General features: G+C 35.4%; 2 protein-coding genes across 4 annotated transcripts; both read right to left on the bottom strand.

The window, feature by feature from the left end:
- Positions 1 to 27,467: 27,467 nt before the first annotated feature.
- Positions 27,468 to 34,163, bottom strand: LOC131158356 (uncharacterized). Of its 3 annotated transcripts, none has more exons than XM_058113166.1 (12): positions 33,853 to 34,163; positions 33,705 to 33,761; positions 33,533 to 33,584; positions 33,335 to 33,408; positions 33,099 to 33,229; positions 32,438 to 32,474; positions 30,014 to 30,163; positions 29,587 to 29,903; positions 28,828 to 29,490; positions 28,619 to 28,738; positions 28,082 to 28,140; positions 27,468 to 27,739 (listed from the first exon to the last, which is right to left on the bottom strand). In XM_058113166.1, the coding sequence occupies exons 1-12, from the start codon at positions 33,875 to 33,877 to the stop codon at positions 27,736 to 27,738; spliced, it is 1,689 nt and encodes a 562-aa protein (XP_057969149.1). In that variant the 5' UTR covers positions 33,878 to 34,163; the 3' UTR covers positions 27,468 to 27,735. The 3 variants fall into 3 exon arrangements, with proteins under 3 accessions (XP_057969149.1, XP_057969150.1, XP_057969151.1); XM_058113167.1 differs by having other exon boundaries at positions 30,014 to 30,133; positions 33,853 to 34,116; XM_058113168.1 differs by lacking the exons at positions 33,533 to 33,584; positions 33,705 to 33,761 and having other exon boundaries at positions 33,853 to 34,049.
- Positions 34,164 to 51,874: 17,711 nt separating this feature from the next.
- On the bottom strand, positions 51,875 to 59,813 carry LOC131158271 (uncharacterized). The gene is made up of 2 exons (XM_058113014.1): positions 59,604 to 59,813; positions 51,875 to 52,377 (listed from the first exon to the last, which is right to left on the bottom strand). Exons 1-2 carry the CDS (start codon positions 59,704 to 59,706, stop codon positions 52,070 to 52,072), a joined length of 411 nt encoding a protein of 136 aa, XP_057968997.1. The 5' UTR covers positions 59,707 to 59,813; the 3' UTR covers positions 51,875 to 52,069.
- Positions 59,814 to 64,151: the final 4,338 nt, after the last annotated feature.

The raw sequence follows: 64,151 nt of genomic DNA, 5'->3' as shown, positions 1-64,151 counted from the left end.
GCAGTATTGAAGTTATGTATTAAATACTTATTTTTACGAAATTCTTTAAAAGCTCATTTTGACCACACACTAATAATAATCTTATTTACTTACTGAGCGTCGTCTCACCCCAATCATATTTTATTTCAGATAACTCTGAAGGACATGTCGGAAATCAGGCTTAGCAAGCATGCGGGTGGGGATTAGAAAAAAATAAAGATTAATTAGAAATATAGTATGATTTCAGATATTTACGTTTGTGTAATTTTTTTCCTTTTGAAATAAATGATTATAATATGAATAATTAGCGCTCTGGTTTAATAAGAATCGAGTTTATTTGCTTCCGCTGTAAATCGGTAGTAAAGAGTTAATATCCCAGGCCCCTCGGGGTCGGGGTGTTACATTTGGTATCAGAGCAATAGGTTATAGGTTCTGTAGACTTTAAAGAAATAATTTTATCAGAGCATAGGTATAAAATATGATTTGGGTAGGATTGGGTAGTTTAGAATATTTATTGTAGTTTGTTATATTATTATACGTTAATAATAGATTTATGATTTTAAAATAACATTTGATTATTATTTAAGAATTGATCCTAAAGATAGTAGCATTGGAGGAAATGAGATTTACGTGAAGGCTCCCAAGGATAAGTAATAATTATAAATTCTCTGAGAAAAATAGTAGTATTATTGAAGACACGTTAATTAATTTAAATATATTATTTATGTTTGTAGAAACACGTACCCATATTGATAATTCATAATTAATTGTCAAATGCAATTAATAATTTAAATTTTTTTTAATATATAAATATAATAATAATATCTGAGATTTAATTATTTTTACTGTTGTTATTTTCACTAAATTTATAAGAAATAACCTATTAGACCCTACTGAATTTAGAAGTGCTACACGTACAAATAGATATGAACAAACGGTTTATTATGAAATCTGAATTTACCCAAAATTTCTTTGCATGTATAAGTTGGATATGAATATGTATTTTTACATTACATATTCAGTTATCAACAAAACATTCAAGCTTAATTTAGGAATATATATTTTGACAAAATCTTTAATTTTTATTTGTATTAGTATATAAGGAATTAAAAATCATTTAAATATTACTTATTATATTTAAATTCAATATATATATAATCCCTTAGCATGTGCAAGTTAAATGTGTATATCTATTTTTTTTTTTTCCCATTACATATTCAATTTCCATCAAGTATCCAAGTTTAATTTAGGAGTACAAATTTTGATGAAATTTTTAATTTTGTATAACTTTATAAAAGTTAATACAACTTAAAATTTTCTATATAAAAAAAAATATATATATATATATTTTTAATGAAAGCAATATAAAAATTTACTAATTTCCTTCAAATAACTAACCAATGTCAAATCATCAATCGGCTAAACATGCCCAACATTTATTTGATCTAATAATAATAATAATAATAATACTAATGTTAATGGAATATATATATACATATATATATATATATATAAGGGGTACTCTTGTAGTTATAAAAAAAAAAAAAAGGGCCTCATGGGTGGAAATCATCGGCTATAGCTCACTTACCCCCGAAGCAAGGTCAGGGCATGAGACCACTTGGGCGTAGTGGGGACTCGAACCCGCGATCACATGGATGCACGGCCGGTTCCTTACCACTAGGCCACCCACCCAAGTGGTGATCTAAGGATGAAATTAATTATAGTTAAAGCATTAATAAGATGTAAAAACATAAAAGAACCTAGATGTTTGCAAATTTTGCAATACGTGTCACTCGCTCAATTTCTGCGACACATGTCCGCTATCTCTCGATTTGTGCAAAACGCGTTGCTCAATATCTGTGACACGCGTCGCTCTCTCTCGATTCTTGCGACACCTGTCGCTATCTCTCGATTTGTGCAAAACGCGTTATCGATATCTGTGACACGCGTCACCCCCTCTCGGTTCTCACGACACACATCGTTATCCCCTCGATTTGTGCAAAAATGCGTTGATTGATATCCATGACACTTGTCGCCCTCTCTTGATTCTCGTGACACATTATCGTTCTCTCTCGATTTGTGCAAAATGCGTTGCTCGATATCCGTGACACACGTCGCTCTCTCTCGATTTCCACAACACGCGGTCATCCCCTTATAAAAAGGGTACGCCCTCCTCGAACTCTAAGCATCACAGTTTTCTATCATCTTGAACAATCACATTTCGGTTTGTAGTGATTAGCTCTTCCCAACTTGTCTCTTAGTTGTCTCATTACTCGAAAATGTTGCCAAATCACCCAACTCCCGAAGTTGCTGAGAGCAGCACTAGATCGTTGATTCAAAGATGGAAACCCGGTAAGGCACAGCTGGAGATTCTAGAGGAGGTCTTCCACAACAGTCAAGGGGAACTCCCTTCAGTGGAGCAGACTATCTTGCTTGCAGCACAACTCCGACGGTATGGTCCAATCGAGCCGAAAAATATACGCTTTTGGTTTGAGAACCGTAGGCGTAGGCGGGGATCAGTTGGAGAAGCCACTATCTCAACTACTGCCCCAACAATTCTCCATATTACCTCCTCCGCCACTACCGACCCAAGTAGTGCCCCTGCCATTCTTCCAACCCTCTTCCCTATCGAGAATATTCCGGCTGTGAAACTTACAACTAATATCTCACCAATGAGCCATATCCCTTACAATGGCAATATCGCAGTCACCACACTAAGGGTTTCGGATAATGCTGGCCTACTTCACCATTTCAAGCAAACCCGATTCGCAATGAGACTCATATATGGGCCACCAATAACTCGGGAAGAGAGCAGCTCTTCCTCCTTCGCCGAACAAATGGGCGTCCTCTCCCTTTTTCCGACCCAAGCCGGCGACATTATAAGAGGTCAACTCTGCCAAGAAAGAACCCAAGCGGTTAGCAGTGACACCGCTAGTACTGCGATAGATGTTGACGTTGATCTAAGGCTCTAAAGGCCAGATCTCGTATATTTTTTATTTATTTATAGGACATGTATAATATATATACATATATATAATTATCCTTTTCCACATCTTCTGAATTTCTTTTCCATTTCAACCACTATTAGACCGATGATTCACACTTCAATTCCCAAAATAAAATACTTCGTCAAATTGACTCTTAATCTATTCTAAGACTTAATTAAATCATTAATCGATTTACTCTTTCTTATAGCGCAAACCAATTATACAGTACTCATTTTAAATTAGCAAATTTCGAGGACGAAATTTTTATAAGGAGGGGAGATTGTGATGACCCAAAAATATATATATATGATTAAAGTACAATAATAATAAAATAATAAAAATAGTCATTAAGTTAATATCAATACAGAAGTATTTTTCTGTAGGATCCTTGATTCCATGTTTGATGCCTAAGAAAGACCTTGTCTTAGCGAGTGCTCAGAGACCATTGCGGCTCAGTCGCTCCCTGGAGGTCAGCCTGGTCAAAATGGAATTTCATAGGATAAACAGGATAGACACTATTTGTACACGTAAATAAGTATATATACATAAAATAGTGTTTTGACAGACATAATTTGTAGAAATACATAATAAGATAATAATAATATAGGTATCATATGTGGGGCCCACAAGACTATGTGGGGTCCACATGAGTCCCGGAGCCACAAGACACTGTTTATATACGTAAATAAGTACATAAAATAATGTTTTAACTGATATAATTTGAAGAAATATATGATAAAATAATAATAATATAGGTATCCTATGCGGGGCCCACAAGACCATGTGGGGCCCACATGAGTCCCGAAGCCGTATGGAGGTTTACACGAGTCTCGAAGCTAATTAGGATGCATAAAATCGTATAAGAATTATTCGAGTTACGTAGGATCCATTCGGGTCTCGAAGTTGTATGGGGCCCACAAGACCGGGTGGGGCCCACATGAGTTTTCAAAATTCAAATTAAATTCTTGTTCAAAAATAAATAATAAAATAAATAAATACTAAAAATAGTTTAAAAGTAATAACAATGATAATAATGATTAAGAAAAATAATAAAATAATAAAATAATTAATTAACTAATTGATTAATTAATTAGGTAAGTAATTAATTAAGAATTTATTTAATGGGAATGGTGGCAAGCACTCCCACATGGCCTCCATCCCCATCCCTCAACCCATACCTTGCCCATCCCTTGCCCATTCTTTAATTTTTAAAAATTATAATTTCACCCATCTCCCCATACTTTTATAAATTCCATTTCTTCTCCAAAATTTTCCTATAAATAGGGAGCTCTCAACCTTCATTTTTCACAACAATTTTCTAAGGAAGAGAAGGATTAGTGAGTGAAAGAATTTGTGGTGGAGTGAGAATTTTGAGTAAGTTCTCACTCACCCACTCTTTCCGATCTCATGTCTTAAAGATAGTTATTGCGTTCGTAGCACACGGTAAAAGAAGAAGGTAAGTAATTTGATTATGTTAGTATTTTTATTCAAATTATACCCGAGTTTATTTGTAAGTAAATTTTGATTATGTTAGTTTCTTTTTATTTTAAATTCATACCCGAGTTTATTATGTACGTAAATTTTAATTATGTTACTTAGTTTCACAAAATTTCTATGAGTTTATTTTTACGCATATTTAATTATACCAGTTCTATCTTTAATATACTTGCATCTATATTTGGGTTAAGAAATGTTCTAATCCCCTCGGGTAAATTTTCAGCATTTATTTCTATTCAAAAATAAAATTATATATATTTTTAACACAAAAATTGTGTGGCATGAGTTTATTTTTACGTTGCATTTTTTTATGAAATATGAGTAAAGATGAGATTTTTACGATATTATTTTAAATTGCATAAATGATAATAAGATGATTTTCAAACCCCTTATGGCAACGAAGTTCAAAGTTACAGATGCTCGGTACCGCAGCTTAAAGTTTATACGGATCAGAGTGCACCCACACTGTTTACAGAGTGGTTATTTATGTTAGTGGATTTCTCCTGAGTGCACACCTGGTTTAAGTCCAGGACTTAATAAGGAAAATCTCACTTAAAGTTTACGTACGTTGATTTAGTTTGGTCGGCCAGCCAGCTAAGTCCAGTCTTCGGACCGCACAACCCAGTCATGGGGGTAAACATGACTTACGGCAAACAGGCCTAAGGGTGGTTTTTATAATATATGTTTATACATATTTAATTACGTGTACAAAGTTACTGATGATTTGAAGGAAAAGTGTAAGTTTACGTGAAAAGGATCATTTTGGTACTTAAATGACGATCTAAGGAAAACGTATAAGGAAAAGTATATGTATGTTTATCATTAAATATTTTTACAGTTTTAAAGTTAAAAGTTTAATTTAGCAGTTATAGTATATGATTGTAAAAATTTACTGTTGAAATTGATGACAAAAGTTTTATGCAGAAATTTTTAAATTTATGTTTATTCTAAAAGCAGTCTTGAAGTTATAGTATTAAATATTATTTTACGAAATTCTTTAAAAGCTCATTTTGGCCACACACTAATAATAATCTTATTTACTTACTGAGCGTCGTCTCACCCCAATCATATTTTATTTCAGATAACTCTGAAGGACATGTCGGAAATCAGGCTTAGCAAGCATGCGGGTGGGGATTAGAAAAATAAAGATTAATTAGAAATATAGTATGATTTCAGATATTTACGTTTGTGTAATTTTCTTCTTTTGAAATAAATGATTGTAATATGAATAATTAGCGCTCTGGTTTAATAAGATTGAGTTTATTTGCTTCCGCTGTAAATTAGTAGTAAAGAGTTAATATCCCAGGCCCCTCGGGGTCGGGGTGTTACATTTGGTATCAGAGCAATAGGTTATAGGTTCTGTAGACTTTAAAGAAATAATTTTACCTAGAGCATAGGATATAGGTTCTGCTATAATCTAATATATAAATTTTATCAGAGCATAGGTATAAAATATGATTTGGGTAGGATTGGGTAGTTTAGAATATTTATTGTAGTTTGTTATATTATTATACGTTAATAATAGATTTATGATTTTAAAATAACATTTGATTATTATTTAAGAATTGATCCTAAAGATAGTAGCATTGGAGGAAATGAGATTTACGTGAAGGCTCCTAAGGATAGGTAATAATTATAAATTCTCTGAGAAAAATAGTAGTATTATTGAAGACACGTTAATTAATTTAAATATGTTATTTATGTTTGTAGAAACACGTACCCATATTGATAATTCATAATTAATTGTCAAATGCAATTAATAATTTAAATTTTTTTTAATATATAAATATAATAATAATATCTGAGATTTAATTATTTTACTGTTGTTATTTTCACTAAATTTATAAGAAATAACCTATTAGACCCTACTGAATTTAGAAGTGCTACACATACAAATAGATATGAACAAACGGTTTATTATGAAATCTGAATTTACCCAAAATTTCTTTGCATGTATAAGTTGGATATGAATATGTATTTTTACATTACATATTCAGTTATCAACAAAACATTCAAGCTTAATTTAGGAATATATATTTTGACAAAATCTTTAATTTTTATTTTGTATTAGTATATAAGGAATTAAATATCATTTAAATATTACTTATTATATTTAAATTCAATATATATATAATCCCTTAGCATGTGCAAGTTAAATATGTATATCTATTTTTTTTTTTTCCCATTACATATTCAATTTCCATCAAGTATCCAAGTTTAATTTAGGAGTACAAATTTTGATGAAATTTTTAATTTTGTATAACTTTATAAAAGTTAATACAACTTAAAATTTTCTATATAAAAAAAAAATATATATATATATATATTTTAATGAAAGCAATATAAAAATTTACTAATTTCTTTCAAATAACTAACCAATGTCAAATCATCAATTGGCTAAACATGCCCAACATATATTTGATCTAATAATAATAATAATAATAATACTAATGTTAATGGAATATATATATATATATATAAGGGGTACTCTTGTAGTTAAAAAAAAAAAAAATGGGGCCTCATGGGTGGAAATCATCGGATATAGATAACTTACCCCCGAAGCAAAGGTCAGGGCATGAGACCACTTGGGCGTAGTGGGGACTCGAACCCGCGATCACATGGATGCACGGCCGGTTCCTTACCACTAGGCCACCCACCCAAGTGGTGATCTAAGGATGAAATTAATTATAGTTAAAGCATTAATAAAGATGTAAAAACATAAAAGAACCTTGAGTCGCAAATTTTGCAATACATGTCGCTTGCTCGATTTCGCGACACATATCGCTCTCCCTCGAATTTTTGAAAAATGCCATCACTCGAGGCATGCGTCGCACCCTCTCTCGGTTCTCGCGACACGGGTTGTTCTCCCTCAATTTGTGCAAAAAGCGTTAATTGCTATCTGTGACACGTGTCACCCTCTATCGGTTCTCACGACACACATCGTTTTCCCTCGATTTATGCAAAACACGTTGCTCGATATCCGTGAACACTCGTCGCTCTCCCTCAAAATCTCGTAGTCAACGTCGCTCTCTCTTGATTTCCACAACACGCGGCATCCCCTATAAAAGGGGTCTGCCCTTCTCGAACTCTAAGCATCACAGTTTTCTATCATCTTGAACAATCACATTTTCGGTTTGTAGTGATTAGCTCTTCCCCAACTTGTCTATTAGTTGTCTCATTACTCGAAAATGTTGCCAAATCACCCAACTCCCGAAGTTGCTGAGAGCAGCACTAGATCGTTGATTCAAAGATGGAAACCCGGTAAGGCACAGCTGGAGATTCTAGAGGAGGTCTTCCACAACAGTCAAGGGGAACTCCCTTCAGTGGAGCAGACTATCTTGCTTGCAGCACAACTCGACGGTATGGTCCAATCGAGCCGAAAAATATACGCTTTTGGTTTGAGAACCGTAGGCGTAGGCGGGGATCAGTTGGAGAAGCCACTATCTCAACTACTGCCCCAACAATTCTCCATATTACCTCCTCCGCCACTACCGACCCAAGTAGTGCCCCTGCCATTCTTCCAACCCTCTTCCCTATCGAGAATATTCCGACTGTGAAACTTACAACTAATATCTCACCAATGAGCCATATCCCTTACAATGGCAATATCGCAGTCACCACACTAAGGGTTTCGGATAATGCTGGCCTACTTCACCATTTCAAGCAAACCCGATTCGCAATGAGACTCATATATGGGCCACCAATAACTCGGGAAGAGAGCAGCTCTTCCTCCTTCGCCGAACAAATGGGCGTCCTCTCCCTTTTTCCGACCCAAGCCGGCGACATTATAAGAGGTCAACTCTGCCAAGAAAGAACCCAAGCGGTTAGCAGTGACACCGCTAGTACTGCGATAGATGTTGACGTTGATCTAAGGCTCTAAAGGCCAGATCTCGTATATTTTTTTTTATTTATAGGACATGTATAATATATATACATATATATAATTATCCTTTTCCACATCTTCTGAATTTCTTTTCCATTTCAACCACTATTAGACCGATGATTCACACTTCAATTCCCAAAATAAAATACTTCGTCAAATTGACTCTTAATCTATTCTAAGACTTAATTAAATCATTAATCGATTTACTCTTTCTTATAGCGCAAACCAATTATACAGTACTCATTTTAAATTAGCAAATTTCGAGGACGAAATTTTTATAAGGAGGGGAGATTGTGATGACCCAAAAATATATATATATGATTAAAGTACAATAATAATAAAATAATAAAAATAGTCATTAAGTTAATATCAATACAGAAGTGTTTTTCTGTAGGATCCTTGATTCCATGTTTGATGCCTAAGAAAGACCTTGTCTTAGCGAGTGCTCAGAGACCATTGCGGCTCAGTCGCTCCCTGGAGGTCGGCCTGGTCAAAATGGAATTTCATAGGATAAACAGGATAGATACTGTTTGTATACGTAAATAAGTATATATACATAAAATAGTGTTTTGACAGACATAATTTGTAGAAATACATAATAAGATGATAATAATATAGGTATCATATGTGGGGCCCACAAGACTATGTGGGGTCCATATGAGTCCCGGAGCCACAAGACACTGTTTATATACGTAAATGAGTACATAAAACAATGTTTTAACTGATATAACTTGAAGAAATATATGATAAAATAATAATAATATAGGTATCCTATGCGGGGCCCACAAGACTGTGTGGGGCCCACATGAGTCCCGAAACCGTATGAAGGTTTTCACAAGTCTCAAAACTATGCAGGATGCATAAAATCGTATAAGAGTTATTGGAATTACGTACGATCCATTTGGGTCTCGAAATTGTGTGGGGCCCACAAGACTACATGGGGCCCACAAGACCATGTGGGGCCCACATGAGTTTTTAAAATTTAAATTTAATTATTGTTCAAAAATAAAATAAAATAAAATAAATACTAAATATAGTTTAAAATTAATAACAATGATAATAATAATGATTAAGAAAAATAATAAAATAATAAAATAATAAAATAATTAGTTAGGTAATGGATTAATTAATAAGGTAAGTAATTAATTAAAAATTTATTTAGTGAGAATGGTGGCAAGCACTCCCAAATGGCCTCCACTCAAGTTTAAAATTAATAACAATGATAATAATAATGATAATAATGATTAAGAAAAATAATAAAATAATAAAATAATTAGTTAGGTAATGGATTAATTAATTAGGTAAGTAATTAATTAAAAATTTATTTAGTGGGAATGGTGGCAAGCACTCCCAAATAGCCTCCACTCAACCCATACCTTGCCCATCCCTTGCCCATTCTTTAATTTTTAAAATTATAATTTCACCCATCTCCCCATACTTTTATAAATTCCATTTCTTCTCCAAAATTTTCCTATAAATAGGGAGCTCTCAACCTTCATTTTTCACAACAATTTTCTAAGGAAGAGAAGGATTAGTGAGTGAAAGAATTTGTGGTGGAGTGAGAATTTTGAGTAAGTTCTCACTCACCCACTCTTTCCGATCTCATGTCTTAAAGATAGTTATTGCGTTCGTAGCACACGGTAAAAGAAGAAGGTAAGTAAATTTGATTATGTTAGTATTTTTATTCAAAATTTATACCCGAGTTTATTTGTAAGTAAATTTTGATTATGTTAGTTTCTTTTTATTTTAAATTCATACCCGAGTTTATTATGTACGTAAATTTTAATTATGTTACTTAGTTTCACAAAATTTCTATGAGTTTATTTTTACGCATATTTAATTATACCAGTTCTATCTTTAATATACTTGCATCTATATTTGGGTTAAGAAATGTTCTAATCCCCTCGGGTAAATTTTCAGCAATTATTTCTATTCAAAATAAAATTATATATATTTTTAACACAAAAATTGTGTGGCATGAGTTTATTTTTACGTTACATTTTTATGAAAATATGAGTAAAGATGAGATTTTCACGATATTATTTTAAATTGCATAAATGATAATAAGATGATTTTCAAACCCCTTATGGCAACGAAAGTTCAAAGTTACAGATGCTCGGTACCGCAGCTTAAAGTTTATACGGATCAGAGTGCACCCACACTGTTTACAGAGTGGTTATTTATGTTAGTGGATTTCTCCTGAGTGCACACCTGGTTTAAGTCCAGGACTTAATAAGGAAAATCTCACTTAAAGTTTACGTACGTTGATTTAGTTTGGTCGGCCAGCCAGCTAAGTCCAGTCTTCGGACCGCACAACCCAGTCATGGGGGTAAACATGACTTACGGCAAACAGGCCTAAGGGTGGTTTTTACTAATATATGTTTATACATATTTAATTACGTGTACAAAGTTACTGATAATTTGAAGGAAAAGTGTAAGTTTACGTGAAAAGGATCATTTTGGTGCTTATATGACGATCTAAGGAAAACGTATAAGGAAAAGTATATGTATGTTTATCATTAAATATTTTTACAGTTTTAAAGTTAAAAGTTTAATTTAGCAGTTATAGTATATGATTTAAAAATTTACTGTTGAAATTGATGACAAAAGTTTTATGCAGAAATTGTTAAATTTATGTTTATTCTAAAAGAAATCTTGAAGTTATAGTATTCATTATTGTTTTACGAAATTCTTTAAAAACTCATTTTGGCCACACACTAATAATAATCTTATTTACTTACTGAGCGTCGTCTCACCCCAATCATATTTTATTTCAGATAACTCTGAAGGACATGTCGGAAATCAGGCTTAGCAAGCATGCGGGTGGGGATTAGAAAAATAAAGATTAATTAGAAATATAGTATGATTTCAGATATTTACGTTTGTGTAATTTTCTTCTTTTGAAATAAGTGATTGTAACATGAATAATTAGCGCTCTGGTTTAATAAGAATCGAGTTTATTTGCTTCCGCTGTAAATTAGTAGTAAAGAGTTAATATCCCAGGCCCCTCGGGGTCGGGGTGTTACATTTGGTATCAGAGCAATAGGTTATAGGTTCTGTAGACTTTAAAGAAATAATTTTACTAGAGCATAGGATATAGGTTCTGCATAATCTAATATATAAATTTTATCAGAGCATAGGTATAAAATATGATTTGGGTAGGATTGGGTAGTTTAGAATATTTATTGTAGTTTGTTATATTATTATACGTTAATAATAGATTTATGATTTTAAAATAACATTTGATTATTATTTAAGAATTGATCCTAAAGACTAGTAGCATTGGAAGAAATGAGATTTACGTGAAGGCTCCTAAGGATAGGTAATAATTATAAATTCTCTGAGAAAAATAGTAGTATTATTGAAGACATGTTAATTAATTTAAATATGTTATTTATGTTTGTAGAAACACGTACCCATATTGATAATTCATAATTAATTGTCAAATGCAATTAATAATTTAAATTTTTTTTTTAATATATAAATATAATAATAATATCTAAGATTTAATTATTTTTACTGTTGTTATTTTCACTAAATTTATAAGAAATAACCTATTAGACCCTACTGAATTTAGAAGTGCTACACATACAAATAGATATGAGCAAACGGTCTATTATGAAATCTGAATTTACCCAAAATTTCTTTGCATGTATAAGTTGGATATGAATATGTATTTTTACATTACATATTCAGTTATCAACAAAACATTCAAGCTTAATTTAGGAATATATATTTTGACAAAATCTTTAATTTTTATTTTGTATTAGTATATAAGGAATTAAATATCATTTAAATATTACTTATTATATTTAAATTCAATATATATATATAATCCCTTAGCATGTGCAAGTTAAATATGTATATCTATTTTTTTTTTCCCATTACATATTCAATTTCCATCAAGTATCCAAGTTTAATTTAGGAGTACAAATTTTGATGAAATTTTTAATTTTGTATAACTTTCTAAAAGTTAATACAACTTAAAATTTTCTATATAAAAATATATATATATATATATATATATATTTTTAATGAAAGCAATATAAAAATTTACTAATTTCCTTCAAATAACTAACCAATGTCAAATCATCAATCGGCTAAACATGCCCAACATTTATTTGATCTAATAATAATAATAATAATAATACTAATGTTAATGGAATATATATATATATATATAAGGGGTACTCTTGTGGTTATAAAAAAAAAAAAAATGGGCCTCATGGGTGGAAATCATCGGCTATAGCTCACTTACCCCCGAAGCAAGGTCAGGGCATGAGACCACTTGGGCGTAGTGGGGATTCGAACCCGTGATCACATGGATGCACGGCCGGTTCCTTACCACTAGGCCACCCACCCAAGTAGTGACATAAGGATGAAATTAATTATAGTTAACACATTAATAAAGATGTAGAAATATAAAAAGAACCTTGAGTCCGCAAATTTTGCAATACATGTCGCTTGCTCGATTTCCGCGACACATATCGCTCTCCCTCGATTTTTGAAAAATGCATCACTCGAGGCATGCGTCGCACCCTCTCTCGGTTCTCGCGACACGGGTTGTTCTCCCTCAATTTGTGCAAAAAGCGTTAATTGATATCTGTGACACGTGTCACCCTCTCTCGGTTCTCACGACACACATCGTTTTCCCTCGATTTATGCAAAACACGTTGCTCGATATCCGTGACACTCGTCGCTCTCCCTCAAATCTCGTAGTACACGTCGCTCTCTCTTGATTTCCACAACACGCGGCCATCCCCTTATAAAAAGGGGTCTGCCCTTCTCGAACTCTAAGCATCACAGTTTTCTATCATCTTGAACAATCACATTTCGGTTTGTAGTGATTAGCTCTTCCCAACTTGTCTCTTAGTTGTCTCATTACTCGAAAATGTTGCCAAATCACCCAACTCCCGAAGTTGCTGAGAGCAGCACTAGATCGTCGATTCAAAGATGGAAACCCGGTAAGGCACAGCTGGAGATTCTAGAGGAGGTCTTCCACAACAGTCAAGGGGAACTCCCTTCAGTGGAGCAGACTATCTTGCTTGCAGCACAACTTCGACGGTATGGTCCAATCGAGCCGAAAAATATACGCTTTTGGTTTGAGAACCGTAAGCGTAGGCGGGGATCAGTTGGAGAAGCCACTATTTCAACTACTGCCCCAACAATTCTCCATATCACTTCCTCCGCCACTACCGACCCAAGCAGTGCCCCTGCCATTCTTCCAACCCTCTTCCCTATCGAGAATATTCCGACTGTGAAACTTACAACTAATATCTCACCAATGAGCCATATCCCTTACAATGGCAATATCGCAGTCACCACACTAAGGGTTTCGGATAATGCTGGCTTACTTCACCATTTCAAGGAAACCCGATTCGCAATGAGACTCATATATGGGCCACCAATAACTCGGGAAGAGAGCAGCTCTTCCTCCTTCGCCGAACAAATGGGCGTCCTCTCCCTTTTTCCGACCCAAGCCGGCGACATTATAAGAGGTCAACTCTGCCAAGAAAGAACCCAAGCGGTTAGCAGTGACACCGCTAGTACTGCGATAGATGTTGACGTTGATCTAAGGCTCTAAACGCCAGATCTCGTATATTTTTTTATTTATAGGACATGTATAATATATATACATATATATAATTATCCTTTTCCACATCTTCTGAATTTCTTTTCCATTTCAACCACTATTAGACCGATGATTCACACTTCAATTCCCAAAATAAAATACTTCGTCAAATTGACTCTTAATCTATTCTAAGACTTAATTAAATCATTAATCGATTTACTCTTTCTTATAGCGCAAACCAATTATACAGTACTCATTTTAAATTAGCAAATTTCGAGGACGAAATTTTTATAAGGAGGGGAGATTGTGATGACCCAAAAATATATATATATGATTAAAGTACAATAATAATAAAATAATAAAAATAGTCATTAAGTTAATATCAATACAGAAGTGTTTTTCTGTAGGATCCTTGATTCCATGTTTGATGCCTAAGAAAGACCTTGTCTTAGCGAGTGCTCAGAGACCATTGCGGCTCAGTCGCTCCCTGGAGGTCGGCCTGGTCAAAATGGAATTTCATAGGATAAACAGGATAGATACTGTTTGTATACGTAAATAAGTATATATACATAAAATAGTGTTTTGACAGACATAATTTGTAGAAATACATAATAAGATGATAATAATATAGGTATCATATGTGGGGCCCACAAGACTATGTGGGGTCCATATGAGTCCCGGAGCCACAAGACACTGTTTATATACGTAAATGAGTACATAAAACAATGTTTTAACTGATATAACTTGAAGAAATATATGATAAAATAATAATAATATAGGTATCCTATGCGGGGCCCACAAGACTGTGTGGGGCCCACATGAGTCCCGAAACCGTATGAAGGTTTTCACAAGTCTCAAAACTATGCAGGATGCATAAAATCGTATAAGAGTTATTGGAATTACGTACGATCCATTTGGGTCTCGAAATTGTGTGGGGCCCACAAGACTACATGGGGCCCACAAGACCATGTGGGGCCCACATGAGTTTTTAAAATTTAAATTTAATTATTGTTCAAAAATAAAATAAAATAAAATAAATACTAAATATAGTTTAAAATTAATAACAATGATAATAATAATGATTAAGAAAAATAATAAAATAATAAAATAATAAAATAATTAGTTAGGTAATGGATTAATTAATAAGGTAAGTAATTAATTAAAAATTTATTTAGTGAGAATGGTGGCAAGCACTCCCAAATGGCCTCCACTCAAGTTTAAAATTAATAACAATGATAATAATAATGATAATAATGATTAAGAAAAATAATAAAATAATAAAATAATTAGTTAGGTAATGGATTAATTAATTAGGTAAGTAATTAATTAAAAATTTATTTAGTGGGAATGGTGGCAAGCACTCCCAAATAGCCTCCACTCAACCCATACCTTGCCCATCCCTTGCCCATTCTTTAATTTTTAAAAATTATAATTTCACCCATCTCCCCATACTTTTATAAATTCCATTTCTTCTCCAAAATTTTCCTATAAATAGGGAGCTCTCAACCTTCATTTTTCACAACAATTTTCTAAGGAAGAGAAGGATTAGTGAGTGAAAGAATTTGTGGTGGAGTGAGAATTTTGAGTAAGTTCTCACTCACCCACTCTTTCCGATCTCATGTCTTAAAGATAGTTATTGCGTTCGTAGCACACGGTAAAAGAAGAAGGTAAGTAAATTTGATTATGTTAGTATTTTTATTCAAACTTTATACCCGAGTTTATTTGTAAGTAAATTTTGATTATGTTAGTTTCTTTTTATTTTAAATTCATACCCGAGTTTATTATGTACGTAAATTTTAATTATGTTACTTAGTTTCACAAAATTTCTATGAGTTTATTTTTACGCATATTTAATTATACCAGTTCTATCTTTAATATACTTGCATCTATATTTGGGTTAAGAAATGTTCTAATCCCCTCGGGTAAATTTTCAGCAATTATTTCTATTCAAAAATAAAATTATATATATTTTTAACACAAAAATTGTGTGGCATGAGTTTATTTTTACGTTACATTTTTATGAAAATATGAGTAAAGATGAGATTTTCACGATATTATTTTAAATTGCATAAATGATAATAAGATGATTTTCAAACCCCTTATGGCAACGAAAGTTCAAAGTTACAGATGCTCGGTACCGCAGCTTAAAGTTTATACGGATCAGAGTGCACCCACACTGTTTACAGAGTGGTTATTTATGTTAGTGGATTTCTCCTGAGTGCACACCTGGTTTAAGTCCAGGACTTAATAAGGAAAATCTCACTTAAAGTTTACGTACGTTGATTTAGTTTGGTCGGCCAGCCAGCTAAGTCCAGTCTTCGGACCGCACAACCCAGTCATGGGGGTAAACATGACTTACGGCAAACAGGCCTAAGGGTGGTTTTTACAATATATGTTTATACGTATTTAATTACGTGTACAAAGTTACTGATAATTTGAAGGAAAAGTGTAAGTTTACGTGAAAAGGATCATTTTGGTGCTTATATGACGATCTAAGGAAAACGTATAAGGAAAAGTATATGTATGTTTATCATTAAATATTTTTACAGTTTTAAAGTTAAAAGTTTAATTTAGCAGTTATAGTATATGATTTAAAAATTTACTGTTGAAATTGATGACAAAAGTTTTATGCAGAAATTGTTAAATTTATGTTTATTCTAAAAGAAATCTTGAAGTTATAGTATTCATTATTGTTTTACGAAATTCTTTAAAAACTCATTTTGGCCACACACTAATAATAATCTTATTTACTTACTGAGCGTCGTCTCACCCCAATCATATTTTATTTCAGATAACTCTGAAGGACATGTCGGAAATCAGGCTTAGCAAGCATGCGGGTGGGGATTAGAAAAATAAAGATTAATTAGAAATATAGTATGATTTCAGATATTTACGTTTGTGTAATTTTCTTCTTTTGAAATAAGTGATTGTAACATGAATAATTAGCGCTCTGGTTTAATAAGAATCGAGTTTATTTGCTTCCGCTGTAAATTAGTAGTAAAGAGTTAATATCCCAGGCCCCTCGGGGTCGGGGTGTTACATTTGGTATCAGAGCAATAGGTTATAGGTTCTGTAGACTTTAAAGAAATAATTTTACTAGAGCATAGGATATAGGTTCTGCATAATCTAATATATAAATTTTATCAGAGCATAGGTATAAAATATGATTTGGGTAGGATTGGGTAGTTTAGAATATTTATTGTAGTTTGTTATATTATTATACGTTAATAATAGATTTATGATTTTAAAATAACATTTGATTATTATTTAAGAATTGATCCTAAAGATAGTAGCATTGGAAGAAATGAGATTTACGTGAAGGCTCCTAAGGATAGGTAATAATTATAAATTCTCTGAGAAAAATAGTAGTATTATTGAAGACATGTTAATTAATTTAAATATGTTATTTATGTTTGTAGAAACACGTACCCATATTGATAATTCATAATTAATTGTCAAATGCAATTAATAATTTAAATTTTTTTTTTAATATATAAATATAATAATAATATCTAAGATTTAATTATTTTTACTGTTGTTATTTTCACTAAATTTATAAGAAATAACCTATTAGACCCTACTGAATTTAGAAGTGCTACACATACAAATAGATATGAGCAAACGGTCTATTATGAAATCTGAATTTACCCAAAATTTCTTTGCATGTATAAGTTGGATATGAATATGTATTTTTACATTACATATTCAGTTATCAACAAAACATTCAAGCTTAATTTAGGAATATATATTTTGACAAAATCTTTAATTTTTATTTTGTATTAGTATATAAGGAATTAAATATCATTTAAATATTACTTATTATATTTAAATTCAATATATATATATAATCCCTTAGCATGTGCAAGTTAAATATGTATATCTATTTTTTTTTTCCCATTACATATTCAATTTCCATCAAGTATCCAAGTTTAATTTAGGAGTACAAATTTTGATGAAATTTTTAATTTTGTATAACTTTCTAAAAGTTAATACAACTTAAAATTTTCTATATAAAAATATATATATATATATATATATATATATATTTTTAATGAAAGCAATATAAAAATTTACTAATTTCCTTCAAATAACTAACCAATGTCAAATCATCAATCGGCTAAACATGCCCAACATTTATTTGATCTAATAATAATAATAATAATAATACTAATGTTAATGGAATATATATATATATATATAAGGGGTACTCTTGTGGTTATAAAAAAAAAAAAAATGGGCCTCATGGGTGGAAATCATCGGCTATAGCTCACTTACCCCCGAAGCAAGGTCAGGGCATGAGACCACTTGGGCGTAGTGGGGATTCGAACCCGTGATCACATGGATGCACGGCCGGTTCCTTACCACTAGGCCACCCACCCAAGTAGTGACATAAGGATGAAATTAATTATAGTTAACACATTAATAAAGATGTAGAAATATAAAAAGAACCTTGAGTCCGCAAATTTTGCAATACATGTCGCTTGCTCGATTTCCGCGACACATATCGCTCTCCCTCGATTTTTGAAAAATGCATCACTCGAGGCATGCGTCGCACCCTCTCTCGGTTCTCGCGACACGGGTTGTTCTCCCTCAATTTGTGCAAAAAGCGTTAATTGATATCTGTGACACGTGTCACCCTCTCTCGGTTCTCACGACACACATCGTTTTCCCTCGATTTATGCAAAACACGTTGCTCGATATCCGTGACACTCGTCGCTCTCCCTCAAATCTCGTAGTACACGTCGCTCTCTCTTGATTTCCACAACACGCGGCCATCCCCTTATAAAAAGGGGTCTGCCCTTCTCGAACTCTAAGCATCACAGTTTTCTATCATCTTGAACAATCACATTTCGGTTTGTAGTGATTAGCTCTTCCCAACTTGTCTCTTAGTTGTCTCATTACTCGAAAATGTTGCCAAATCACCCAACTCCCGAAGTTGCTGAGAGCAGCACTAGATCGTCGATTCAAAGATGGAAACCCGGTAAGGCACAGCTGGAGATTCTAGAGGAGGTCTTCCACAACAGTCAAGGGGAACTCCCTTCAGTGGAGCAGACTATCTTGCTTGCAGCACAACTTCGACGGTATGGTCCAATCGAGCCGAAAAATATACGCTTTTGGTTTGAGAACCGTAAGCGTAGGCGGGGATCAGTTGGAGAAGCCACTATTTCAACTACTGCCCCAACAATTCTCCATATCACTTCCTCCGCCACTACCGACCCAAGCAGTGCCCCTGCCATTCTTCCAACCCTCTTCCCTATCGAGAATATTCCGACTGTGAAACTTACAACTAATATCTCACCAATGAGCCATATCCCTTACAATGGCAATATCGCAGTCACCACACTAAGGGTTTCGGATAATGCTGGCTTACTTCACCATTTCAAGGAAACCCGATTCGCAATGAGACTCATATATGGGCCACCAATAACTCGGGAAGAGAGCAGCTCTTCCTCCTTCGCCGAACAAATGGGCGTCCTCTCCCTTTTTCCGACCCAAGCCGGCGACATTATAAGAGGTCAACTCTGCCAAGAAAGAACCCAAGCGGTTAGCAGTGACACCGCTAGTACTGCGATAGATGTTGACGTTGATCTAAGGCTCTAAACGCCAGATCTCGTATATTTTTTTATTTATAGGACATGTATAATATATATACATATATATAATTATCCTTTTCCACATCTTCTGAATTTCTTTTCCATTTCAACCACTATTAGACCGATGATTCACACTTCAATTCCCAAAATAAAATACTTCGTCAAATTGACTCTTAATCTATTCTAAGACTTAATTAAATCATTAATCGATTTACTCTTTCTTATAGCGCAAACCAATTATACAGTACTCATTTTAAATTAGCAAATTTCGAGGACGAAATTTTTATAAGGAGGGGAGATTGTGATGACCCAAAAATATATATATATGATTAAAGTACAATAATAATAAAATAATAAAAATAGTCATTAAGTTAATATCAATACAGAAGTGTTTTTCTGTAGGATCCTTGATTCCATGTTTGATGCCTAAGAAAGACCTTGTCTTAGCGAGTGCTCAGAGACCATTGCGGCTCAGTCGCTCCCTGGAGGTCGGCCTGGTCAAAATGGAATTTCATAGGATAAACAGGATAGATACTGTTTGTATACGTAAATAAGTATATATACATAAAATAGTGTTTTGACAGACATAATTTGTAGAAATACATAATAAGATGATAATAATATAGGTATCATATGTGGGGCCCACAAGACTATGTGGGGTCCATATGAGTCCCGGAGCCACAAGACACTGTTTATATACGTAAATGAGTACATAAAACAATGTTTTAACTGATATAACTTGAAGAAATATATGATAAAATAATAATAATATAGGTATCCTATGCGGGGCCCACAAGACTGTGTGGGGCCCACATGAGTCCCGAAACCGTATGAAGGTTTTCACAAGTCTCAAAACTATGCAGGATGCATAAAATCGTATAAGAGTTATTGGAATTACGTACGATCCATTTGGGTCTCGAAATTGTGTGGGGCCCACAAGACTACATGGGGCCCACAAGACCATGTGGGGCCCACATGAGTTTTTAAAATTTAAATTTAATTATTGTTCAAAAATAAAATAAAATAAAATAAATACTAAATATAGTTTAAAATTAATAACAATGATAATAATAATGATTAAGAAAAATAATAAAATAATAAAATAATAAAATAATTAGTTAGGTAATGGATTAATTAATAAGGTAAGTAATTAATTAAAAATTTATTTAGTGAGAATGGTGGCAAGCACTCCCAAATGGCCTCCACTCAAGTTTAAAATTAATAACAATGATAATAATAATGATAATAATGATTAAGAAAAATAATAAAATAATAAAATAATTAGTTAGGTAATGGATTAATTAATTAGGTAAGTAATTAATTAAAAATTTATTTAGTGGGAATGGTGGCAAGCACTCCCAAATAGCCTCCACTCAACCCATACCTTGCCCATCCCTTGCCCATTCTTTAATTTTTAAAAATTATAATTTCACCCATCTCCCCATACTTTTATAAATTCCATTTCTTCTCCAAAATTTTCCTATAAATAGGGAGCTCTCAACCTTCATTTTTCACAACAATTTTCTAAGGAAGAGAAGGATTAGTGAGTGAAAGAATTTGTGGTGGAGTGAGAATTTTGAGTAAGTTCTCACTCACCCACTCTTTCCGATCTCATGTCTTAAAGATAGTTATTGCGTTCGTAGCACACGGTAAAAGAAGAAGGTAAGTAAATTTGATTATGTTAGTATTTTTATTCAAACTTTATACCCGAGTTTATTTGTAAGTAAATTTTGATTATGTTAGTTTCTTTTTATTTTAAATTCATACCCGAGTTTATTATGTACGTAAATTTTAATTATGTTACTTAGTTTCACAAAATTTCTATGAGTTTATTTTTACGCATATTTAATTATACCAGTTCTATCTTTAATATACTTGCATCTATATTTGGGTTAAGAAATGTTCTAATCCCCTCGGGTAAATTTTCAGCAATTATTTCTATTCAAAAATAAAATTATATATATTTTTAACACAAAAATTGTGTGGCATGAGTTTATTTTTACGTTACATTTTTATGAAAATATGAGTAAAGATGAGATTTTCACGATATTATTTTAAATTGCATAAATGATAATAAGATGATTTTCAAACCCCTTATGGCAACGAAAGTTCAAAGTTACAGATGCTCGGTACCGCAGCTTAAAGTTTATACGGATCAGAGTGCACCCACACTGTTTACAGAGTGGTTATTTATGTTAGTGGATTTCTCCTGAGTGCACACCTGGTTTAAGTCCAGGACTTAATAAGGAAAATCTCACTTAAAGTTTACGTACGTTGATTTAGTTTGGTCGGCCAGCCAGCTAAGTCCAGTCTTCGGACCGCACAACCCAGTCATGGGGGTAAACATGACTTACGGCAAACAGGCCTAAGGGTGGTTTTTACAATATATGTTTATACGTATTTAATTACGTGTACAAAGTTACTGATAATTTGAAGGAAAAGTGTAAGTTTACGTGAAAAGGATCATTTTGGTGCTTATATGACGATCTAAGGAAAACGTATAAGGAAAAGTATATGTATGTTTATCATTAAATATTTTTACAGTTTTAAAGTTAAAAGTTTAATTTAGCAGTTATAGTATATGATTTAAAAATTTACTGTTGAAATTGATGACAAAAGTTTTATGCAGAAATTGTTAAATTTATGTTTATTCTAAAAGAAATCTTGAAGTTATAGTATTCATTATTGTTTTACGAAATTCTTTAAAAACTCATTTTGGCCACACACTAATAATAATCTTATTTACTTACTGAGCGTCGTCTCACCCCAATCATATTTTATTTCAGATAACTCTGAAGGACATGTCGGAAATCAGGCTTAGCAAGCATGCGGGTGGGGATTAGAAAAATAAAGATTAATTAGAAATATAGTATGATTTCAGATATTTACGTTTGTGTAATTTTCTTCTTTTGAAATAAGTGATTGTAACATGAATAATTAGCGCTCTGGTTTAATAAGAATCGAGTTTATTTGCTTCCGCTGTAAATCAGTAGTAAAGAGTTAATATCCCAGACCCCTCGGGGTCGGGGTGTTACAAGCAAGCTTTGAACTCTTCTACCTCTACTCATTTCTCAAACTCTAGAGGAAGGGATAGAGGCAGAGGTAGAGGAAGGGGTGATCGAGGCAATAGAAATGGCAGCGGGTATTTCAAAGCCAATGATGATCAATTTCAGGGCAAAGGCAAAGGACGAGATCAACATTTGTTTAGGGCAAAAGTAGAGGACGAGATCAACATTTTGAAAAATCCAAGGTAGAGTGCTTTAGATGTCATAAATTTGGACATTATCTTTCTAAATGTTTTACTCGGTTGCCTAATGACAAAGAAAAGGAAGAGCAATCGAATTTTTCCGAAAAAAAGGAAGTGGAAACTTTGTTGATGGCTGTTCAAGCTAATCAGGAACCTGAGTCTGATGTTTGATATGTGGATACAGACTGTAGTAACCACATGTGTGGAAGTAAGTATTCTTTTTTCTTATTTAAATGAAGGCTTTCATTCTACAATAAGTTTTGGTGATTGTTCCACTGTGAGGTTGATGGGAAAGGGTGATATTGAGATAAGAACCAAGAATGGTTTTGTAGAAACAATTTCTAATGTCCTTTACATTCCTGACTTGAAAAGCAATTTGTTAAGTGCTAGTCAATTACAAGAAAAGGGATATGTAATCACTATTCAAAAGGGTGTTTGTGAGATATATGATCCTACTAGAGGAGCTATTGCTATTGTGCAAATGAGTTCAAGCAGGTTGTTTCCATTGAAGATTGAAAGTGTGCAATCTTGTTTGGTAGCTGAAGTAAAAGATCCTTATTGGTTGTGGCATTTTCGTTATGGCCACTTGAGTTTTGGTGGATTGAAGACCCTCCAACAGAAAAATATAGTGACTGGTCTTCCCCAGATTAGTATTCCTTCCCAAGTTTGTGAATAATGTGTTGTTCGCAAACAACATCATTCTCAATTTCCCTAAGGGAAGTCATGGCGAGCAAAATGTGTTATGGAGATAATTCACTCCGATATTTGTGGCCCGATAACACCATTTTCTAATGGAGGAAAAACCATTAAGACCCTTCGAACAGATTGTGGTGGAGAATATTGCTCAACCGAATTTGAAGTTTTTTGTGAAGTTTATGGCATTTGAAGAGTGCTGATAGTTGCTTATACACCACAACAAAATGGTGTATCAGAGAGAAAAAATATAACCATCCTTAATATGGTGATAAGCTTGTTGGTAAGAGGGAGAATTCCAAAAACCGTTTTGTCTTGAAACTGTAAATTGGAGTATTCACATCTTGAACAGAAGTTTTACATTTGCTGTTCAAAATATGATACCAGAGGAGGCTTGGAGTGGAAGGAAATCAGGTGTAGATTATTTTAAAATTTTTGGCTGCATCGCTCATGCACATATCTTGAATGAAAAAAAAGGAAGAAACTTGATGATAAAGGGGAAAAGTGTGTCTTTCTTAGTGTTAGTGAAGCATCCAAAGCATATAAATTGTTTAATTCACTAACCAAGAAGATTATGACCAGCCAAGACGTTGTCTTTGATGAGAACACTTGGGATTGGAATAGGCAGCAACCTACTCAAGTTATTTTTGACAATGATTCTGAAAGAGAGCCAACTCTAGTAGCATTTATGCCTGAAAATTCATCAGAAGCAACTCCAACAACTGCTGAAATTTTGCCAACAGCAGCGGAAGCTATTGATACAGCAGCTCAATCTCTTAGTTGTATTCGAAAAAGGCCCGCATGGATGGAAGACTATGAGGTAACTGAAATTAAAGATACAATCACTCATTTTGCTTTATTTTTAGATTGTAATCTTACAACTTTTGAAAGTGTCATCAAAGAAGTAAAATGGAGGAAGGCAATAGACGATGAAATTGACGCCATTGAAAGAAATGATACTTAGGAGCTGGCTGATCTTCCGAAGGGCACAAAACCATTGGTGTAAAGTGGGTCTTCAAAACAAAACTAAAAGAAAATGGTGAAATTGATAAGTATAAGACGTGTTTGGTAGCTAAGGGATATAAGCAGGAATATGGAATTGATTATACATAAGTTTTTGCTCCCGTTGCAAGACATGATACAATCAGATTGATGATCGCATTGGCAGCGCAGAACTCGTGGCCTATTTTCCAGTTGGATGTCAAATCGGCATTCTTGCATGGAAACTTGGAGGAACAGGTATTTGCAGAACAACCCCTTGGCTATATTAAGATCATAAATGAGCATAAAGTATATAGATTAAAGACAGCTCTTTATGGATTAAAATAAGCTCCACGAGCTTGGTATAGTCGCACTGAGACTTATTTTTTGAAAGAAGGCTTTCACAAATGTCCATATGAGCACACACTTTTTGTTAAAATTGGAGATAAAGGGAAATTACTCATTGTTTGCGTATATGTAGACGATCTTATATTTACTAGAAATGATGGTGTCATGTTTAAAGAATTCAAGAAATCTATAATGGTTGAATTTGAAATGTCTGACCTTGGTATGATGCATTACTTCCTTGGCATAGCAGTAGTACAATCAACTAATGAGATCTTTATTTCTCAAAAGAAGTATGTGCAAAATATTTTAGACAGGTTTTGGATGAAGGATTGCAGTCCTGTAAGCACTCCAACTGAGTTTGGTTTGAAGCTAAACAAAGATCATGAAGGGAAAAAGGAGGATAACACACTTCACAAGCAAATTGTTGGTAGTTTGATGTATTTAACTGCAAAAAGACCATACATAATGTATTTTGTGAGTTTAATAAGAAGATATATGGAAAATCCAACAGAAGTGCATTTGTTAGCTGTCAAGAGAATCCTTCGTTATTTGCAAGGAACTAGAGATTTTGGGTTGTTCTACAAGAAGGGTAAAAAGTTAGAGTTGTTCGAGTTTACTGACAGTGATTATGCAGAAGATCAAGATGATAGAAGGAGCACTTCGGGCTATGTTTTTATGTTGGGCATAAGGGCCGTTTCATGGTTTTCTAAAAACCAACCAATTGTCACCTCGTCAACTACAGAAGCTGAATTTATTGCTGCAACCGCTTATGCTTGTCAAGTTATCTAGTTGAAAAGAATTCTTGAAGAGCTACAATTCAAACAAGTTGAAGCTACTACAGTTTTTTTGTGACAACAACTCAGCAATCAAACTCTCCAAGAATCCTGTGCTACACGGAAGAAGCAAACATATCGATATGAAATATTATTTTTTAAGAGATCTTAGCAATGATGGAACAATCAAACTGGTTTATTGTCGAAGTGAAGACCAAGTTGCCGATATACAGACCAAGCCTTTCAAGTTGGCTATATTTGTGAAGTTGTGTGGTCTATTTGGAGTTTGTTCACGTGCTGCTGTAAAGGACTTTGCAGAGGGTTGATTTTCTTTTAAATAGATTTCTGCAGATTTCAGTTTAAGGGAGGGTGTTAAGATTTAAATGTTTTATTTCATATTTTTTAATATTTACTGAAAGTTCTAGTCATTGGTAGAAGTTGTGGTTAATGGTAGGATGTGATCCTATTTTATAGGAGTTGTGATTAGTGTTAGGATGTGATTCTATTTTATAAGAATTTGTGGTTAGTGTTAGGATGAAATGTTCTGATGTAAAGCCTACTTATAGGCCCTTTTCTTATCAATTTTCAGATCAAGCTTTGCCATTTTAACTCGTCTCTTTTGTTTATTCTTACCTTTATATCAAGAATTGAGAGGAGAAAGGTCAAACTGTAGAGGAAACTGAAAATAGAAACTGCTTTCACTTTTTAGTGTAAATTTGTGTCCTTAAAACTAATTCTTTTCTAGTAAATAGGAGAAATTTCTAAGTTTATACCGGATTTTGAAAAAGATGACACAAGTGAAATCTCCTTCTAAGACCTTTGTAGTATTTGAGACAAAATGGTAGATGTTCATAAATTATATCATAAGGTTAGGGATGAGTTAAGAAATTAAAAGCCCATACCAAGGAAGGAAGGGGGAATTCATTCTGTGTTTTTTCTTCTTCTTGTATTGGTATACAAAAGTAATTTTTTTTCTTTCTATTTAATACTTTTAAAAGCACAAAAACTAATATTAGGTAGTATTCAAGTGGCAAAAATTTAAATTTCAAAATTATCCTCCATTGCAGTTCATACCAAACTAAAATAACCTTCATATCCTAAAATTCAAATCAAAGGGTCGTTTCCCACGCGATGTCAGCAAAATTATCCTTCATTTTTTTAGTTCATGCCAAACTAGGTTTTGAATGTCAAAAATAAGATCTGATGTAGACCAGTTTGCATCCCCAAAAAAAAGAATGTTCTCAAGGATTTGTTTAGCATCCGAGACACTTGTAATTTCTTTCCACTGAAATTTAATGCCCTTTTTAAGAGTTTCAAGGATTGCCCAGGCTTCAGTAGAGGCAGAAGAGCATCTACAACTCTTCAATCCCATGATGCTGAACAGCTTAAGACCAGTGTCTCTGCAAATCAATCCCATTGAAGCAGACATGTCATGATTTTTCCAAGAGGCATCGCACTAGATTTTTTTAGAGGCACAAACTATGGGCATCCAAGAGTGCATTGAAATCGAAGGGGTGGTCCGTGGAAGGAGGGCTGTTGATAGGGTTTTGAAAGATCCCAAAACTGAGTTTGATTCTCTGACTATTTGAAGAAATTCCCAAGTTTTGTTTTCAAAGATATGCTTATTTCTAGCTTTCCAAATGCCCCAACTGAAGGTGGCAAATTGGGAAATAATTTCAAGTTTTTAGAGAAAGACCAATCTCTTTGGTGAATAGAAGAATTAATAAGATTTTCTAATGTTGTGGAAGAGAATTTAGTCTGAAGTGGGGGAAAGAGTCCATATTTTTTGGGATAGTGGGTAGTGAAGTAGAACATGATCTATTGTTTCTGGTGCACATTAAAGATAAAGTAAATACATAATAATAAGCTGAAAAATATGGGCTGAAAAATGATGAAAGCCAAAAGGAGAAGAAGAAGAAGAAATGAGAATGTTATGCCCAGGGTCTCACTGATAATAAAAATTCATCGGGGATTTGAGTATAGCTCACAAATATTGATAACCTTGACATTGGAATGACTGAACCCAAAAATCATTACAAACATGATAGTTACACATTCAAAAATTTGCTCTTTGCATGCTTAGAATTTTAACATTTCATATCATACATGCAAAGAGCAAGTGACAAGTATAAAGTAGAGGATTTGAAGCTGGTTATTGTAGATTTATGTAAGCTCCTATTTTTATCTGCAATAAAACAAAGAGACCATCCAAATTAGCATATTTCTAAGACAAGGCAAACTTTAGGGACAATCACACACACTTAACATCCTTTCACTGCCTGAATTTATGTTGCAATAAATGGATGCTGCACTATTTCTATATGGAAAACTTGAAGCAATTTGGCAAGTTTGGATGTGGGAATCTCTTTTTCCAAAAAATCAAGAAAAAAATGAAAACCGGTATTATTGCAAATAATTTTATTAATACTGGTAATTTCTTGGTGCCATGAACAATTCGTTAATAAAATCAGACTGTAGATTCGACTAAATGGAACATAAACAATTCAACAATTTAAATTTTTTTTACCTTTCTCTGGTAAGGAGAACTAGCATTCCAAAGCCTACCATGATTGCTATTTTTATTGCCTAAGAAGAAAAAAGTTACAATAATGGTGTTAGAGATGGAAATATGTCTTAGAGAAATTTAAAGAAAATTAAGAGCTGCCACCAAACACCACCAGACACTTGTCTGACCTATTACTTATTTAGTCAACTAATTTAGAGATAGCCTCCCTTAAACAAACACTCCCTTAGGCAGACAAATCCAACCTTACAGTTAATAAAAATTTTCAATAATAGTGAAGACTGAAGAGTAAAGCTCATGTTGTGCAATACATGCACTTTGCATTCAGCAAATTTCAGCGAATAGGTCACTTGTGAGAATTACTGAAATGTAGTGAACCCTAAAATTTGAAGCCTACAGCAGTAGAATTGTGTTCAGAAGAGATTCTTTTTCATCTTTTTGAAAAAACCTAGTTGGACCTTACAGGTGACATTAAGAAAAAGTCCTTCACAAACTGAAATGCATGGTCTTCAGAAGAGAGAAAAGTGCATCTGCAGTAACCTGTCCAATTGATCCTTGAGAAGTTTCAACATATGTTGCACTCTCAAGCTTTGGCCCGTCAGTGGGAGATGTCTTCTCCATTATATTTGCTTCAACATCAGAACTACCATGCATACCATGCTGGAATTGGTAAATACAATGATTAAATGATCAAATTGGCAGTTCAGATACAAAAAAACTCACATATACATAGAAGAAGCCAAAAATACCTCCCCCACATCTTGCAGTGGCAGAAACTTCATGTCTTTTTGTTCCATTGTTGCTTCAATACTACAATTTCCAAGTAGATTGATCACGTTTGTACAACAAGTTGTTATACATAACCGTCTTGCTCTTTCATCAAGGAATATCCATGAACCAGAGCTTTCAAAGGAGTCTCCATAATATGCTACGGATTTCAGTCTAAGGTTCGCAGCTTCTTTACTAACCTTTTCATGCAGGCTAAAGAGTTGGTGCTCTACCCTATGATCATTTAAGGTTCTTCCCAAGTCCATATCTGTTTCAATAGTAGATCCTTTTGTCAAATGTCCCAGAGATTTCCTCTCTTCCTTCACATCTACAACTTCTTGTGCTATGTCATTTTTATTCTTCAAACTTGGGTTGCCTCCTTCAGATTGAATGTGCTGTCCGCTAAACCCTAACTGCCTTGTATCCTGAAATGGTTGAGTCTCATTTAGTGCGCTATGGAAACCAAACTGCTCTATTCTTTTCTTTGTTTTTGTTGAGGTTTGTCGCAACTCCCCCATATCTGAACTCCGCTGTGCTAATTTAGTCTTCCCAGACTTATTTTCCTTCAAATGCAAGGCCTTAATAGGATATGGGGTGGTAGATTGAGATTTTGTTGCTGTTGGATTGATCTGAGATGTTGTATTCTGCTTTCAATCAAGTTTTTTAGAATGTCAATCAAATAGAAATGTGTAAAACTCTCAAAGCACATGGAAAACACTCGCAGAGAAGAATACTAGTACCTGAGTCGAACTATTTTCGAGGGCACTTATCATTTTCCTAACATTACTAGGAAAGCTCTCCTGTGAACTTGATATCTCCTCAGATCTATCATCCGTGTCTTTCTCCTGATTGGGAAAACCTGATCCATTGTTTGTAGTAACAGCTGATTCTGAGCATTTGAACAAAGTTGAAGCTTCTAGTGAATGAAGATATTGTGCTGAAGCATCAGGACCAGGAGACTCAGGAAAAATCTTCTCAATGAATTCTCTTTCAGTTATTTGGTGTTGAACTTGTTTTGGCATGGAAGCTGTCAATACAGCTTCCTGACTTCTATCTGTATCATTCCAGAAAGGGGGAAATTGGTGTTAGAAAAACTCAACTGAACTTCTAGAGCATCTTTTTGACGAAACACAATTCTGTGCTACAATGCAATTTAATTCTTAACTGGGGCTGCTTGCTTCAAATCAGGAGTTCCTTCTTTGTGGCCAGTACTGTACTGTGAATCTTTGGAAGAGCTATTGGGCAACATTTGATCAGCTTGCATGGCTACCTCTTCAATGTTCACAGCTTCAAGATGAGGAAGGCTTGTTTTTGAATCTTGACAAGATGCAGTGCTCAGAACATCAAGAAAGAGCCTTTCAGAAAAGGGGCAATATAAGAATAACTGAGCCCTCATGGTTGAGGCATATATATTGTTGACCTTACAAGACTTAAAATCTTGTTTTGATGATAATAAATTAGAAGAACTTAACATATTTGATTAATTGATTGTTTTGATGATAACAAATCAGAGGAACTGAACATATTTGATTAAGTGATGATATTTCAGGACTCAAATATGTGAATACAAGGTCAAGTGCTCACAAGAATCATTGAAAGCTTATACTCCAAAGAAAGATGATCAAATGAGGCTTAAAGAATATTAAAGCATGGATTCAAAGATGATCTAATAAAGCTTGAAGATCATGAGAGTATGAATATTAAAGAGAACTTGCTAAAAGCTTAAAGTATATTGAAGCTTGAAGACAAGATGAAGTCAAATAAAGACAAACATGAAGACTTAAGTGTTTAGAATGTCAAAGTCTTAAAAAGTCTTTTTGTAAGTACTTCAAACAATTTCAATATGGATACATGAAGCTCTTTAGGGGTCATTGTGGACTAAGAGACTTTATTTTACAAAACCTTGGATAAAGAATTTACAAATCAAAGCAAGAGAGCAAAGAGTTTTTGAAAACTAAAACTGAAAAACCAGAATTTTAGCTGCCCAGACAACTGAAGTTTATCCTCAGAAGACTGAAGAATTTCCTCAAAAGATTGAAGATTAAGTTCAGTCTACTGAAGAATTTCCTGACGAAATTCTGAAGAGGCAGTATAGCCTCAGAAGACTGAACCATGTCAGCCCAATCGATTGACCCTGTTTCCAATTAGTTTTTCAGCGTGTTAAAGAACTTTAGAAGACTGAACCCGATACTTCAGTCTACTGAACACTATTAACAGCTATATTTTTTAAAAGTTTTTAAATTCAAATTCATATTTCTTGTGCTCCAAGCTTTCTATAAACTTGGGAAACACTCCAAGTCACTTGGGGAACACGAAATAGACTTGATTTCTCATCTATAAATAACCCCCTAAGGCTAAGGATTAATTACACCAAGAAAATACAACAATCAAGCTTTCTTACTCTCAAATCTCCCAATTCTCTCAAAACTCTCTTGTGCAATCAATTTCTAAATTTCACTACTGAGATTTTATTGATTTAAAGGTCACGGTTCTTGTGTTCTTAACTGAGTTTTACAACTAAGATAGACCCCCGGTGATATCTTCTTGAGCTTCATCTTTCCATATTGTGTTTTTGTTTCAAGTATATAGATTTCAATTATACTAATCTACTCTTTTGGAGAGTGTCTTTTTACACCAATATTTGTTTCTTCTTTGGTAAACGGTTCAGGTTCTTGAATTGTTGTGCCGAGGGTGGGGTATTGCTTGGAGAGGCACGCTCTAGCCTATTGAAGGAGTGACCGAGCGTGGGGTATCGCTTGGAGAGGGGGCTCTACCCATAAGGAGAGATTTGTAAAGGTTTGCTCCGCCCAGAAAGGAGTGCTATAGTGGAATCCTTAGGTGGTAATGGCCTAAGGCGAGGATGTAGGCTGAGTATAAGCCGAACTTCGTAAAAAATCTCGATCTCACTCTCTTCCCTACTCTCATTTAATTTCTTGTTTTTATTAACTGCGTGGTTGGATTTTAATTCTTGATCATATTTACTATGTGGATTGAAAATTAAATAAACCAAGGTTTAATTTGGTTTTAGGATTGCGGAAACCGAAAGGGAGTACATTGGTTGATTAATATAAATTGCCGAAACCTCAAAGGGAGTACGTTGATTGGTTAACGCCTAAGACAAATTAATTAAAATTTTATTTAAAGTATGAGTTGTGGTTTGTATTGAGGAAACACAATTCATTCATACAGGGCTTGAATCAAATTCATATATACAGGATGACAAACAAACTCTACTTTGAGATCTTGTAAAAGCTGAAAATTGCAAAAGTACTACATATCATATCTTGATTAAGATATTGTGGTTGAATGGTTTAATGTTTGTTTAATTGATGTTGTTGAGAATTATTGGGTTGTGTTGATATATAAGTTGTAGTTAATCTAACTAAGCATTAGAAGTTAAAACAAAATTGTGTGTTCACTAAATTAACAAAAGGTTGCAAATTTGTAATAAGAGTTAAAAGAAAATTTTAATAGCCCAATTCCCCCCCCCCCCCTCTTGGGACTACATCTTAACTTTCATATATTATAGATATCATCATTAACAATAAATAGAAATTACTGAACTTCTAAGATTGCTGTAAAGTGACTCACCATATTTCTTGATTTTCTTCTTCAATGCAGATTCTCTCTATTAAGAAACAAATAAAAAACAGAGATATTAAATTAATCCACCACCTCCACCAACAATGACAACATATTAAGGAATCTAATGGATCCATAATCCGACTATCCAAGTCATAGATAGCAAATTTTCCATGTTGCATATTGTATTTTGATTTTCTCACAACCTTTGGAACTTGGAAAGTTGAAAATATGGTCCATTTTGGATCAACCCAGTGACTTGAGGATGGGATAGCCATCTTAAAGGTCCCAATTCAAAGTTGCAAAGGGACAGAGAGGCATTTGGGATGGGGGATGGATTACCCCAGTTGTGTCGGCATGGTGGGATTCCCAATGGATTGAAAAGAAGTTGAAAATAGTGGAGATCCTACAAGGCATGAGCACATTTTGAGCTAAAAAAAGAGAGTTCAGGATTGCACATTTTGCATACCCGGTGGTTTTTATCGAATATAAATCCAAAAGTTGGGCGAGTACATTAGGGGCTAGAAGAGTGCTCAGGACCTCTTTAAGTTCATTTCTAGTTTATGGGTAGATAATTACACAATTGCTCATTTTCTGTACATAATGATTTCAATCCACTATAAACTCAAATGCGGTAAGAGTTGGGCATCCTGAAGAGAAGAAACTGTACCATTATACGAATTTGATTACGCTCTTCTTCACTGAGGATGAACTGCAGCTTCATATGCACATGCCCACCTCCTTCAAAAGGGAAAATTTGTTCCCACGAACCCTTTTCAACTACCAACATTGTATCAATGCCTACAGACAAAAGCATAACCATCCTCATTAGCTGAAGGACGACAAATAAAACACATACGTCAAATGAGTTCAAATGGGAAAAAAAAAAAAAGTTAAATGATAAACCTGTGTGTGATATTGCATTTCCCTCTTGATCCAACAGTGTGACAATCAAATTTTTGCGAAGGGTCGTTAATGGGCTGCAAATTTTTGGCACAGATCATCACCACAAGTTTAAACTTGCAAACATGAAAGTTAAAGAGCAACGAATAGCAGAGTAAAAATTCCAAAATCTAAAACCAGAATCAGAATCAGCATCATTACAAAGAGAAGTCCCCCTTTCCCCAAGTCTGATACTCATCCTTCCCGATTGAAACTGCATTAGTCAATCTCAACCTTATTAAAGCCCAGCCAAGACTGTCGACCCAAAAATAAAAAAGCCAAAGAGAGAAGAAAAAAAAAAAGAAAAAAGAAAAAAGAAAGATGATCTGCTCACCTTTTACAGATACTGACGAAGAGGGTGATGAAGGGGGAAAATCCATAAAACCCAGAACTGTAGCAAATCATATATAAAAAATTCAAAACAGAAGTGCAACTTTTGAACTACAGCCATTGAAAAGAACAGAGATATTGTTGTTTTGTACCTGAAACTTGGATGGTTCCTGGCATTGGAGTTCAGACACAGCTTGGCAGTTGGCAGTGGGAGATTGACCAAATAAAATTAGAAAGACAGCGGGAGAGAAGAGGCAATGAGTCGGTCAGTAAAAACCAGCACGATGGCTTTAAGATTAATTAAAAATCTGAAGGCTTGTGGTGTTCGAGCATAGAGTGGGAATCCAAAACACCCAAGAGAGAACAAATGAAGTAATGAACAAATGAACCGTGTGGACGATCGAATGGGGAAGGCCATAATCTTGTGGCTCTGAGAACCCTGATATGGGTTGTTCACCACCACAAATGCATTAACTACGCTCATTGCAGTATATGCTAATTTAATTTTTACAATTGAGTTTTTTATTTTTATTTTTATTTTTATTTTTATGTTTATTTTGTGTGCTTTCATAAGTAATTTTTTTTCTATATATTTCCATCCTTCATGCTCTTACTAGTTCATCACAATTTTAAGACAAATAAAGTCAAAGGAGAATACTTTTTCGATTAAACTCTAAATTTAGATTAAAATATTATATGAATTGAAAATCACGAAAGCAGGATAGTTTCCTTTCTACATGCTTAAAGAAGATTAACCAGAATAATAAATAAATAAATAATTCGTTCTCTTTTTGGTATTGTTTCTCTGTTGGCGAGCAGCTGCTATTCGAATGGTGACATCATAATTGAATTGAAGGGCAAGCATGGGACTTGTGCAGCACATAGCCAGTGCATATTATGCTTAATTGTTACAGCTGTCCTTTGCTCAACCTCTTTTTTACAATTGCAGGTATCAAGAATGCTCTAGTTCATATCCCTTTACCATGCGGTTGCTTTTCTTTTTACATAATAGAGAAATGGGAAATAATGTCATGTACGAAAAATAATATTTTTTATCATGAATATCCTTTAGATGGATAAGTTGGATCTCACTTTCCTTCGTTATTAGTTTATTCTCTCGATTTTTGTTTGGTTGGTTTAGATTTTTTTATTTTAGTTTATTTTATTATTTTTATTTTTATTAGGTCTCTATTTAGATTTGTTTCTTATATAGTTTTGTTTAAATTTATAGTCTTATTTTGGTTGGTTGTTAGTATTATTTTTGAGAGACATTTAATGTCTTTTTTATTTGTAATCTCTTAATGCTTGTCATGTAATCACGGTATTCTTTCTCCAAAAGTGAAGGTATATCAATAAATAATTAGAGGTGCCGCCCTCCTTTAGTTAAAAAAAAAAGAAAGAATGCTCTAGTTCATGTACCTCAGAATTCAACTCTCTTCAACCAACAAAGCACACCTCTCAGATAGTTTTCTCATATTTTCAAATTTGCATCAGGATAGTTTTCTCAAATTTTCAGAATTACATATCTTGGAAGTTGGAACTTTTGCTCTATGGGGGTACAATACTGGTTTGTCACATAATCTTGCCAAATGAATGACAGGTTGAATTCCAAGAATTTAATGAAGCAATGAAGTAAAGAAGTAAAAAATGTAAAAAAGAGATACCCAAAATTAGAAAACCTAGGTGTGCAATTGCCAGCACAGGTAAAAATTCATTACAAAAGGAAGTGTGCAAAGAGGATCTACGAACTCTCATGCTGAAAGACCCAATTACTATTGGAGATGGATTCAGCGCAACACACAGCACATGGCACAACTGAAGATTGACGTCTGCCATTCTGTTTTCATATTCCCTTTTGATTATATTAGTTAGTTGCTCATTTTCCTTGCCCAGCTGTATATAAAGGGTAGTAATGTATTTTCTTAATTAGTTACAATATTCTTTGGCAATTGTATATAAACACACGACTGTAAGCTTGCTGCAACAGAAGAAATACAAAGAGCATTTTTTTCTTCTCTTTTCTCTAAAATCTTCTTCTTTGATTCTCCATGCATTCCATTTCTAACATGGTATCAGAGCAGGATTCACAAGCACTTCATGTTGAAGATGATGATGCTTCTAAACTCTCTAATGAAAAGAACTCTTCTAACCTATACCTGAACTTTTCTGACCCCTTTAACCCATTTCGAATTGCGAATGGTGACAACCTTGCTGCTGCATTGGTCTCTGACCTCCGTATTACTGATAATTATGTTAGCTAGTCGCGTGCTGTTAGCCGAGCTCTTCGTGCGAAGAACAAACTTGGATTCATCAATGGCATGCTTCTTAAACCTTTTTCTTTTTCAGATCCCCTTCTTGAAGCCTGAGAGAGGTGCAATGATCTGGTTGTGTCTTGGTTGCAGAATTCTGTAAGTGCTTCTGTGAAATCAAGCCTAGCTTTAGTTGATGATTCCAGAATGTTGTGGGTGGAACTTAGGGATCTTTTTACTCAACAAAAGGGTCCTCGTACCTTTCAACTTAAACGTGATTTAGATGCTTCATGACAAAGTCAGGATTTTGTCGCTATCTATTTTGGTCATCTCAAAGGTTTGTGGGATGAGCTTGCTGTGTATAACCCTCTTCCCAATTGTGATTGTGGAAAATTGAAGGTTCTTCATGACCATGATTGTGTCATTCAATTCCTCATGGAATTGTCTGACTCTTACTCAAACACAAGAGACCGGATTATGCTCTGTGATCCCTTACCACCTCTTAACTGAGTGTTCTCTATGGTTCAACAAAAAGAATGACAACACTAAATCATTCCCACCTCTACCCCTTATGAACTTATGGCTATGATGGCCAGACCTACCTACAATCCCACAAAATACCCTCCCAAGTCCTCCAACTCAAATACCCAAAAAACCGGCTAACCATATTGCTCTCACTATAAGATCCCAAGCCACTCTCTTGATAATTGTTTTAAGATTGGTAATGTTGAACCCCCTTTGTGTTCACATTGTCACATAACTGGCCACATTGTTGCTAAATGTTACAAACTACATAGCTATCCTCCTAGACACAAGCTCCATAGGAAACCCAGAAGTTTTGCAGTCACTGCCACCCACTCCAGTGCTCTTCCAGAGGCTGGTCATGAGGTTGTTCCAACTGAGTTTATGGCATTTACCAAAAGCCAATGTCAACAACTTCTTTCTCTTTTGCATCCCAAGGAACCCAGCTCACCCATGGCTACTTTCTATGTTGCTCAACCCTCTCCATCTCCATGTTCCAGTCATATCAGCACCTCTCAAGTTTTTGGTATGGCCATTTGTTTAGCCACACATACACATAAATTTCATAGCTCACACACCTCACCTTGGATAATTGACACAGGGGCAACTGATCATATCATTTGTTGCTCCTCCCTTTTCACATCCATAACCGCTATTGTTTGTTACCAAGTCAAGTCACCTAATAGAGAAGCAACCCCTGTTAGCCACACTGGTGTTGTGAGAATCTCTGAGCACTTAGTGTTAAATCATGTCTTGTGAGTGCCTTCTTTTCATTTTAAGTTACTTTTTACCAAACAACTTGCTCAGCATGCTTACTGCTGTCTAATTTTTCTATCTGATTCTTGTTTTCTTTAGGACTTAGCTTCTTGGACAACGATTGGGATGGGTGAAGTTAGAGGTGGCCTTTATCATCTACTCAACTCACGGGTGCACCTTCTGCTCTTGTTGATGCTTGGCATACTTTCCTACACAAAGACCACCTCAGTTCTGCTTCTGCTACTCATACAACCTCTTGTTTAGATTTATGGCACTACAGATTTGGCCACATCTCTCCTTTTGGATTACTTTTAATTACTGACCCCATTGTAACTAGCAATCTAAAACACCATAATCAAATGCCATGTTCTTTCTGTCCTTTAGCCAAACAACATCGTCTTCCTTTTCCACACTCTGAGCATTCCTTTTTACATGCTTTTGATATTGTCCATTGTGACATTTGGGGTCCCAACTCCACCATTGCAGCTGATGGATCTCATTTCTTTCTCACACTTGTCGATGATTTCTATAGAACAACTTGGGTTTATATGCTTCAAAATAAATCTGACACTCGTACTTGTATTGTCACCTTTTGCAATCTAATTGAAACACAATTTCAGACAAAAATTAAGATACTTAGGAGTGACAGTGGGTTTGAATTCCAAATGAAAGATTTCTATCAAACCAAAGGTATCATACACCAAAGGATTTGTGTGGAACACCCCAACAAAACGGGTTCGTGGAGAGAAAACATCAACATATCATGAATGTGGCTTGTGCATTACGATTCCACTCTCGTCTCCCTCTCAAGTTTTGGACTGACTATGTTCTAACATCAGTCTACCTCATTAATAGAACCCCTATCCCCTCCTTCATAATAAAACCCCTTATGAAACCCACTTCCATATCCCACCCCGTTACCAACACTTAAGAGTCTTCGGGTGCCTTGCTTATGCCTCTACACTATCTCATGGGAGGAAGAAACTTGACCCCCATGGTAGAGCGTGTCTTTTTAGGATCCCCTTTCAGCATTAAAGCATATAAATTACTTGATTTACAAACTGAGCAAGTTTTTCTATCCCAAGATGTCCACTTCCATGAAATAATTTTTCCCTTCCATTCCCTACTACCCAACACAACATCACCTTCGCTTTCTTGTAAGAACCTAACCCGAGATATGTAGATTGACTAAATAATAAAAGGGTAAAAAGGTAAATTTTGCAGGCTTCGTCGACGAAGCCATTGTTCTTGTCGATGAAGGTCGTCATACTCTTCGTCGCCAAAATTTAGAGCCTCTTCCACGAAGAGATACCGAACGTATTGTAAAATATTAGAATAGGGTTCGTCGGCAAAAGAGTTGGTTCATCGACGAAATGTATGAATGATTCGTCGACGAAGGCGCCATCTCGTCGACAAGGTTGGCTGGGTCAAAGGGGCTATAAATATCCTATTTCATTGCTTAGGTGCTAAAAAACCTCAAATACTCTCTCTCTCTCTCTCTCTCTCTCTCTCTCTCTCTCTCTCTCTCTCTCTCTCTCTCTCTCTCTCTCTCTCTCTTTCTCTCTTTGATTCTTCGATGTTAGTCGCTTGATTCAACAATTCGACGTTACTGCGTGGATCAAGGGAGGAATCTCTACATTTTTAGTGGATCAGAAAGTCATTTTGAGGATTTTCTGGTTTTGAGCCAAAATTAAGGTAAGGGTCCAATTTCAGTTTCGTTTCAATATATATGTAGTAATACAAATTGTAGTGAAGTATAGTTCTTGGATGTTTAGGTTTTGGTGTCTCGGTTCGTAGTTTTGGAGCTGTAGAGTTCATATTTTTGTATTCAGGAAAAGATAAAGGGATTCTGTTTATATTAGTTTATTTTTGAAATCGAGATCGGTAAACCTGTAGTTTACGATCATATGTATGTTTTGATTACTTATTTGGGAAAATCTATTGAGTGAAAATACGGAATTTTTGGGTTACAATTTTCGGGAAAATTTGGGGGTTTTGGGTATCATCTCTATTTTTGTTAGAGAAACCGTATGGTGTATTAAAATTGTAGTATTGAGATGACCGTACCCATATTTGTATTAAATTGTATTCTTTAACTAAAAACAATAGGATTTGCTATATACCAAATAAGTGTGGAATGAACTATTGTATGTAAAATGTTCTAGGTTTTGTAAAAATAGTTAGGGGCGACTAATTATCGTATGCTGATGAGTATAGGGACATGAGCTCCAAAATTGTTTTAGGTTTTGTAAATCAGCTAGGGGAAGCTAATTCCCGTACGCTGACGCCATGTCTCGTCTAATTATCGTGGGCGAGAGTGTCTGGCTCTATATCTAAGGGTTTGAAATATCGTCTGTTCTTTCCGACTGGTCACTGATGGGTGTGAGCTACACTGTACTGGAAATGATATCGCTATGAGGCTTCGGTTATTGCAGGGTATCTGGTGCTTGAGTGTGATGATACTGACCGTATGTTTGGTATCGTATGTACTGGAACGAATTTGTGAAAAATACTGGAACTGTGTTAAACTGTATTGTATTATGTTATGTTTTACACCGAAATAACACTCGTATGCCACACACTGATATAACCTGCTTTCTTCTTTATTGAGAGTTGTCTCACCCCAAATATACAAATATTTTTCAGGTCCTTTGGGTAGCCGAAACTAGCATCCTAGCGTTCGGAAGTGAGGGTGTCGATTAGCTGCATTTAGTACGTGTGTAAGTACGAGTTTTGTAACTGGGTTGTCATTGTTGGGTTTTGTAGACACCCAGAGTATGTACTGTAATTTTGGGAACGTATATTCTAGTTCTGTATAGACTCTAGTATGGTTTGATATATGTATAGAGAGAACCTTTTCCACTGCCTATTTGATGAATATGGATATGTATGTGAAAGTGTATAGGGTTACGTGTACCCTACGGGGTCGAATCCTCATTCATAATTGTATCATGTATGTTTAATTGATACAAAAACAGGTTAGGTTACTATATTCACACTTAGAACCCATCTGCAGGTTCAGAGCGTGACAATTTGGTATCAGAGCTAAACCAGGTTGTTAGGTCTTGTAGACTTGGTTAGGCATATTTATGTGTACATACCAGAATATAGGATGTAGGAAATGGGTAGAGTAGGTCGAGGGTTGTTTTTTTGCTATACGGGGACTTATTAGCGGTGTTCTGTGTTTTTTTTGGAATGACGATTTCAGTAAAACCACGACAAACCATTGATGGTTTCGTGTCCGTGTGGTAGGACAGACCTAGACCCGTGAGAGTAGTAGTTAACATGATTAGTTTTCAATGATTGTGTTAACTGTATAATATATAGGAATTATAACTGATTCCTATGTTACTTTCAGAATGGAGCCCAAGGATAACAACTTGGATAGTGGGTCCGAGGGGACTGCGAGTGACGAGTCTCCTTTCGTGCGTTGGGGGTTTGACGAGGTAGGTTACGAGAGAGATTAGGTGGAGTGTTAGAAGACGTGAGCATTCTCCTACTACTACGGGTTGTACCATAGAGAGGTTCACCCGTATGCACCCTCCAACGTTTACGGGAGGACTTGATCCAATAGTAGCAGAGAACTAGGTGCAGAAGACCGAGAAGATAATGGAAGTTCTAGACTATACTGTCCAGCAGAAGGTTCTCTATTCTACCTTTCAGCTAGTAGGAGAAGCAAAAAGATGGTGGACAACTATGAGTCTGCTTGAGAAGCAAAGAGCTGGTCCTTCTGGTATGACGTGGAGCCGCTTCAAAGAGGTATTTTTCGAGAGATACTTCTCGACTTCCACTCGTGACACAAAGGCTGATGAGTTCTCAAGCTTGATGCAGGGAACAATGACGGTGCATAGATATGCATCCAGATATATTGAGCTCTCTCATTTCGCACCGTATTTGGTCTCGAACGAGTATAAGAAGGCTCAGAGAAGGGTCTGAGGAAGGATATCCGCAGGCTTGTGAGGATGCTGTAGATTCGAGAGTTTTTTGTTTTGGTGGATAAAGCCACCATAGTCGAGGCTGACTGTAATGACCCGAAAAATAATAATATTTAAATAATAAAGAGAAAGGAAAAATGAAAATAGTAAAAGAGGGCAACATCAGATTTCGTTGACAACATGGCACTTTGGGCTCGTCAACGAGGGTGCGCTTCATCTACTAGAAGATACTGAGAGGATATTTGGGCTGCTTTGAATTTCATAGACGAGGGAGAGATTTTGTCTATGAGTTGCCTTCTAGACCTCGTCAACGAGGTGACATGGCCCGTCGACGAAGGCCAATGTATAAATAGGTCTAAACTCCATTTTTGGCTAAAATCTTATGCGCATAACCTTCCTTCTCTCTCCTCTTCGGTTCTCCTTCCTTCTCTCTTAATTTTTGGGTCTGTATGCCGCCGGATTGACGATTTGAAGCCACCAAGACATTCCTAGGGAAGTTATCTGCATATCTACTGGAGTGGATCGTCGGTGGATCGAGTTCGAAATTCATTCCAGATTCAAGGTAAGGCTTTCTACTCAATATTTGACTTCCTGACAGTTGTAGAAAGCGTAGTACTCGTAGAAATACTAAGGTTTAGTTTTGAGAAATATCATTTTTAGGGTGTTGAACGGGGAACCCTGTGGGTGCGGGATTGTTTTCTTAGGGGCTCTTCAGGAATCAGGTAAGGGGATAAACTAAGCTAGATGTTTTATACAAAATAAGTATAATTTTATAGTATTTGATTTTAGGGAAATATATGTTTATATATATATGATTATGCATTATGTTGGAAAATACTATTAAAAATGATGATACGTTATGGATATATATAATACCCATTTTGTGTGGCATGAGTAGAAATTATGATGAATTACTACTTTCTGGGAACATGATAATATTATGGATTTTTATAATGAAAACCGGCCTACGGTCTAAGAATTTTATATGATTTTCTGGCGTACGGGCCAAGTTATGGATATATTTTTCCAGTGTACTAGTCGAGCTATGGATATGTTTTTTTGGCATACGAGCTGAGCTATGGTAAAATATGAGCTGCCAGCGTACGGGCCGATGATTTTCATGATATATAAATATATAAAATGATGTGATGATGTTGATTTGACAGTTAATAATATGAAATATCCATGTATCACAGTTAGATTATATGTTATATGTTATTAAAACCTGGTTGGCTTGGTTTAGGCTAGCCCTTGCACGATACCGCTACTATGTATTCATGATCATCATGATATTGGGTTAACGCTATTGTACGGAGTAGCGCGAGGATGGATAGTCGATGTGATTTTAAGAAGTGTGAGTGCCCCTGGTGTACGGACCAGGTCTGACAGACCCACTGGACTTACAGAATGTACTTTTGACTTGACAGTAGTCAGTCAACCATGGTCAAGTCCTGCCTTCGGACCACACAACCCAGTCATATGGGGGTAATACATGACAACAACCAGCTAACCTATCAGGGTTGTTTTCGTATTATTATTATATGAGATGAACTACACTATGAAAATCAAGTATGTTCTGTCATGTTATGATTATACATGTTTTCCCAGAAATAATACGGACACATTTACTTAATATGCTTATATATATGCTTTTATGTATAACACGGATAAACTCATGTTGTCATACTCTAGTATTAGTTTATTTCCCTTACTGAGAGGTGTCTCACCCCAAATTACATGATCATTTTAGGAGCCCCTGATAGGAGAGCGGATAAAGCTCCGCTGAGGTAGCTACAGTTGGTTTGTCCTTGCTGAAGGGTAAGTGTTTTGGTAGGGTCAAATGGATTTTGTGAAAAGTGACCCTAGGTTTCTTTTGGGTTGTGTATTATGTATACATAAATACAATGGATGTAGTAATTCTGCTATTGTGATGAGTGATGTTGGGTTTATGATATTATATGATTTTATGTTTCCTGCTGCTTAGACTTTCATATTATATTTTTGATGTATCCCTGGCACCCATAGGTTCAGGTTGATTTTGATTTGCTGGGTTTGTTAAGTTGGTTTTATTATATTATGTGAAAAAAATTTGAAATTAAGAAGGTCGTTACATTGACCTTCAGGGAGATGAGGTGGTACAAAAGCAAAGGAAGGGGCCAGTATCTTCTAGTTCTCAAACTGGTCCTCGACAGGGACAGTGAAAGAAGAAGAAGAACTATAATTCAGGTTATCGGTAGAATACTGAGTGGTAGAGTTCTCAGGGGGATCCATCCTCTGCACCATGCACCAAGTGCCGTAAATGGCACGATGGTGAATGTCGGCCGTTCTGGGGTAACTGCTATAACTGTGGCAAATCAGGCCACATGTCCCGAAACTGTTAGGCACAAAGGAGTGATATGCCTGCACAGAGCCAAAACCGTGGAAGTAATCAGATGCCTCAAGGAAACTATCAGATGAACACGGCTCCGACGAGAGTGTACTCTCTTACTTCAACAGATGCGGAACTCGCTGGGAACGTGGTGACAGGTACTATATTATTGCTTTCGAATAGAGCTGTTGTTTTATTTGATTCGAGAGAAACTCATTCATTTATATCTAGTAGTTTTGTGAAACTGTGTGGGGTTGAAACCCAAGTTATGGATGAGTGGTTGTCTGTGGCTACATTGACTGGGAGTTTAACAATTGGTAATAAGATGTTAAGAAGCTACCCAATGGTTATTCAGGGAAGGTTGCTACCGAGAAACCTAGTAGTATATGATATGTGTGGATTTGACGTTATACTGGGGATGGATTGGTTATTCACGAGTTATGCAGTGATTGATTGTCGTAGGAAGGTAGTAGTGTTCAGACCTCTTGGGGAGCATGAGTATGAGTTCGTGGGATCGTGTGTGTGTTCGATGCCACAGATCCTATCGGCTATGCAGGAGAGGAGGTTACTCTTGGACGGATGTTAGGGGTACCTGGCTTGTGTGAAGGAACCACCTCAGGATGATCCAAAACTGGAAGATATCCGAGTGGTTAACGAATTTCCAGATGTATTCCCGGAAGACTTACCCGGTTTACCTCCTGATCAAGAGGTGGAGTTCGCTATTGAGTTGCTTCCAGGTAAGGCACTGATTTCTAAAACTTCATACCGGATGGCTCCAGCTAAACTTAGAGAGTTGAAGGAGCAATTGTAGGAACTACTGGACAAGGGCTTTATCAGGCCTAGTGTTTTGCCCTAGGGAGCTCCAGTGTTGTTCGTGAGGAAGAAGGATGGGTCGATACGAATGTGCATTGATTACAGTGAGATTAACAAGGTAATAGTGAAGAATCGATACCTGTTGCCTCGTATAGATGATCTTTTTGACCAGCTGTAGGGAACGCAGGTCTTTTCAAAGATTGATCTACGGTTAGAGTATCATCAGGTGAAAGTTAGGATGGAGGATGTTGCAAAAATGGCTTTTCGAACCAGATATGGTCACTACAAGTTTCTGGTCATGCCTTTCGGGTTGACTAACGCCCCGTCAGTATTTATGGACCTAATGAACAGGGTTTTCCATGAATATCTGGATCAGTTTGTAGTGGTATTCATCGCCGATATTCTAGTATACTCTAGGAGTTTGGAAGAGCATGGAAACCATCTAAGATTGGTACTTTAGGTTCTGCGGGAGAAGAAGTTGTATGCTAAGTTGAAGAAATGAGAGTTCTGGCTGAATCAGGTCATGTTTTTAGGCCACCTAGTGTCGAAGGGTGGTATCTCAGTTGATCTTGGTAAGATAGAAGCAGTGGTTGACTGGGCGAAATCGAAGAGCGTACAGGATGTTCGGAGTTTCCTAGGACTGGCTGAGTATTGCCGGCGATTCGTGGAGGGATTCTCTAAGTTATCTGGCCCTTTGACACGGTTGATGAGGAAGGGTGTGAGATTTGACTGGATGGACAAGTGCGAGCAGAGTTTCTAGGAGTTGAAGCACCGACTGGTCACTACTCCGGTTTTAATCATCCCATCTGGGGATGATGGCTTTGTAATTTACAACGACACATTGCTAAAGGGGTTGGGATGTGTGCTGATGCAATAGGAGAAAGTAACTGCTTATGCTTCTCAGAAACTCAATGAGTACGAGAAGAATTACCCCACGCACGATCTGGAGTTGGCGGCAGTAGTACAAACGTTGAAGATATGGAGACACTACTTGTACGGTGTACAATGTGAGATCTTCATAGACCACAAGAGCCTCAGATACTTTTTCACACAGAAGGAGTTGAACATGAGGTAGAGGAGGTGACTGGAACCGATCAAGGACTACAATCGTACGATTAGCTATCACTCGAGAAAAGCTAACGTGGTAGCTGATGCATTGAGTCGAAAGTTAGAGCATGCGTCAATATCTGCAGTAGTAGGTCAACATCATATCAGACGGGATCTGGAAAGTCTTGGCGTAGAGTTGGTGGATGGTAATCATCAGGCTTTCATTGCTAGATTGGTGATCCATTCGACATTATTTGAGAGGATTAAAGCCGCGTAGGCTAATGATGCGAAGTTAGTCAAGTTTGTAGGGAAAGTGCAGCAAGGGTTGGCTGCAAATTTTAACATCTCTGAAGGAGGTGTGCTAAGGTTTGAAACCAAGTTGTGTGTTCCAAACGACAAGGGGATAAAAAGGATGATCCTAGAGGAGGCGTATAGTTCTTTGTATACAGTACATCCGGGTAGTACGAAAATGTATCGAGACTTGTGCGAATCTTTCTAGTGGAGTGGCATGAAAAGGGAGATTGCTTGGTTTTTGGAGTAATGTCTTACGTTTTAGTAGGTAAAGGTTGAACATCAAAGGTCGGCAGGGCCGTTGCAGCCATTGAGCATCCCGGAGTGGAAATGGGAGCACATCTCCATGGACTTTGCCGCCGGGTTGCTACAAGTACTTCACTGGCAGAATGCAATCTGGTTAATCATGGACAGGTTGACTAAATTTTCTCACTTTGTGTCGATAAAGGTTTGCTACTCCTTGAGCAGGCTAGCAAATCTATACATGCAGGAGATAGTCAGAATGCATGGGGAACCGGTGTCCATTGTTTTAGATCGAGACCCGAGGTTTACTTTTCAATTCTGGAAGAACTTGCAGGAAGCACTGGAGATGAAGCTTACTTTTAGTACAACATTCCACCCCCAGACTGATGGATAGTCAGAGAGGGTGATATAAATCTTGGAGGATATGTTACGGGCTTGTGTATTAGGCTTCGTTGGTAGTTGGATTCAGTTTCTACCATTGGTGGAGTTTACCTATAACAACAGCTTCCAGGTTAGTATCGGGATGGCACCGTTCGAGGCATTGTATGGTCGTAGGTGTCGGTCTCCTTTGTATTGGAATAAGGTCGATGAACGACAGATATTGGGTCCCGAACTCGTATAGCAGGCTTTTGAGAAGGTTGGTTTGATCAGGGATAGGATTAAATTAGTTCAGATTTGGCAAAAAAGTTACACGGATGTTCACCGTCGTGAGTTGGAATTCGAGGTTAGGGGTAAGATATTTTCGAGAATCGCTTCGATGAAAGGGGTGATGAGATTCTGGAAGAAGGGCAAGCTGAGGCCGAGGTATATTGAACCATTCGAGGCACTGGAACGAGTGGGTCCAGTGGACTACAGGATTGCACTACCCCTAGTGCTCTCAAGGATCCATGATGTGTTACACGTATCCATGTTGAGGAGGTACGTGCAAGATCCGTCCATGTGATTAGTTATGAGTCCTTAGAGATTGGGGATGCTTTGGCATATGAGGAGATACCCATTCAGATCCTAGACTGTAAAGTTCAGAAGTTGCATACCAAGGAGATACCATTAGTGAAGGTACTGTGGCGGAATCACGCAATTGAGGATGTTTCTTGGGAATTAGAGACGGAAATACACCAAAAATATCTGCAGTTGTTCTGAGTAGTAGTTTCGATAGCTGGGTCGGTATGGGTATGTATATATGTATGTAATACTCTTTTATCGTAGTAATATTATGTGGTTAGTCTCTGGGAGAGTTTTGTACCATTGTGAGCTCCCGAGATAGTGTATGTATGTAACCACGGTATTCCTCTGCCATAAGTGAGGGTATGTATGTATTTGGGACGGGGTTGCTATGTGGGTGGCCGCCGACTCTTCCTAAGAGTCAGGTATGTGTATAGGTATGTAGTTGAGTGGTAAGTGAAAGATTACAAATTTAGAGGACGAAATTTTTGTAAGGAGGGGAGGTTGTAAGAACCCAACCTGAGATATGTAGATTGACTAAATAACGAAAGGGTAAAAAGGTAAATTTTGTAGGCTTTGTCGATGAAGCCATTGTTCTCGTAGACGAAGGCCTTGTACTTTTCGTCGCCAGAATTCAGAGCCTCGTTGACGAAGAGATATCGAATGTGTTGTAAAATATTGGAATAGGGTTCGTCGCCGAAGGAGCCACTTCGTTGACGAAATGTATGGATGATTTGTCAATGAAGGTGCCATCTTGTCGAAAAGGTTGGCCGGGTCAAAAGGGTTATAAATATCCTATTTCATTGCTTAGGTGCTAAGAAACCTCAAATACTCTCTCTCTCTCTCTCTCTCTCTCTCTCTCTCTCTCTCTCTCTCTTTGATTCTTCGCTGTTCGTCACTTGATTCAACAATCTGACGTTACTGCGTGGATCAAGGAAGGAATCTCTACGTTTTTAGCGAATCGGAAAGTCATTTTGAGGATTTTCGAGTTTTGACCCAAAATTGAGGTAAAGATCCGATTTCAGTTTTGTTTCAGTATATATATAGTAGTACGAATTGTAGTGAAGTATAGTTCTTGGATGTTTAGGTTTTGGAATCTTGGTTTGTAGTTTTGGAGCCATAGAGTTCGTATTTTGGTATTCAGGAAAAGGTAATGAGATTCTGTTTATATCAGTTTATTTTTTAAATCGGGATCGATAAACCTGTAGTTTACGATCATATGTATGTTTTGATTACTTATTTGAGAAAATCTATCGGGTGAAAATGCGAGATTTTCGGGTTACAATTTTCGAGAAAATTTGGGGGTTTCAGGTATCATCTCTATTTTTATTGGAGAAACCATATGGTGTATTAAAACTGTAGTATTGAGATGACCGTACCCATATTTGTATTAAATTGTATTCTTTAACTAAAAACGATAGGATTTTCTTTATACCAAATAAGTGTGGAATGAACTGTTATATGTAAAATGTTCTAGGTTTTGTAAAAATAGCCAGGGGCTGCTAATTACCGTACGCTAATGAGTATGGGGACATGAGTTTCCAAATTGTTCTAGGTTTTTTGAATCAGCTAGGGCGGCTAATTACCGTACGCTGAATCAGCTAGGGGCAGCTAATTATCGTACGCTAATGTCATGTCTCGTCTAATTACCATGGGCGAAAGTGTCCGGCTCTATATCAAAGAGTGTGAAATATTGCCTGTTCTTTCTGGCTGGTCACCGATGGGTGTGAGCTACACCGTACTAGCAATGATATCGCTGTGAGGTTTCGGTTATTGTAGGGTATTGGGTGCTTAAGTGTGACGATACTGACCGTATGTTTGGTATCATATGTACTGGAATGGATACTGGAACTGTATTGAATTGTATTGTATTGTGTTATGTTTTACGCCAAAATAACACTCGTATGCCACACACACTAATATAACATGCTTTCTTCCTTACTGAGAGGTGTCTTACCCCGAATATACAAATGTTTTTTAGGTCCTTCAGGTAGTTGAAACTAGCATCCTAGTGTCCGGAAGCGGGGGTGTCGATTAGCTGCGTTTAGTACCTGTGTAAGTATGAGTTTTGTAACAAGATTGTCATTGTTGGTTTTTGTAGACACATTGAGTATGTACTGTAATTTTGGGAACGTATATTCTTTTTCTATATAGACTATGGTATGATTTGATGTATGTATAGAGAGAACCTTTTCCGTTGCGTATTTGATGAGTATGGATATGTATGTGAATGTGTATAGGGTTCCCACGGGATCGAACCCTCATTCAGAATTGTATCATGTATGTTTAATTGATACAGAGACAGGTAAGGTTACTATATTCACACCTAGGACCCATCAGCGGGTTCGGGGCATGACATTTCTTCTCCATATCCTCCTCTTACCACTATGCCACACCCTATCATTTCCTCTAATTCCCACTAGCTTCCTTCCCTTCCTCCAATCACTCCATCATTACCTACCATTATCCTTTTTAAGGAACTCCACCCCCTTTCCCAAACCACTCCTTCCTCTTCCCCTGTTTCTTCCCCACCATCCACCTCTCCTCTCCTCCCTCGCAGGCCAACTAGAACAGAAGTGCACCCAGCTATCTGCAGGATTTCCACTGCCAACAAACTACTCTTGTTGCTCTCATCCCAGAGTTGAATAAGCAGTTGTTGTCTTCCTCAGATACACCCTTTCCTCTGCATCATACTCTTTCCTATCAATCTTTTTCACATCCATATAAAGCCTTTTCCACCATTATTTCCACTCACATTGAATCACAAACCTTTAAACAAGCCATTAAGGACCCCAGTTGGTGTCAAGCTATAGATAATGAGCTGGCTACCTTGGAAGCAAACCACACTTGGGAACTCACTGCTTTACCACCTGGAAAAGTACCTATTGATTGTAAATATGTCTACAAAATTAAATATAACTCTGATGGCAATGTTGAAAGGTTGAAGGCCAGATTGGTAGCTAAAGGATACACTCAACTTGAAGGGGTTGATTACCAAGAGACATTCTCTCCAGTTGCAAAACTAGTCACCGTGTCTTTTAGTTGTTGCATCGATTAAGGGTTGGCATTTACATCAATTTGATGTCAATAATACCTTCTTACATAGGGATTTACATGAAGACATTTACATGACCTAGCCTCCCATCTACAAAAAAGTTCTCCCAACCAAGTTTGCAAGTTACTCAATTTGCATTGTCTCAAACAAGCATCGAGACAATGGTATTCTAAACTCTCCACTACTTTACTTTAATATAGTTTCTCTCCATCCAAAGCTGATTATAGCCTTTTCACCCACGACACAAATGGCATCTTTGTTATTTTACTCATTTATGTTGATGACATACTTGTTGCAAGCAATGATCTCAATGTAGTGAATGACTTAAAGGCTTTTCTACACAGCAAGTTTCAGATAAAGGACCTTGGCACATTGTGATACTTTCTTGGCATAGAGATTGCAAGGGATACATTTATGTCAACAGAAATATACACTGGACATTTTGGCAGATTCTGGTACCTTGGGGAGCACTCCTACTAAGGTTCCTATGGAACAAAACCTCAAACTCACTAAGTCCACATGTACTCCTTTATCAAACCCCAGTGTTTACAGAAGACTAGTTGGTCGCCTGCTGTACCTCACCATCTCTCGGCCAGACATATGCTTTAGTGTTCAAACTTTAAGCCAATTCATGGCCAACGCAACTGATTCCCACCTCCTGGCAGCTTAGAAAGTTCTTCGCTACCTCAAGGGTGCCCCTGGTCAAGGTCTCCTTCTCCTCAATTCTTCTCCCTTTCAACTTGAGGCCTACTGTGACTCGAATTAGGCCTCTTGTCCTGACACCAAAAGATCCATCGGGGGCTATTGCATCTTTCTTGGCTCTTCCCTGATCTCTTGGAAGTCTAAGAAACAATCAGTTGTTTCACGCTCATCGGCAAAGGCAGAGTGTAGATCAATGGCTGCTACCTGTTCTAATTTAACATGGCTACGGTTCATCTTATCTACCTTTCAAGTTCCTCATCCTTAGGCAACTTTACTTCACTGTGATAACCAAGCTGCCCTACACATCGCTGCGAACCCTCTTTTCCACGAAAGTACCAAACATATCGAGCTCGATTGCCATTTAATTCGTGACAAAATCCAAGATGGAAGTGTCTACACTCGTTATGTTCCTAACTTTGCTCAAATTGCCAACACCATGACAAAGGCTTTGTCTTCAAAAGTTCTTTACTCTCACTTATCCAAGATGGGAGTCATAAATCTTTACGCTCCATCTTGCAACGGGGGGGGGGGGGGGTATTGGAGATGGATTTAGCGCAGCACACAACACATGATACAACTGAAGATTGACGTTTGTCATTCTGTTTTCATATTCCCTTTGGATTCTATTAGTTAGTTGCTCATTTTCCTTGTCCAGCTATATATAAAGGGCAGTAATGTATTTTCTTAATTAGTTACAATATTCTTTGGCAATTGTATATAACCACATGACTGTAAGCTCATTGAAACAGAAGAAATATAGAGAGCATTCTTTTCTTCTCTTTTCTCTAAAATCTTCTTCTGAGATTCTCCCTGCATTTCCATTTCTAACAATTACAACCATAAATCAGAAAAAGAACTGGCACAAAGTATTTTCTCGTAATAAATCTTAAACATTGCCACAAAGTTCCCAATTGTTCTTTGTGAATGCCATACATTGCATAAAATTAATAGCTGAAATAAGCAGTTCAAATTAATTTTTCTCAAGAATCAATTATCCAGTCCATGGATCAAAAGGAATGAATCACACCTGCAAGGTTAGAAATTCATCATCCCATTTAAATCAACTGACCAGATTAAAAAATCAGTTGTCCTATTCAGGTAATAGGACACCTGGCAGAACTGACACACTCCTTAACAAGTATAGGCCTCACATGCATTCTACACTTGAAATACAAAAAGAAATGAAAAGAAATCCAAGCCATTGTTAAAACAAGCATACATGGACCGCGATTAAATCAAAGAGTTTAGGTATTAGTAGGAAAATGATCTGATTGAATATATTGGCAGGATCTTCATTGAATACAAGTGATCAAAGAGGGCAAAGCCATTGATTCCCAAAAAAAATAAAATCCCATCAGCCAAAAAAGCAACAGGAGAAAAGAGAACCCTCCCTCACTAAATAATGTTTCAGTGATGAACAAAAAGAATGCCATAAAGAACTGCTGTTTAAAATGTGGGGATGGACTTTGCACGAATGAACTGTTTTAGAATGGCCTTCTCTTCATCAATTTGCTTCTTTTCTTCAGGATTCTTTGGTTCAGCTTTTCTCTTCACGTCCAAAATCCACTTGAAAAGCTCGCGCTTCTGATTGTCAGGAATGGGCTCGTGCACCTTCTTAGGCTCAATCGTTGGTGGTGGGAGCAGGGGTTCCTCAGACGCCACAGCAGCCGTACTTATAGTAGACGAATTTTCTGACACAGTTTTCCTATCTCCTATTCCGGCATCCTTCTTTTTTGCCCTCACAAACATATAAGCTGCACAAACCATAAGAACATTATTAATTGCTGCCCCCCATGGTTCTGGGCACTCTTGTGTATCATCTGTGAAGTGGCAGAATATGATGCTTCCAGAAATTAAGTGGCAGAGTATCTTCAACATTGCATTTTTAGTACAAAATTGGCTGCGAATTTGAAATTGTGAGAATTTAGGACAAAATTTAACACAAAATTGCTGAGGGTTGTTAAAAAAATAATTCAATTCATGAATCCAACGCCCAAATCCGTGCTCCCAATGGAACTCAAAAGAATATGATTGAAAAGCGATGGAATTTAGAATGACACTTATGCTATGTTTGGTACACAGTAATGAAATAACATTTATTTCCATTCCCATGTTTGGTTATATTTTTTAAAGTGGGAATACTTCTTCCCTTGGAATGCTCATTCCCACTAAAAGTAAGAAAAAGGATTCCATTATAAGATGAAAGGAAAGCTGATTCTAACCTAAAGTTGGAATCGCCTCCATCTCCCTCCCCGACTCTCCCGATACTCCCTCATCTCCTCTCACACCAGAGGTACTCCCCTCACTCTCTCTCTCAACACTCTTCCATCCCTTTCTCCTCTCCTTTCAACTTCTCTTTGCAGGGATGAACTTCTAGGAAATCTGATTGGAAGCTGTGCATTTTGGACGCAGTGATTAGGGCTTTCCTTTGCTGTTTCGAGCTCTATTTGTGTGGCAGAAATTGATCAATTTGAGCGATTAGCAACTGATTTTCTTCAGTTCAGTGGCATTTGGTGCTGCAAGTTGTGTGTTGATTTTCAGGTGAAGTTTGGAATTGTAGCATTCAAATACTGTTTGATGTTCTTATATTACTATTCCCTATTATTATTTCTCATTCAGGTTCAATTACCTACAAACCTGCAGCCATTCTGTTTCAAATGAAACAGAATGGGCACAAATAGTCACCCCTAGGTTAGGACAGCCTTGCAACCAAAAAAACAGAAAGCAAAGAAATAAGAAAACAAGCAATTGAGAACAAACATGGAATGGAGTAGGAAATAAATAAAATGAAAAATCAAATTGATATGGAGTACGAAATGAGTAGAATGAAAAATTGAATGGAGTGTATTTTTCTGTAATTGTTCAGAAAATGTTTGCCCCTACTACGTATTTGTTTATTATATGTTTAAAGTACTATATATTTCTATATATTCACTTTTCACTACAGGCATTTGGTTCTTGGTGTTCAGTGTCCTACGCCAATATTCTGATTCAATGGATTTTGAAAACATATCACTCAGGCTAGCTTCTTAAGAGAATACTCTTTGAATTCATAACTGGTTCCTTTTTGAACACAAAGAGTATGCCCCCGTGAAAGCTCTTTTCAAGAGAGTTTCAATGTCATCACTAATAATCATATCTATTGAGAGGTAAACAGTGGTCACACCAGATTTACACAGCCAAAACAGAATTCCTTCAGTGTGTATGTATAATCATAACACTAGGAAGGCATAGGTATGCATACCTGGTTATTTCTTCCTACCCCCTTACCTTTTTTCCCTTCTTGGGTTTGCCTTTGCTCTTGCTGCTTTTGCTTTCCAGCTGCTCCTATGTGTCACCCTTGATCTGGCTACCAGAAGCAGTAGTTGCAGCTGAAGCCCACAGCACAAGCTTTAAAATGTTCAATTAAAATTTTTGAATTAACCTGAGATTCTTATCTCAGGTTTAGCAGCTAAAGCCTCCAAGACAGCAAAGGGACCCTTAATGCCTGAAATTTGAGTTAAAAACTTAAAAATCAGTGATTAAAAAAAATTTAAAAAAAAAAAAAAAAAACAGTTGTCCACCAGGCTTATCTATCTGTAATTTCTTAAAGGGGACTGGAGATAATTTTACTGGCTGCGATCCAATTGTTTTGACTACTATTTTTGTTTGTTTGATTTGTTTTAGTGAGCTCATAGCTTCCTACCATTCTCTATTTACCCCTTTTCTCTATTTATCCCGTTTATAGTAAAGGTATGCTGTCCATAAGGATTTGTGATCCTTGTAATGCAGCGTGTTTTACATTTTACTTTGAGACAATTGTTAAAACTCATTGCCAAATCCTAGAACATCGAGCTGAGGTTGAATTGTTGGGTAACTAATATTGCCTGTTCTATAATTCAAGAAAAAACGAAGCATATATTTAACATAATGGGTCCTCCGTGGGTATCACTTATATAGAAACATGCATACGAGCATGGATGGTGGGGAACAAAGTTTTGTGGACAGGTTATTGTGAATTAAGAATATATGCATCTCCTCCTTCAAAACGTTGAGGGAAAATGGGGCTATAGGGACACATGCTCGATGCAGTACCTGCGTAGTTTGCCCAAGCCCCCAATATTAACATTTAATACACGTTTTCACATGTAAATTTTTACTTAAATGGAATGTTTTAAAGAAATTCCCACTGAAAAATAAATAAAAACATGTGAATTTTTGGCACATTCTAGTTTCTTAACCCATGTAAGACACTAGCTAAACAATGAATAGTTTATTTTGTGATTCTGTCCTTCCAAGTGGATGGGTATTTCACAGGCAGTAAATGTTATTTTCATGCTGTTAATTACAGTTTGGTTTAGGTCAACATGCAACTAAGCATGTTTCGAATTCAAACAGATTAGAGATCTTTGCTTCATTATAAATTTCTCTAGGTTTATTTGTTTGGCATGTATTCTTGAATCTTGGTTGTAGTGATACTGTCCATTATATTGAATTTTAATGATGCATCCATTATATTAAATGTTTTTTAAATGTTTGTCTCCAATTAGAGTGAGGTAACTCCTATGTGTATGTCAAATGAATGGACTTGTTTGACATGTACTTTTTAAATCTTGATTGTAGTGATACTGTCCATTATATTGAATTTTAATGATGCATCCAACTCCTGTATCTTGATTGGTTTTTAGGTATGGCACCCGAAGACATTTGTGGTCCCGGTAAAAGCCAAAGGTTGTGGACCGAAGAAGAAGACGAAAAATTAATTGAGGCTCTTATTGATTAGTTTTGTTATGTGGATATTGGTTTTATTTGACAAACCATTGAACTTCTTAATAGAATAGGAATTTTTTTAAAAAAAATTTAGTATGCACTTAAAACATGTGATATTGATAAAATGAAATTGTTGGGATTTATGTTGTCTAATTTTTTCTTTAAAATTCTACATGTGCGGTATAAATGAATGCTTTATTTATTATTATTTTTTCCTTTAATTAAAGTCATATTTAAAAGAGTTAATTTCTTTAAAAAATTATTATATTTGTACATTTTAATCAAAAGAAATGGTCAATGATCGCATAAATTGGCGGGAAAGGATTCATATAGCCAACCCCACCTAATGGGACTAAGGCTTGGTTTTGTTGTGTTGTTGTTGTTGTGTTTTAATGTATTTTAAAAAATTGATGAGTATTCTATTTCATTATTAATTACTTATACCAAACATGAGAATGGAATAGAGAATGGGAATGCCCATTCCATTCCAATGTGATTCAACATTTGTCACCAAACTATGGAAAGTGAATGATCAATCCATTCTACTCCCTATTCCATTCCATTCTCCAATCTATTCCATTCTTATCCCATTCCATTCCTGTATACCAAACATAGAATTAGATATGAAATCAGTGCACGAGTTGCTCTAAAAAGTACCACACAAGAATAACTAAAGGTCTTTCTAATATTGTTTCTATTTTTGGTTTTTCGTTTTTGATTTTCGTTTCTGTACAATGAATAAACAAATTATGAAAACGCGTTTGTTTATGTTGTCAGTTTCCCCTTTTTGTTGATGGTTTTCATTTGCTTGTGAAAAAACTGAAAACCATAATGGTTTTCAGTTGTTTTGGCAACCTATTGCCATAATATTTTAGCATCCAAAATTAAATTGTTTAGATTAAAACAATCATTTTATCCATACTTTTTCAATTAAAATTAAAATAAAATGATCATATAAATTTAAAATATATTTAAAATAAAAAATGCCCATGAAATTAAAAAAAATAAAAAAATAAAAAAGGTCATTTACAAGATATTTTTACTATATTTCAATTGTCATGTACAATAAGATTGTTTTCGTAAAGTGAATTTTGAAATATAATAATTAAATAAAACAATTATAATAATTTTTATTTATTGTTATAATATTTTTAATTTATATTACTTTGTAGTTTTATTAGTTTAATTGTATTTTGTAATTATTATTTGATTCAAGGACAAAAATGAGCATTTGTATTAATCAATTTTTAACTTTGTCTAGTTCTAGAAGTATTAACTTAATAGGTAAAAGGTTTTTAGTTTTTAGTTTTTTTTTTTTTCTGATTTTTAAAATTTTTGTTTTCATAATTTCTCACAATGATACCAAATGGTCCTTAAATAACCCATAAACCAAAACTATTCCCAGGCTATGGCTGTTCATCAATTGTTAGCATGCTTATTTCACCTATTTCTATGCTCAATACTGATCCATATAAAAAGAAAGAAAGAGCGTCATCAAGAACAACCTCTTCATAAGGTGGAGATGTCAGATGTATGTTACCTGCCACAACCAAGATCTTCCAGATTCAAAATTTTAATTTTTAACCACCTCATTAGCACACCAAATGTTACCTAGAATGTGGGACGTTTTGGTTCAAGGAATGGAAATGGGATCGCAGCACGTGCTCTAAAATGTGGAATGTTAAGGGTATACATAAATAGATACATTGGTGAAATGGCACCTGTGTATTTTGGGGTGAGGATGTTGAGGTGTTTCTAAATGTAGACGAGATTTCTACTAAGAAATAGATTAATAATGACAGAAATAGAATTAAAATGTGATGATTCCCCACTTTTAACTATTACAAAGTTATGTTATGTGAAAAAAATAGAATCAAAACTTTGGATCATTAGATATAGTGTTTTTGAATGATAATATTCCACACTTTGGAAAGTTCGCACCAATATTTGGTTTGCTAGGGTGTCAGTGTTTTTTGTTAACTATGGGCATTCCATATGCTCGCACTTGACATACCACTTCAATCCACCCTTTTTCTCCTTGATTTTAATAATTTGCACTCCATCCAATCTCAAAATCATATGCATACTAAGAATTATCCTTAGGCAGGAGGTTTGATATCATAGTCAAACATAGAAGGTCACCTTAGTTTATTCAATTACACCTAGACCAGACCAATATCCAAATTATCTTATCAAATATGTAATTACTGCATCTTAACCAAATTTAATGCAGCTTCTAGATAATTTGTATATGGTTCCAGAAATTTAAAAAATTGAGAGTTTATTATATTAAAGGGGTTTATTATACCAAGCATGTTTACTAATACAAGGTAATTTTATGTCAGCATCAGACAGGTAGAACAATTAAAACAGAAACAGCTATAGAAACCCCAATAAGGTATATCCAATAGGGTTAATTTTGAAGGTTAAAAGTGCCTACTGAGAATAATTTTGGAGGCTGACAAAATATGTTGCTTTTATTGTTTAACAACACATCAAAAAAACCATTTTCATCCACCTTCTCTGCTTAGTTGTGTAAATAGAATTGGGAATAAAATTTGATTACATTGCCACAGGTAGGCAGATAAAAAAGTCAAACAGAAGACGTGAATACTAAATTGGTATCATTCAGAGTTAAAACCCTCTGCTTACTTAGATCTCTTACTACAAACACTGTTAAGAAGTTCAACTAGTGAGTTCATCTGCTATTGGAAAGTTATGTGGAGGATGAGTGACTTATATACATGGTCAGGGCCACAACTTAACCTAATGGCTTAAACTATCGGGTTAAGTTAGAGCTCAATCAGGTAAATCAAGCCAACTTGTGAAGAATGTCCCTGTGCTAACTGCTAACAAGTGATATTAGAGCTAATGGTTTGAAACTCAAGTGTTCATCATGTGATGTAAACCCCATGGAAGAATGATAGATCCTACCGATATGAGTCCTATAGATAAATGAACTCCCATAGTTTGTCGCTTTCCCATGGTTGTGTGACACTAGTGATTAGGAATGGTGCTTCCGTTCAAGCGAAAGTATTTGAAAGTCACAAGTGAGAAGAAGATTGTTAAGAAATTCCACTTGTGAGTTTGTTCTACATCAAAAAGTTGAGTGGAGGACAAGTGGAATATGCACATTGGGACCAAACCGCTCAAGGTTTTAGGTCAAGTTAGTGTTCAGCTATATATATCAAGCTCACTTGTAAAGAACATCCCTATGCTAAAAAGGACTTCATTTACATATATTTTCACTAAGCTTCTTGGAATAGAAGTCAGCATAGCTCCTAAACATGGAATGCTTATGCCAATGCCACTAAATACAATGATCTTCTTGTCCAATACTCATTTCAGCCTTAATTTCAACACATCTTTCCCACTTCTCATTTTCTCACCGACAACACCAAAATCAATGCAAACCTGTAGAATTCAAGGAAAACAGAGAACAAAATAGGGGATTTGTTTTAGAGAAAGGATATATCGCACAGCTAAACCTCATCACACTCGAACAACCAAAGACCCACTATGACAGGGGAATAATAACATTGACCTCTGTGACTGATGGACACAAGCAATCCTAGAATACAAGCACAGTTAATTCATGGATAAGATGTAAGATGAAACAGAGCTAGCTTCAACAACTTTGCAAGTTTTCAAAAACCACAGCCAAGCTCCCAGATACCAGTGTGACGCGATGGACATATTTCTAACTGCCAGAGCCAAATCCTCTTTACAATGGGCCAACAATAAGGGGAAGTTTGATGAATTTGTTTAAAATTGCATGATAACAACCTCTTTGAACAAAGGGTATCATCAGATACATACGTTTAAACCCTAAACCAACCCTTCCCCTCTCTCAGGATATAAATTAAAAACCCAAAGAAAGAAGAAGAAAACAAATTCACATGTTAAAACAATACGCCCCCAATCACCAGTTACCAACCCAATAGATCAAACATCCAACACACCAGATGGCAGTTTACAAAAAATGAAAAGCCACATTGCATCAAACGGTTTAATTGCTTCTTATGTCAAAGAACCACTCACAAAATCAAGGCTACTCAGATTGCGATGTGCAGAGTTTAGGATTTCCAACCGTTCCTTAAAATACAAGCACAGGTCGTCTATGTTCCAGAGTGTCAGTGTGTGTGTCAGCGCAAGAGAGAGAGAGAGAGAGAGAGAGAGAGAGAGAGAGAGAGAGAGAGAGAGAGAGAGAGAGAGAGAGAGAGAGAGAGACCTCCGAGGGCGAGATTGGAGATCAAAAGGATTCGCCAGGTGAGTTTGTAGCGTTGAGCGACGGATTCCCTTGGGGGTTGAGGCTGAGATTTTGTTGCTTCCATCCGTTCCACTGGATGGCGTTTGCGGTGAGCACCCAGTCAGCAGCCGCGGCCGCTTTCTCCATTTTCTTCGATTTTGAACTTTTCTTCCTCACCTCACCCCAAAAAAGACTTGTTCGCCCATAAAAAAATATTCTCATAAAATAAAATTTTAAAAAATTTATTTTTTTAAAAAAAGTTATTTATTTTATAAATTTTTTTTATTTGATTCACATTATAATTTTTTTTAGAAACGTACATAAAATTATGGAAAATAACAATTATACCTTTAATATGTATGTAACCAGAAGAACATTAATATTTTTAAGACCTAAAATTATTTACTTAAGTAAATCTACAATTTTTAACAATTATAAATTTAGAATATTTAACACTTAATAATTAATTAATTGGAGTAATTGAGGGTAATACCTTGTCTAAATTTTAATCATTATATTTAACATGATAATATTAATTATATTTAATAAATTATAAATGTCAATTAAAATGTTACTTAACTAACTAGTGACACTTTTAATAGATATTATAAATACTTTATAATTAAAAAATTGATTAAATTTTTCTTATTAATATCTTTACTTAGCATTTTTAATATTTTAATTAAAAATTAACTAAAATGTATGTTAATCAATGTTTTTAATTGCCATTTAAATATTTTCTAATAAAAATTTGGGTTGTTTCAAAATTAATAATTAATTAAATTTTAGTTAAAATTTTATAATTAATATTTTTAATTAACATTTTATATATTTTTCTAATTAAAACAATTAATATTTATATTAATTTTAAATTTTTCCTTTTAGTTTATTAGTAATATATTATTTTAAATCTAATAATATAGCGTGAGCGGCATTACCATCCAAAAGTGTGAAAGCAATTTGATCCAAAAAGTAAGATTCCCATGAAACTTATCCATGGAGGGAGATGAGAACAGGATGCTCAAACTTACATTCTCACGAATGTGAACATACCTTTTACGTCAAATTTTTATGCTCAAACAAATGTTAGAATGAGATGTTGTGACCGTGACATTCCCGAGAATCTTGAAATATGTCACAAAACAAACACCCTCTTAGTTATTTAATACATGTCACATATGTTAGTATAGGTGGTGACTTATCCGATACAATTTTAGTAGAGAATGTATGATGCTCTCTAGTATGTAAGTTTCTTTTTGCCAAAATGATGAGATACTTTACCCTTGGGTAAGTTTGTCATTTTAATGGAGGGAGTATGATACCTCAAGAACATGTTAGTCCATCTTAGGGTTTGAATTTAATAATTTTTATATAAGATTTTAGTTTGAACTTTGAAAAACAATATAAATTAGAAAGGAGTTTTGAATGAACTATACAATTGAAGATAGCCTAAACTGGATATATTGAAAAAAGAAAAATTATTTTTGCCAGTAACAAAAGTCTTTATAAGTACGCAACTATCGCATAAAATAAAGCAAGGAGTAATATATAAGAACACACCAGTTCCATGAGACTTTGAAATATGGACATTTAATTTAAATTTGAGTGTACTTGGATTATATGAAAATACAAAATTGTAATAAATATTGTTCAAATTCACAATTGATTAAAACCATTGTTAAAGCATTTAGGGTTATTAGGCTTTTGCCTTGTTTCTATCCAAAGTTGTCACTTTAGAGGATTTAGAGATAAATTTAAAAGAATTTATATGAAAGGGAAATGATGAGGACATTCAAAGTTGTAAAGTAAGGTGGAAAGATTGTAAACCTCTAAAAGAAGGGGGGGTTTAGGTATAAAACTTCTTACATAGTACAACAATCAAGCTTTTATGGTTTATTTCTTCCTCTAAGAATTTCTTGTGATAGTCTAGATATACACATATAAGCAAAAAGGGAGCAAGTATTTGGACAACAAAGGATCCCAATTGGTCCATAAAAGACCCAAGAGCTCAAATACATAAAGCCCTAGAGCATAACTTGGAGCCCAAGTTTGCCTCCAAGGACACTCTTTGTAACGCCGCAGCCCTCTACGTGTGCCCGGAGTGCTATTAATCCATTCATTTACCTGATAATCCACATACTAATATCATGTACGCAGCAAAAAATATAAATATAATCTCCACAAATATAATACTAGAGTTTACTATTCCTACCCATAATCCAAATTAACTAATCACCTCCCGTAATCTCATACATACACATATTTCCAAAAACATTCAATATTCACAAACACCAATATTCACAACTATTCATCTATCTGAAGACTTCAATACATAAAACATAAAACAAAAAATATACATCTCAAAATTAACTTAAAAAAATATAACCTTTTCTCTTTCTATTCCTAAAAAATGCTATAAAACCTCAAGCTCTCTAAGCTCGATCTCAAGGAAATCCTGAAAAAGATAAATTCATATTCAGGTGAGACACATCTCAGTAAGGGAAGAAACAATATATTAAAACAGCGTGTGACTAACATAAGGTTCATAAATGTTATTTTAATAACATTTGCTAAATGTTATCATAAACATTGAAATCATTTTCTGAGCCTAATCAAACACATGCAAAATTTTTAACTTTATGAGATTACCCAAGGATAGGGGTGATTACCTGCCCATACAAGTAGCACCCATTTGCTCTGATACATTTGGCAACCCGAAGGTCACCACTGAAGCATACCAGGGCACTCACCTTACTCAGTAAGCCCTCAAGTATTAGATTGATCTTGTACTCACACAGTTCAAACAAAGGTTTACTAGCGAAGGCCCTAAGGATAAGGAAATATACCCGCCCATACAAGTAGGTTCCCTATGCCCTAGCGCGTTATGCAGCTACTGCTACATCTGATACAACTAGCGCATTTGCCTTTCTCTGCAAGCTCTCGGACAAAGAGTTTGTTCCGCCCAATCGTAACATGTACTACGAGCATAGATACTTCTAATATCATAATACATTATTCTTTCTGTCATTATTCAACCATTCATATCTATTCATGTTCATAACTTAAACATTGCATTGCATTTCACTTTAAGTGACTCTTTCCCATTTACATCGTTCACATTTCACATTTCATTCTATTGTCCTTTCATTGTCATTTCATTCTATTTTCAGTTCATTCATTCGTACAACTGCCGCTCTTTAGTCGTCATCAGTTAGTCCACATAGAAATGTGCTAATCTTCTAACACGACTCCTTTTAGCTATCATCAGTTCGTCCACAGAGAAATGCGCTATAATCTGCTAACACGGCTTTCAACTATCATACATTTACATGGTTGCATTAACATACACAAACAACATGGTTCATATCACATTTCATTCTTAATGCTTTACTTACTTAACCTACATCTCATACATTTAATATATATTTGCACAGAATTTACATTTACTCATGCCACACAATTTAGTAATAAAATTCATACATTGCCTGTAAAATAAGTCAACCAACATTTAATGTTTATATACTAAAAATACCTTTCATTTCTTACATAATTATCCTGAAAATATTTTCCACTTTTATCAGTTCATTTTCGCATATATGTATCTAATAAACAGCTTTAAACTCGGAAAAACATAATTTAAATGGTTGGCATTTTAAACTCATACCAAAACATATACATGTATATATAACACAATTCATTTTCCATTAAATTCATAAAAATTCTGGTTTAATATATATTTTTTCCCTTACTTGGTTTCTTAACCTACGCCAACAGGGACCCCGAAAAGATACTTGTGGCGCTCACCCGAGCCCTGAAATAAAAATTATAGTTCCATTAAATTAATCCTAAATAAAATACTATTTTAATATTTCCTAAACTCATAAATTCCAAATAAATAGTTATACCCTCAAATATAACCAATTTACCTAATTCCCCAAATCTCACTCGCTTTGGAGTGGAGCCTAGAAACCCCCAATTGGAAATTTACTCACATCAAAATGACGACGATCACGACTAGAACCCCGTGGTGGTTCCTAATCATCGATTTAATGACATATTTAAGGAGAAATTAAGGATTTAGAGGAAATATACCTTTCCCCATGAGTGGTGCCTACGTCGCTCCCACGATAAATCCATTCTAGTAGAAATGTCGGTGGCGGAGTTAGGATTCCAACGGTACCTTCCGTTTTTCGATCGGCGCTCGTTAGGCCGACGAAATTAAGGAAAAAGAGGAGGATGACGAAGGAGTGAGAACTGGCGAGAGAGAGAAATGAGAGACGACTGCCATATGAATTCCAAATTCTCCTGAAGTTTAAAGAAGCTTCAGGAGATGATAAAAATACTATAACTATTAAAACATTATTTTATTATATTCTTATATATATATATATATATATATATATATATAATTCGATTCTAGGTTAGTTTTATTGCTGAGAGCACCAATTCTTTTAAAAAATTGAAGAAGTCAGACATTAAGATTTTGAATGAGTTTCAAATTAAGCATCGGGGAGTTTGCGACAAACCTGA

Source organism: Malania oleifera, chromosome 6 (genome assembly GCF_029873635.1).
Source record: "Malania oleifera isolate guangnan ecotype guangnan chromosome 6, ASM2987363v1, whole genome shotgun sequence".
Classification (NCBI taxonomy): Eukaryota; Viridiplantae; Streptophyta; class Magnoliopsida; order Santalales; family Ximeniaceae; genus Malania; species Malania oleifera.
The sequence above is the reverse complement of the archived record's forward strand: the minus strand, read 5'-3'. Positions and strand labels throughout refer to the sequence as shown.

Coding starts and splice junctions, on each gene's coding strand:
- LOC131158356 (XM_058113166.1), bottom strand. CDS start 33,877: ATGCCAGGAACCATCCAAGTTTCAG. Junction 29,904..30,013: donor TGATTTGAAGCAAGCAGCCC/CAGTTAAGAATT, acceptor TCTGGAATGATA/CAGATAGAAGTCAGGAAGCT. Junction 28,141..28,618: donor CTCAAGGATCAATTGGACAG/GTTACTGCAGAT, acceptor TTTTCTTCTTAG/GCAATAAAAATAGCAATCAT.
- LOC131158271 (XM_058113014.1), bottom strand. CDS start 59,706: ATGGAAGCAACAAAATCTCAGCCTCAACCCCCAAGGGAATCCGTCGCT. Junction 52,378..59,603: donor CTCCAATCTCGCCCTCGGAG/GTCTCTCTCTCT, acceptor TGGTTTGTGCAG/CTTATATGTTTGTGAGGGCA.